The sequence below is a fragment of the Scardinius erythrophthalmus genome (genome assembly GCF_964197995.2).
Source record: "Scardinius erythrophthalmus genome assembly, chromosome: 25".
NCBI classification, from domain to species: Eukaryota; Metazoa; Chordata; class Actinopteri; order Cypriniformes; family Leuciscidae; genus Scardinius; species Scardinius erythrophthalmus.
In genome coordinates this window covers 11,491,501-11,563,589 of record NC_138245.1, presented here as the reverse complement: position 1 = coordinate 11,563,589, position 72,089 = coordinate 11,491,501, and the positions used below count along the sequence as shown (strand labels likewise).

The 72,089-nt window shown below is 40.8% G+C and overlaps 1 protein-coding gene across 1 annotated transcript; it reads left to right on the top strand.

Annotated features, from left to right (window-relative positions):
- Positions 1-22,497: 22,497 nt before the first annotated feature.
- On the top strand, positions 22,498-51,232 carry slc1a8a (solute carrier family 1 member 8a; the record flags this gene model as incomplete). The annotated part of the gene is made up of 11 exons (XM_081358281.1): positions 22,498-22,752; positions 24,162-24,241; positions 24,360-24,575; positions 26,016-26,058; positions 34,156-34,363; positions 34,453-34,552; positions 49,469-49,702; positions 49,815-50,009; positions 50,291-50,425; positions 50,657-50,753; positions 51,068-51,232. 11 exons carry the CDS (start codon positions 22,498-22,500, stop codon positions 51,230-51,232), a joined length of 1,728 nt encoding a protein of 575 aa, XP_081214407.1.
- Positions 51,233-72,089: the final 20,857 nt, after the last annotated feature.

Here is a 72,089-nt window from a genome sequence, read left to right as displayed (position 1 = left end):
CAATTCCGACAATGTCTCATTTGTCATTTTCCAACAATGTGACTGTCCGCCATGTTGGAACAAATGAAAAACTGTTTTTTCACTACTCCTTCAAATCTTGCTCAATTTTGTCCAAAATTTTATCAGATGTTCTTTAGACCGAACCGCACAGAAATGACTGAACAGATTTTTGATAGTTGTCTACATTCCCATGATATTCCTCTCTGAAGTTGACCCTGTTTGTTGTCTTATGCTAGTTAGCTTAGCATAATTATTGGTTAGCATGCTAACCAAATGCCATTCTTTCTAATGTGGCTCTTCAGCTATCAGGATAACCATAAGCTACGTTAGCATTAAGCTAGCTTAGCATGCTAATCTCGTTAACATGATTTTGTGTGCTCATTCTTACACTGAATGCTCTCCTCTGCAGCTTGTAACTCTATGTCCTCTAAGTGGCGCAAGCTGTTAATCCATGTGCTATGAGTCCCAAACCATTCTGGTTGGGGGTTCGAATCCTGCGTAGGATGACTACATAAAATTGTGTATTATGTCGAGTCGATTCTTGTATTCAAGCATTCTACTAATCTTTTGCTCTTCTGGCTCCGCATTGTGCTACAGCGATTCTACCTTCAACATCTTAAGTCTCTGTAAAATTATTAAGCAAACCACAGTGTATGAGTGTAAACCAAATACTAAGTAAAGCAAAAGGCTTTAACTTTGAAGATTGTTAAATCATTTCCAATGTGTAGCAAATGTTAAACCATGTGAATTGTGCAATGTTCAAAAGATTCCTAGTAAAAAAATAATGTATCCAAACAAGCCAAACAACCAGAAGGGCTTGGCCCCAGAAAGGCTGCTTGCAGCTTTAATTCTTCTTCTTCTTCTTCTTCTTCCGCCAATGGAAGTCTATGGCAGCCCTATGAACCGTAAATAGGAAAATGATGAAATTTGGCACACTTCTAGTGATGGTAATGAATAGTAATTGGACCAATTTTTGAGTCTCTAGGACCAACTCCATAGCGCCACCACCAGTTCAAAATTTCAACATTTAAATGGTTATAACTTTAGAACCCTTTGATTTAGAGAAATAAAACTTAGTACACCTGATTCCTCTCATCATGCTGATCACAACCAATACCTTACATTAAGACTCCGCCCATTACAGTAGTAGCCATTTTGAAAAGTACAGTATTCAGTTTTTTCACTACTCCTCCTTCAGAATTTGTCCAATTTTGTCCAAATTTTGCTCAAATGATCTTTGGACTGAGCCGCACAGAAATGACTGAACAGATTTTTTTTATTCATCTTTGTTCAAAAGTTATTGTGTCGTAAACTTAACGAGGTCGACCCAAAATTGTTTTTTTTTCAATTTTGGTCATGCTGAATCCGTGGTCAACCTCAAAATTCGGTCATGCTGAATCCGTGGATACCGAATTATCTGAGATTGGCTGTACCACCTGTCCGCCATTTTGAATTTTGTCATAATTTGCAATAACTTTTTAACTATTTTACATATTTTCACAAAATTTAGTATGGATCATCGACACAATGTCCTGAAGGTACATGAGAAGTTTGAACACAGCGCCACCTAGTGTTCCATAGATATAAGGTCTTTTGCAAAAACGCTTATAACTCTTGAAAACATTGTTCAAATTTTGATTTCTTTATGTCATTATGTTCCTTGGCTTATGCCGATTCCGACGACATCTCATTTGTCATTTTCGAACAATGTGACTATCCGCCATATTGGAACAAATGAAAAACAGTTTTTTCGCTACTCCTCCTTCAAATTTTGTCCAATTTTGTCCAAAATTTGATCAGATGATCTTTGGACTGAGCCGCACAGAAATGACTGAACAGATTTCTGATATTCGCTACCGTTCCCGAGATATTCATCTTCAAAGTTGACCTAGCCTGTGTTTTTTGCCTTATGCTAGTTAACTTAGCATAATAATTGGTTAACCATTCCGGTCGTGGGTTCGAGACCAGTGTGGGGCGACTTTGAAATTGTGTATAAAATTGTCATTTGAACTCCTTTATCATCTGGGTAAAAGCTGTACTAATGTTTCTAACACTGGGATTAGAAATGTGTTTTTTTCTACATTCTGTGTTTGTTCTCATCAGAACTTTTGTTCATTTTGATTTCATCCTATCTGTACCTCTGAACCCATCTGTTCTTCATGTACATTCTATTTCTGCTGTTTTTGCTCTTCTGGCTCCGCATTGCGCTACAGCCCTACTGTGCTACAGCGGCTTGGCCCCGTATTGCTGCTTGCAGCTATATTTATTATTATTATTCCTCTTCCGCAAATGGGAGTCTATAGCAGCCCTATGAACCGTAAGTAGGAAAATGATGAAATTTGGCACAATTGTAGATATGACCATGAATAGTAATTGGACCAATTTTGGAGTCTGCTGGACCAACTCTATAGCGCCACCACCAGTTCAAAAATTCAACATTGAAACGGCTGTAACTTTTGAACCCTTTGATCCACAGAAATGAGACGTAGTACACCTGATTGCTCTCATCATGCTTATCACAAACAATATCATACATTAAGACTCTGCCCATTACAGTAGTAGCCATTTTGAAAAGTACAGTATTCCATTTTTTCGCTACTCCTCCTTCAAAATTGGTCTAATTTTGTCCAAACATGTGCTCAAATGATCTTTGTACTGAGTCACACAGAAATGACTGAACAGATTTTTTTTTTATACAGAAAAAAAAAAAGTTATGATGTTGCAAAGTTAACGAGGTCGACCAAAAATTGGTTCAGAGGCTGTATCTCGGCCAAAGTTTGATCAGTCGAAACGAAAATTGGTTCGCTTCATCGGAAGTATGCTCTGAGGTTCCATGCCAAAAGTTGGGAACAGCGCCACCTATGGGTCATGAGATATGCAAAATGGCTATTTTGGCCAATAACTTTTGAACAGTTTGTCAGAAAATCATAGATTTGGTATCTATGGATTCCTTCGGTCTTGCTGAATCCGCGGATACTGATTTTGCCAGGATTGGATATACCACGTGTCCAACATTTTAATTTTGTCATAAATTGCAATATCTTACGAAGTTTTTGACATATCGGCACAAAAATTGGTAAGGATCATCATTTGCATGGCCTGAAGGTCCATGAGAAGATTGAGCACAGCGACACCTAGTGTTCTAGAGATATAAGGTATTTTGCAAAAACACTTATAACTCTTGAAAACATTGTTCAAATTTTGATTTCTTTATGTCATTAGGTTCTTTGGTTTATGCCGGTTCCGACGACATCTAATTTGTCATTTTCCAACAATGTGACTGTCCGCCATATTGGAGCAAATGAAAAACAGTTTTTTCGCTACTCCTCCTTCAGATTTTGCTCAGTTTTGCCCAAATTTTGATCAAATGTTCTTTGGCCCAAGCCGCACATAAGTGAGTGAACAGATTTTTGTTCCCGAGATATTCATCTTCAAAGTTGACCTAGCCTGCATTTTTTGCCTTATGCTAGTTAACTTAGCATAATAATTGGTTAGCATGCTAACCAGATGTCATTCTTTCTAATGTGGCTCTTCAGCTATCAGGATAAACATAAGCTACATTAGCATTAAGCTAGCTGAACATGCTAATCTCGTTAACATGATTTTGTGTGCTCATTCATACACTGAAACCTCTCCTCAGCAGCTGTGTAGCTCACGTCCTCTGAGTGGCGCAAGTTGCTAAACCACATGTCACGAGTCCCGAACCATTCCGGTCGTGGGTTCGAATCCTGTGTGGGACTACTTTAAAGTTGTGTATAAAGTTGTCATTTAACCCTCTGGGGTCTGGGGTGTTTTTGGGGTCCTTGAGATGTTCTGACATGCCCTGACATTTGTGCTTTTTTCAGTTGCTTATAAACATATTAATGGCAAAGGTGTAAATTCACTCTATATAGCACAAACAGGACTTCCATAATATGTGAGCCACATGTATGTACATGTTTTCATTCTTGAGAGAATAATGTTTATGCATGGTTATCGAAAAAAATAAAAATGAAAGTTTCTGAAATAAGGCCACAAAACACATACTAAATATGTGGCAATAAGACTTTTGACTAATGGATGTCGTCGCCTAGAGTTTTCTTCAAAATGATGTGAAAATCATCCTGCCTAATCATTCACATTAAACGATACATTGATTTTAGTTTTGTGAAACACTTTTAGTTTGGAAAGCCAACATGCGCATGGGGCGTAAACTCTCCAACAGCATCATGCATATTTAGTAGTTCACACCTGGTGAGACAATGTCCCTGCATACTTAATGAGCCATTCATTCATGTGTGTCACCTATAGCTAACTTAAATATACTTCAGATGGCATTTAGAGGCTTTTGCATCTGAACTCTTCATATATACACACACATAGGCTATATATATATGCATGCACATACATACTTTATAATCTTTTCAAAACTAGTCAACGTCTTTCAAAACTAAAGTATACATTTTATCATACGTATTTCAAAGTAAAGGATTCATTAGTTAGTTGATGACTTTATTTTTGACAAAACACATACAGTATATATTCCTCATCTCAGTATAGCAATAGAGTTTGCTAAAAGCTGTTCATTCAATACAGCAGTATTTGAAAATCGATCATATTTTGTAAAATTACATTTATATTTGCATTTATGTCAAAACCTAGACACTTTTAAACATCAAAAGGACATTTATTAATATGTATTCGTGTCAAAATAACAAATAAACAGATTTTCCTATTCAATTTTGCATGGAAACGCTTCCAAGACGCTTGCGTGTCGCGTGAAAAATAGGCGTCGGTTCTATTTCTAGCATGCACACGTTTTCCATGCGGGTTGTTCCGCCCCAGAGACGCGCGTCTCACACAGGCAGTGTGCAAACTCTAAACTGTTAACATGGGAGCCGAAATAAAAACGGACACGCCACACAGCTGAGACGCTTACGCCACGCATCCAGTGTTTCCTTATCCAGCGGATGTGGGCGTTTCACAGGTTTGTATGGATCGCCTCAAATTGCGTTTGAATAGCGCGGTCTCCGTAGGCGGAGTCACATTAAAACTTAATTAGCTGAGATGAGAACGACTGACATCTCTCTCTTTACATACATATTATATAAACTGTGAATATTTGTTTTTTATAAAAAATACTTCATTTAAAAGAAGAGAATTCAAGCTTCATGCCTGTGTGTCTGTATGCCTGTTTGACTGAGTATTCGCTGAGTTACAGTTCATTTTCGGACGCGTTTCAGAATTGACTTCACTGACGGAGAGTAGGCAGAACTCGCTTCATGTTTATTTTTCTTTATTTGGTGAAAAGCACAACACTTTGTTTTTATTATGAGCATACACAAAAAAAATACACACTAAACAGGATCGATTGATGTATAACACAAGCATATAAGATAAAAATTAATATTTTTTTTCATATTTTTTTTGCACTCATACGGAAAAAAACAAGCCTATCCCTATCCCTAGCCGACCCCAGGGGGTTAATGTTTTTCACAGTCAGTAATTCATACTGTAACATTCTTTTTTTCGTTGTTTCAAGTTTCAGTTTGTTTTAAATAACAAACCTGTTCACCCGAAGAAAAACTCGAAGTGCTATTATAAGACATCCTGTCATAGCTTTTTGGTACATAACGGCTACCGTAGATGCAACGCGCATTTGAAAAAGTGAGGCGCTGGAGAGCATTAATTGTTTGAATGCAAAATACAATTTCACCACTAGATGGGAGAAATTCCTACTTAATGTCCCTTTCAAAGCTGAACAACCTTAAAAATTACAATTTAAACTGTTTCTGTTATTATTAAATATAATGAATTAAACATTTATATTCTAATTAATTCACAACAATCCCTTTTCTTTAAAATGTTAAAAGACTAAAATCAGAGGTTTATTATTTTATATAGGCCTAACTGTTTTTGTCAGAACCTGTATTTTAACTGTAAAGTTGTATAAATAATGGTTTTCAGAATCATAATGAGCTTTGTTGCCAAATATGTGTCACAGTTGAGCTGCATATAAGGATAAGATGACGAAGATGAATGGTATTAACAGTATTTAATAGTATTCACAGGGTACATCCAGATGTACATCCAGGCAGGCAAGCAAATGTAACCAAAAGTAATCGAGACCAGACAAAGGTGAACTGAAAACACAGGACTAAAATGCACAGACAAATGAGGTGATTAATGATCAGTGTTGGGAACGTTACTTTAAAAAAGTAATTAGTTATAGTTACTCACTACTTGTTCCAAAAAGTAACTCAGTTAGTAACTGAATTACTCTATAATAAAAGTAACTCGTTACCAGGGAAAGTAACTATTTGCGTTACTGTAAAAAAAAAAAAAGTTGCTATATGTCAAAGAATTTGGAAACACTTTGTAGTTTGAATGTCCTGTATAAACAAAATTACGGAATGTTTTTAAGTTTCCACTGTTCGATCGAGTCCGCGCCTCACACACACGCACGCACACAAATGTAAACACTTTGCGACTTTTCGATCGCGCCCGCGCCTCTCTTTCTCTCTCTCTCTCACACACACACACAACACATTCCAGCATTCCAATCTTTACATCGCAGCCTGTTCCGGAGCCATGTTCAGAGCTAAGGCGGGTCTACAGATTAGGTGTCCCTAAAGAACCCGCAAATAACAGTAGTTCCGCATTACATTAATTAATTTGCACGCGAGTTTTATTTATTTGTATACCGTGTATTCTCCGTGTAAATGTATGCACCTAACCGTGACGCCCGTACGGGTACATGTACCGTTCCACCCCTAGTTCTTGCCTTTGACCTCAATGAATTTGAAGTAGTGCTTATATCTCCACCTTGAAAATGCCAACTTTTTATCGGATTGCTCCTGACTCGCCATCTCTGCTGCTTCATCGAATCTCTGTTTAGCTGGTGTGTGTGTGTGTGTGTGTGGCGCGTGTGCTGGCATGTGTGTAAAAACACTGGTTCTGATTGGCTACCATGAAACACATGACTCTGCCTTAGCCAATCATAATCGCTTACCTCGTTATTAACCCACCTCCTCACTAGCTGTGCGAGCCAGGTGTGCGTTCGGATTACACAGTTTAATCAATCAATGCATAGTAACGCACCGCATTTAACGTCCAGTAATGTTAACGGCGTTGTAACGACGGAAAAAGTAATTAGTTAGATTACCCCGTTACTGAAAAAAATAACGTCATTACCTAACGCCGTTCTTTTAAACGGCATTATTCCAAACACCGTTAATGATACATAGCTGACAGTGAGGAAAAATGAAATCAGTAACTATGGTGATAGACTAGTTGTGGGAAATGGTGCAAAACAGAAAACAAATCCAAACAGAGACATGACACAACATCCCCTCCTGGAAAGGCGCGACCTCACGCCGGTAAATTAATGAATGAAGGAGGCTCTAATGGAGGATGAGAGAGTCCGGTAGAGGGATGGAACAGAGGGAAGTCCGTGGCTAAGTGATGGCGATGTCTAAGCCAGGTGAAGTGATGGGGATGTCTGAGCCAGGCGGAGCCAATGGTCCAGGAGTCTGGTGGAGACAAAAGCTTGTTGGTCGCTATTGGAGTTGAGGGAGGAAGGAGTGCAGGCTGAGGAGTCAGGGTGATGGGCCAAGGTGGCACAACGGGATGGAGAAGTTGGATACTGAGGTCGGGGGCAGAGCAGGGGGCTCTCCACGACCAGGAGAAGCTGGCTCACAGCGGGCCCCAGGTGTAGCTGTGCCACTGAGAGGAGGCTGAGGAGAAACTGAGGGGCAGATAGGAGACAGCGAGGGCTGGATAGCAGGCATGACTGAGGGCTGGAAAAGGGATTGAAGATGAACAGAGGGACTGGTGAAAAACTAAATTCTGGTAAAAAGTCTGGATAGGAGGCAGGAGAGAGAGGCTGGGCAGGACCAGCTCATCCAAAATGGAGCCGACAGGCTCGGGAGGGATTAAAGGAGGTAGGAGTTCTTCCTCTCCATAATCAAAATAACTGTTTAAGGCACGGGCCAGCAACTCATTCTCAGTTGTGGGAGTGTGGGCAGGTCTCCATTCTCCATCCCCGAACTCCTCACAAACTTTTGATGATGCAGCCGGCTTGCACACCTGGTCAGACTTGCGGGGCTCCGGCTCCACAGCGATGTTTCACTCAACCATTCCGTAAGTCGTTGGCTCCTGCATGGCGGGTTTTCTGTCTTCGGTGGGCTCGTGCTACTGTTCCTCGCTATTTGGAGGTTCCTGGCTGGGCACTGGATTAGGAGTGGGGCTAGTGTTGTTGAATCCGACTGTGAAAGACACACTCTGTCAGTTCAAAGCCAGATTAAAACCACATCTCTTTGACCTACCTTTCACATAATACATTATAGACTTCTATAATTTAATGTTAGGCTGCATATATTAGGTCAGCCGGAACCGGGAACACTTCCCAAAAATCCGAAGAATGGCATCTACGCTAATTTTAGTGTCTGTGTTTATCCCGAGGTTTTCCTGCAGCCTGCCGGATCCAGGCCGTATCCAGATCTGACGAAGGACCTTCGCCTGGACCGATGACAACGCAGTGCTGAAGTGCCAACTAGTCTCTCCCTATGGAGGATCCCACTACCACTATACAGATAAGGCGTTGTCGGGAAAATTCGTTTCGCGTTCCTACCCCAAAGCAACAAAATAAAATAAAATTCTTTATCAAAATTTATAAGGAAAGACAAGTACTTTGTTTAGGCTTGGCTTGTAGGGAATTCCTAACCTGCGTATATTCAAACGCACATAACTATAGAACCCAGGCCCGGAGTGGGTAATCGGGAGAATCGGGAGAATTCCTGGTGGGCCGCTTCACTTTTGGGCCGATCGAGGATTTTTTTTTTTTTTTTGTTGTTGTTGTTTCCTTATGTAAGGAAACATATCTGAAATAGATTCTTAAATTTGGATCCCTTCATGTGTTATCTTTTTTTTTTTTTTTTTTTTTTGCTGTTGTGTTTTATGATTTGTTTCATTTATTTGCACTTCAGAGCAGGGATGTGCAGAGAGGTCCTCAGGGGCAGGCAGGGGCGGACTTTACCATTAGGCAAAGGTCGGCAATTGCCTTGGGCCCGAGCTACCTAGGGGCCCCCAAAATGCCCTATTAACTTATGCTTACGTTTTTTTTTTAAATTATATATTTCTAAAACTCCATTTGCGAAAAACGGCATCAATCATTAGTGTCGCAGACAGGAGGGGCCCCCCTCCTCACTACATTGGACTATTCCATTATCTCACTTTTTTTTTTTTTTTTTGATCTAAAATATGTGATTTATATATAGACATACAGCCAGAACATTACTTTAGATGTTTTGGGAGATGTGAACAGCTTTATCTCGGCCAGTTCTTCGGGAATTTGCCGCTTATGTCGATAGTTTATTATTATTGCGGTTTTAGGCATTACAGGGATTTTCAAAACATATAAATAGAAAAGAACAAAGGGAGGAACACATCACAAGTCAAACATGCAAGCAAAACATGAAACCTCCATCTGAATCCCTTATTTGTTTTCCTTGGAATTCTGTTCATATACATATCAAGAAATAATAATAATAATAAAAAAAATAATAATAAATAAATAAAAAAAATGATAATAATGATTTAGTAATAGAATAGCAGCCAACCCAAAATTACCTCTACTCCTTCCAAGCTAAATTTTGAATTCCCAAGGATAGCATATGTTCCGCATCTACACCTAAGTATTTTAGAAAGGGGCCCCAGATCCTGTAGAATTTAAAGGGTTTGCCTCTTAGTGCAGTGGAAAGGCTTCATTAGGAATAAAGCCCTTAACAATATTTATCCACTGAGCCACTGATGGGGTTATGTCAGTTCCATTGTTTGTTCCATTGTAACAAAATACTTTTGCGGGCACAAAATAATAATATTTGCAAGAGATGATCACCCTTAAAACCATGAGGGAGTTCCTCTGTAAGTCCCAGTAAACAGATCTTAGGCCCTAATTGTAAAGAACAGGAAAAGATTTTACCCACTTCTAGACAGACCCCCGCCCAGAATTGCTGAACCTTAGAACATCCCCAGAAGCAGTGCATAAGGGTTCCCTCTGCGATCTTGCATTTATTGCATAGGCTGGATAAATTGGGGTTCATTTTGTGTCTGCGAACCGGAGTGATATGCAATCTGTGCAGTATTTTAAACTGCATTTCCCAGGATGCATTGTCTGCTAAGTAATGTGTTACACATACCATTCCCCAGTCCGCTTTGTGTATTTCTACCCCAAGATCAGTTTCCCATAGTCTCCTGACTTTATCTGAATTATCCTTGTTTGAACTTGAGAGAATATTATAAAAACGGCTAAGAACTGATCGAGAAGATGAGAGTTTATTAAGCTGTTCTTCTATTGTAGGCAGACCAAGGCCGCCTGGATGGTCCTTTAGCTTTTTTGATACAAAGCTATGTATTTGGTTATATGTAAAGAAGTGCTTCCTATCAATATTATACTTTAAAACAATCTGATCAAAGGTCATCAACTTATTGTTTTCCACTACATCACCTATAACATAAATCCCTTGTTTTTTCCAGAGTGCTAGCCCATCACTCAACCCAGGTGGGAAATCTGGATTATTGTGTATAGGTGTGTACGGTGAGAGGTGTGTAGCATATCCCTCTGTTTTGCGAGCCATCCGCCACACTTTAATCATGTTATTAAGAATTATGTTGCCTTTGATTAAAATAGACAACTTTGTAGATGACATGTTTAATAAGTTGCGAAGAGGGATAGAACCAATACCTGCCGCTTCTGCATTGACCCAGGTCGAGTTTGGGTCGTCTAGATGCCATTCTAGTATATATTTTAATTGAGCAGATAATTCATATAATTCAAATGAGGGAGCTGCCAACCCTCCAGACATACTAGGGAGAGAGAGAAAGCTATACCTGAGTCTAGGCCTTTTTTTCCGCCAAATAAAAGATATAACTGAACCGCGTAGCTGTCTTAGAGCTTTACCAGGAAGCAGAATGGGGAGCATCTGGAAGAGGTATAACATATGTGGTACTATGTTCATTTTGACAAGGTGAATACGCCCTATTAATGATAATGGTAAACTGCACCATCTATCCAGATCATTAATAATAGATTTAATAGTCGGGGTAAAATTTAATTTGTAAAGGCAGTCCAAATTAGGTGAAATCTTTATACCTAGATATGTCAGCCCAGAAGGAGACCACTTAAATGGCAAGGAGGTTTCCAAACTCAAAGAGTGAGTTTTGTTTAACGGCATAGCCTCCGATTTTGCAAAATTTATCGTATATCCAGAGAAGGCACCAAATTCAGAGATCCAATCAATTAATTTAGTAACAGAGTTCTGTGGTGAGTCTAGATAAATTAAGACATCGTCTGCATAAAGTGAGATTTTATGGATCTTTTTCCCTAAAACGATACCTTTAATATCAGCGTCTTCTCTGATGGCAATCGCTAATGGCTCAATAGCCATTACAAATAATAATGGTGACAATGGCACCCCTGTCTAGTGCCTCGAGATAAGACAAATTTAGATGATCGGACACCATTTGTGACAATAGAGGAAGTTGGGAGTGTATATAAAATCTTAACCCATTTAGCAAAAGTATCCCCCAAGCCAAAACGATCTAACACCGAAAATATATATGGCCACTCAACCCTATCGAATGCCTTCTCGGCATCTAATAAAATGACTACACCCCCCCTTGCGCAGAAATTTGAGTGGTTAATAATATTAAGTAACCGTTTAACATTATGGGATGACGATCTCCCCTTAACAAAGCCCGTCTGATCTATATTAATAATAGTAGGAAGCACCAGCTCGAGTCGAGTAGCTAAAATTTTTGCTAGAATTTTAAAATCTACATTAAGTAAAGAGATAGGGCGATAGGATCCACATTCTTCAGGTAGTTTGCCTTTCTTTAAGAGCACACAAATATTAGCTTCCAACAAAGGACTAGGCAGATTGCCAGACTCATAGGAATACTGTATCATATCATGCATAGAACTAACCAAAGATTCCTTGAACTTTTTAAAAAATTCGGCTGTGAAGCTATCCGGCCCCGGTGCTTTACCACTAGCCAGTCCCCTTATACAATTGAGAATTTCACTAATTTCAATAGGTCTATTAAGAACTTGCCGTTGCTCCTCAGACAATGTTGGAACAGATAAATTAGCAAAGAACTTAGTTAGTAGTTCACCCGGATCTTACTCCAACTGAGAAGTGTACAGTTCTCTATAGAATTCCCTAAAAGCTCTATTAATTGTATCATTATCGTGACAAAAATTTCCGGCATTGTCTTTGATAGTGGAGATGATTTGAGCCTGAGAGCGCCGGCGTAAAAGGTTGGCCTGATATTTATTTTGTTTATTTGCGAATTCATACATCCGTGGCTTAGCGAAAAATAATGATTTCTCCGCCTTCTTTGTAAAAATAGCTTCAAGAGAAGTTTGTACAGTTTTGATTTCTGCCAGCAACTCATCTGAAGGGGATATATTGTATCTAACTCGAAGATCATGGAGCTTAACCTCAAGCTTTCTTTGATCTACTAAGCTCTTCTTTTTCAGGTTTGATACGCATGAAATAATTAGCCCCCTGATATATGCCTTTGCAGTGTCCCATATCAGATTGGGAGATACCCCAGGGGTTTTACTGTCTGAAAAAAATAGTTTAGTTTGTTCCTTAAGATAACATTCAAAGTTAGGGTCATGTGTAAGCCAAGAAGGAAACCTCCACGCACCCCAATGCTCTTTAACATTAGAGAGAGATAAATTAAGGAATACGGCCGCATGATCAGATATTACAATATTACCTATCTCGCAATCCAATATATTATGAACGGAAGCTTTAGGTGAAAAAATATAATCTATTCTACTGCTGGATTTGTGTACTCCAGAAAAGAAAGTATATTCACTCTGCCCAGGGTGTAAAGCCCGCCATGTATCTATTAAACCGATTTCTTGACACGTCTCGTCCAGGGCGCAAGCCCTGCTAGATCGCTTGACCTTTGACGAGACAGATTTATCTAAATCAGGTGAAAGAACAATTAAAATCACCAGCAATAATGCTGTGCTCGCATTGTAATTCTGCAAATTTACAAAAGATTTGTGTAATAAAATCATTAGATTGAATGGGGGGTACGTATACATTCATTAAAGTAATAGTTTCTCCACTTAACACCCCATTTAGCAGCACATATCGACCTGCGGTATCAGCCTGAACACTTACAGTTGAGAGAGGAAGATGTTTGTGAATGAGAATAGCCACACCCCTGCTTTTACTGGTAAAGGATGAGTAAAACACTTGCCCCACCCAGTCACGCTTTAACTTGGTGTGTTCATTTGCCGTTAGCGTCTCTTGCAGAAATGCAATATGAACGTTTTCTTTTTTCAAATAACTTAGGATCTTTTTTCTTTTGATAGGATTTTGAACCCCCCTTACATTCCAGCTACAGAGTTTCAATTTGAAATTATTTGCAGACATAATATGGGTATTTAAGGTATACTAGCACACATTTTTCCTTGTGTATAAAGTACCTTTAAATTAGCCAGTATTATTGTGAAAAGCCAAGAACATAATGCAATCTGATGAAGGTTAAAGGAGGCTGAATTTAGAAAAAAATAGAAATCAATAAATGTATAGGTAAAGACATAAAACAAAATCAAATTACCCTGAATGCCAAACAAAAAAATCGAACTATTTACACTCTTCAAGACACAAACAATTATGTCCATCAAAAGGTGGAGCCTGACGCCGGTCGGTTTCATATACGAGATCCACGGGTACACAGACCCATGCTCAACAGAAACTTCCCAGGACCGGTAAAAACAACAGATGGTCTGGACAAGTGTTAAAAGATACACAAGTAACACACATACAGGTTGTGTAGTCATAGATGTTCAAAGGAACCGCAACTGCGGTGAGCCCCAACATAACAGTTAACCCTTTAATGTTATACAAAACATATTTAGTCAGCCTTTGCAGCCTACAATAAAATAAAAATAAATCCTTGACACCGCCCCGATCGCCAGTATGAAAGTCTTGTAGAACAATAATTAACCACCTTGCTGTCCACGTGATATCAGTTGAGACGATTTGAAATATAAAGCAATAAAGAACACAAATAATCAACCCCAACCACCTGTCACAAAAGTGGACCCTTCTAAGGGTCTGTAAATATCCGTACCTTGTTTCCACAGAAAGTCAAACTTGCTTAGGAGCAAAACCTTTAGATCCCTTTTGAAAACGTTGATCCGGTTTTAAAGTCATTCAACAGCATCGGGACGGGATGCGTCAGGCCGGTGGACAGGAGTAGAGGCAGGCAGATTAGACAGGAAATCCTCCACTTCACTCGGTTGTTTGAAAAACTTGGCGCCATCATACTGCACTCTAAGGACCGCCGGGTAAATCATCCCAAAGCCCACTCCCTTCTTGCGGAGACGTTTTTTAACTGCACCGAATGCCTGTCTTTTCCTGATGATTGCGGCCGAAAAATCCTCATAGATGGATATGGTATGTTGCTTGTACAGCAGCTTTCCGGCAGCTCGAGCAGCCTGTAGGATTCGGACTTTATCCTGAAAGTTGTGGAGCTTCAGGATCATGGCGCGGGGTCTCTCTCCTGAGAAAGGTTGGCGCATAGAAATCCGGTGCGCGCGTTCTATTTTAATCTGGCCATGCTTAACGTCGATATTCAGCAAATTGGGTAGCCATGATTTGAGAAACAGAACGGGGTTGGTGCCTTCCTCACCCTCGGGTAGGCCGATTATTCGGATGTTGCATCTCCTGCTTCTGTTTTCCAAGTCATCTATTTTGTCAAGAGCTGCTTCAAGGGACGCCTTCATCTTGACCAGATCTGCGTTGTCTCTGGCAACGGTGTCTTCCATCGTTGATATGCGTGCTTCAGCTCCAGCGACGCGATCTTCAACCTCAGTAACATGCGCCGTCAACACGGAGAGCTTCTCCATCAATGGTCCAATTTTGTTTTCGAGTGCTATGTCCACTCCCGCGAGTACTTCCGAAGTGATACACTTAGCTAGCACGTCCATTTCGCCAACGTTTAGTAATACGTCCGCCATTTCAGGTGTATGCGCGGGAGTCGGTATTTTCGATTGTTTTCGTCTTCTGAGCGTATAATTTAGATTCAATCTTTTCTCTGACATACCTTGCGTCAGCAACGCCTAGAATGCCACCGACTGAGGAAGGCTTATAAGGCTGAAAAGGTTACAATTAAAGGGCTTCACAGCAGCTCGGCAGAAACACAACTACGCCATCTTGCGTCACGTGACTCCCCATTATCTCACTTTTACTGCGCATCTGTGAAAGTGACAAGGCTGTGCCAAAAAAAACTGACGGAGAAAAAGAAGTGATTGACAGACAGAGTGTACAGAGTAGTAGACAGAGTAAAAATGAAGCGAAGCTAGCTACCCAAGCGGTGCTGAAAAAAGGAGGAAGCGGGAGGAAAGCAAAATGTCCGAAAAAGTGCGCGGCGCCAAAGATAAACAACACGCAGTAACAGGGGGACTGGGAAATAGAGCAATTGATCCCCAGAGCAAGACGAGTCTAAACGCGAAAATTTAAAGTTTCGAAGTTACCCAAGCGGCTCAAATAAAAGAAAAAAAAGTGAAAAGACGCTGATAAGTATTTGGGAACGATGCCAAAGATGACAAACTTTTTTATGGCTACTGTTGGGGATACAGATCAGGAACAACAACGTCCAACGCACAGAAAAATCGTGAAGCAAAGAGGACACAGAGATCGACAGACAAAACTGAGCAGTTTATGAATCATGATATTTAAAAAAATCTCAGCTCTCAGATTCAGCTCTGTCAATTCTATTACGAAATTCAAACAATAAATACCGTTTTGCCGTTTTAATGTGGCGTGACAGATTCATATAGCGGCACGTGAACTGATCATCTCTACCTAATATCAAATAAACACGAATTAACAATGTTGAAAGATACCGTATAACTTACCGAAATGTATATTCCTTATTCATAATATCGAAGTGTTTTTCAACCGCGGAAAGAGGTAAAACAGCTGGAGAACAATCGTCACATAACATTTACCTCAGGAAAGCCATTTAATTGGCTAGAAAAAAAGAGCTATAGAGAGTATTTGGCTAAATATATGTACTATATTACTTATTTTAACCTTAAATTATACCAGCTGATAGTTTTTTATTTTTTTTCTTGAGAAAAAGTAACGCCTGTCTTGTGAAACGTTACCTAATATTTATCCAAATGAGTCAATATTGAATCAAATCACAAGAATTGAATCGAAATGGTGAAATTTGTCAAGCAAAAAAAAAAAAACATAGCTTACCAGAAATTGTACCATGTAAACATTGTAACATGTTTTTGTTTAGGAGTAAAGAAGTGTAGCCTATGCAGGGTTTAAAGGGGACCTTTTTTTCTCCTCTCTAACTTTTACTTCCCCGTAGATTAGCTTTACCTCCCTATCCACCAATCAGTCGGTACATATTTTTTTCGTTCTCTTTTAAATATTGGATGGGTAGGGGCTCATAGCCTACCTTCGCCTTGGGCCCCCGGTTTGCTAAATCCGCCACTGGGGGCAGAGGCTCAAATGTAAAAAAGGGATATATATATATATATATATATATATATATATATATATATATATATATATATATATATATATATATGCTTTGCATCACAGAAATAAATAATATTAAAAAGTATATTTTAATTTTTTTATTTTAAATTGTAATATTTTTTTTCTGTATTTTTTATCAAATAAATGCAGAGGGACTTCTTTAAAAAAAAAAAAAAAAGTAATGTGTGTGTACATTTTTGATCAGTAGTACTGTACTATTACTATTGCTGCAAAATTATCAAAAATGTTAAAATAATAAAGTGACCATTTTGTTTGTTGTTGTCAGCCTACACTTCACATAATAGGCCTGGGCTTCATTTAACAAACTATGATAGTTTCATCAAATGGTAAACATTGTATATAGACTAAATACAAGTGACTTTACTTCTATACTTACCATTAATGCTACTTTTGGTGTTGGTTTTGTGCAGTGCTTTGTAGTCAATTAACATCCATTAGTTCAACGACGCAGATTCAGATCGCTTCAAAAATGTAAATTCTTCTGTCCATGTAATTTTCAAACGATTTATGAATGACCGGAAAATTACCGCTCCACTGCACATTGTCCAATAAAATCTGAACTTGTTGTGCCAGATGACGATTGGTCAGTGTATTATACATGACAAACAGGCTTCAGTGAATTATGTAATATTATAAAATATGTGATATGTGAATTTTTAAAGCTCCCGTTCTTCGTGATCCAATGTTTCAAACTTTAGTTAGTGTGTAATGTTGCTGTTAGAGCATAAATAATATCTGTAAAATTATAAAGACCAAAGTTCAATGCCAAGCGAGATATTTTATTTAACAGAAGTTGACTACATCGAACGGCTCGTTTGGACTACATCCCTCTACTTCCTTCTTTAATGACGTCACTAGAACCGTTTCTTGACTAACCTCCGCCCACAGGAATGCTCCCTCAACTCTACCGAAATTCGTTTATGTACTTGCGCACTTCTTATAACTTACTGTGTTTACTCAGCTCTTACAGTGATGTTCTGAAGTAAAACTGACGCTTCATCTTTTGTGTGATGTACAATAAACTTTATTAAACTCATCAGTATGTTTGATCATCATTCAGACAGCAGACTTGTAGGCTATTAATAAATAATGGATACATACAAGCAGATGACAAATACGTTATAATAACCGTAATTAAACTACTAAACTATACCTGTTTCATCTCTATACAGCACTCTGACTCTGTAGGCATTATTGTCCGACTCGAAATGAACACCGTTACTGAGAGTTTCTGATATTATCATCATTCCGTGAGATGAAATTGTCCTGCAGCAGTTAATTTGCATTTAAAGGGCACACACTAAAACAGCGCGTTTTTCTGTGCCCCCAAAAAATGACAATTTAAACATGCTGTAAAAAATTATCTGTGGGGTATTTTGAGCTGAAACTTCACATACACACTCTGGGGACATCAGAGACTTATTTTACATCTCGTGAAAAGGGGCATAATACGGGACCTTTAATTGAATCGACACACTACCTTTTATTATTGAAAAAAAAAAAAAGTTTAAAATTGTTTGGTTTGGAGCCATATACTCACTGAAAGAACCATATTTGGCTCGAGAGCATCGGTTCTTGAGCAGACTGTGGAATACATACGTTTACACTAGTGCATTTTCATTTTAAAACGCATAACCTTTGCTACGGTTATGCCTGCCGTCCACACACACTGCTCCGGAGTTTTAAGACCCTCGAAAACGGAGACTGACACTCCCACACGTAATAACCTAGAATACTGTCTAACACTTGATGGCTGCTCTGTAAAGTCTTCGTCGTCAGTTAGGAACCTGGGTGTGCTCTTTGATACCAATCTTTCATTTGAAAGTCACTTGTCTAGTATCTGTAAAACTGCATTTTTCCATCTTAAAAATATATCTAAATTACGTCATATGCTCTCATTGACAAATGCGGAACAGTTAGTTCATGCGTTCATGACCTCAAGGCTAGATTATTGTAATGCTCTACTGGGTGGTTGTCCTGCACGCTTAATAAACAAACTACAGCTGGTCCAAAACGCAGCAGCTCGAGTTCTTACCAGAACCAGGAGGTATGACCATATTAGCCTGGTTCTGTCAACACTGCATTGGCTCCCTATTAAACATCGCATCAATTTTAAAATATTGCTGATCACTTACAAAGCACTAAATGGTTTAGCTCCGCAGTACTTGAGTGAGCTCTTAACGCATTATAGTCCTTCACGTCTATTACGATCTCAAAATTCCGGCCAGTTGATAATACCTAGAATATCAAAATCGACTGCTGGCACCAAAACTTTGGAACAGTCTTCCTAACATTGTCCGGGAAGCAGACACACTCTGTCAGTTCAAAGCTAGACTAAAAACACATCTCTTTGACCTAGCACTCACATAATACATTATAGACTTCTATAATTCAATGTTAGGCTGCATAGATTAGGTCAGCTGGAACCGGGAACACTTCCCATAAATCCTGATGTACTCGTTACATCATAAGAAGAATGGCATCTACGCTAATTTTAGTGTCTTTGTTTATCCCGAGGTTTTCCCGCAGCCTGCCGGATCCAGGCCGTACCCAGATCTGATGAAGGACCTTCGCCTGGACCCGATGACAACGCAGTGCTGAAGTGCCAAATAGTCTCTCCCTATGGAGGATCCCTTTACCACTCTACAGATAAGGCGTTGTCGGGAAACTCAATTCGTGTATCTTCCCCGAATTGATAAAATAAAATAAAATTCTGTATCAAAAATTATAAGGAAACGCCATTACTTTGTTTAGGCTTGGTTTGTAGGGAATTCCAAACCTGCACACTTATATTCAAACGCACATAACTATAGAACCAATTCTTAATGCGCATGTGACCGCCATCAGCGTTTCTCACAGGTTCGCATTTGAAGTCTATGTAGAGAGAATGGTGTCGTCTTAGCGGCCCCAAATTTAATAACAAATGATTGTTGCCACGGAAGCGAATCAATCAAAACTACATTTAGCTGGAAAATAACTTTACTAAAGAACCGTTATAAAGCCAAAACAATCTCTGTTACCATAAATTATACGTTTATCTCTGTAAAGCTGCTTTGAAACAATCTACATTGTTAAAAGTGCTATATAAATGAAGATGACTTGACTTGACTGACCCCCTCAGTCAAAACCGAAGCAAGACACACGCAACTTGACGCAAGTGACGCAACGCAACCCATAGCAACGCATTATAGCAAAGACACCTCAGACTGACAGAAACGTAAAAATAAACGTGAATTTAGGCTACTTTAGTTTTGTACACGTCATGTTAAATATAATCAAATGCATTTTGTTTTATTGACCACAATATTATCATTGATATTTGTTTGAGAAGGGCACTTTTGATTAACCCTCTGGGGTCTGGGCTGTTTTTGGGGCCCTTGAGATGTTCTGACATGCCCTGACATTTGTGCTTTTTTCAGTTGCTTATAAACATATTAATGGCAAAGGTGTAAATTCACTCTATAAAGCACAAACAGGGCTACCATAATATGTGAGCCACGTGTATGTACATGTTTTCATTTTTGAGAGAATAATGTTTATGCATGGTTATTGAAAAAAATAAAAAATAAAATTTCTGAAATAAGGCCACAAAACACATAGTAAATATGTGTCAATAAGACTTTTGACTAATGGATGTCCTCGCCTAGTGTTTTTTCTTCAAAATTAAGTGAAAATAGTCTTGCTTTATCGTTCACATAAAACAATACATTGATTTAAATTGATGTAAAACAGGTTTTGCTTGGAAAGCCAATATGCGAGGAGGCGTGAACGAGGAGTGGTTTACAACAATGTCCCACCCACTCTGCATAATGACTCTGCATAATTAGCCATTCATTCAGGTGTGACACTGACTGAGCCAGAATGCAAGGACAAAAGATATATTTAGAAGAAGACTTATATTGACCATTTAAGATTTTGCTTACATCTATCTTGTAAATATGTTTTGCCATTTTATTAAAAAGGTTACAATTACAACAATATTACAATTTCAACAATATTTCAAGTGTACTCTTTCTTTGTAAAAAAAAAAAGATTATAGGCCTACATTTTATCTGTATTCATTACTTTCATATTTCGCCTGACTGTAACGTTGTTTTCATGAAATATTAGGGCATATTGTTAATTTGCAGTTTAATACGTTGCTTATACAAATAGCCTACATTTTATTCCAGCATATTTCAGTCGATTTTTACTCATCTCAGTATAGCAATACAGCTTGCTGAAACATCATCATTCATTCACACACGCGATTTAAATTTAAACTGTCTTTGCCAGCTGTGGTAAACAGCGCGCATCTCTGCCGTTCATTCATTCATAAACAGAAACCCACGTGAAGAAATTCACGTGATAAGGAAAAAACTTACTAGTATTCCTCAGCTCGCTCCTCGATATACCCGCACTTCTGAGGGACATTTTCCATTATTATTATTATTCCTCACAGCACTGCAAGACGGTGTGAACAAGTAATGATCTGAATAAACGTGTGTTTTCTCGAGCTGATATGGGGGCGTTCACAGGTTTGCGCGGATTGCCTCAGCCATTTGCGTTTGAATAGCGCACGCTCTCCGTGGGCGGAGTCACATTACATCTGAATCAGATGTAATTAGCTCGACTGGAATCGCTCTCTTTTAATACAGATTTCACAAGATGAGAATATTTGTTTTTTATATAAATTACTTCATTGAAAAGAAGAGAATTCAAGCTTCATGCCTGTGTGACTGTATGCCTGTTTGACTGAGTATTCGCTGAGTTATTGTTAATTTTCGGACGCGTTTCAGAATGGACTACACGGACAGAGAGAAGGCAGAACTCGCCTCGTGTTTATTTTTCTTTATTTGGCAAAAAGCACAACACTTTGTTTTTATTGTGAGTATACACAAAAATAATACACATTTAACAGAATCGATTGATGTATGAAACTTGTTTTGTAAAATCAAAGTCAAAAGAGTATTTCGGGTCTCAATTCAACTCATAAGGAAAAAAGCGAACAGATCACGCCGGCGTGATCTCTGACCTCTGAGGGTTAATTTTGAAATAGGGCAGGGGCTCGAGCACCCAAAGCCCCAACCACTGTATTAGGCACATAAATATTAATAAAGCATTATAAGTCTCTGTGTTCAAAGAATCGGTTAATTCAAAATCACTCAACACAAAAAGACACTCGCAAGTTGACGGTGTAACCTGCAGAAAAGGTCACTGAACAAATCATTGAATTAATTTGAATAAACTTTTTAGTGAAAGGATTCAAAGATTCAAGTCACAATTGTGAGAATGTGTTTTTGTAAATGTTGAGATTTTTTTGAGAAAAAAAAGACTAGGAGCTGAGATCCAGCTCTATCAATAAATCACAGCGTTGATGGCCATTGGTCAGGTCTGTCGAGTTATACCTTGAAAATCCTGTTAAACCACAACAAGACAGACTATATCAAGAGTAGCCTAGGCTACTGAACTTCAAGACTTCGGAAATTCATTTACCTATGTCAGTCTATTCTCCAGGGAAAAACTCATTTATTTTTGTAAAGGACACTCTCATCTGTAACAAGATCAGGTGAAGGCACGTGCTGACTTTCCCTGTGGCTTTAGAGAGAGAGAGATCCTTTACCTCGCCTCATTATGGATTAGGTTTGCGAACAACACAATGCACTACTTTCTGATCTCTCTTCTACTACAGTATAAATAAACACAAAGTTGGGGTTATTTGACATCACTTCATGACAAAAATCTAAATGGCACAGAGCCACTGTCAACAGGGAAGTGTTAGATTTTATTACTACATCCTAATCCTCTTAGCCTCCTAATTCCTCCCAACCGTGGTCTTGAGATGTTGGATGGATGCATGATGGCTTAATCCCTCGTTAGAAAAGGTTACCTCTGCTTTTCCCTCCTGCGTTACACACAGCGTCTCACCATGGAGGAGCTACTGATACCCGCAGATGTCGAGGAGGCGCCGCCCGAGCCTGCAACCTTCTTCTCTCCGGCGGGACCTGCTAAAACCCTGCTGGAGAGAATAAAGGACTGCATGGCCACCATTTTCTCAGCCAGTGTCAGGAAGTATGTGAAGGACTACATCAGGCGAAACGGGTTGCTGACGCTCTCGGTACTAGCTGTTATCACAGGATGCGTCCTGGGCTTCATGCTGAGGGGCCTGGCCCTCTCCACACAGGTAGGCTTATTAAACTAGGATTTTAGAGAAATGAATGACTGTGGACATGTAACTGAAAATGCACACAAGGGTAGAATTATACAAAACAATGGCAGTTGTTGTAAAGTTGTTAGTGATGCATGATATCCTGGGTATACGTCAAACATCCTTCCAACACATTCATTTTTCTATATTTTATTATCTTTTGATCAGATTTATGAAATGGTGAAAACATTCTGTTGTGTTTTAATTGGTCTCTCCATCCTTCATTATTAAGTTATTTATTCTTGCTTTAATGTCATGTTTTTAGAAAATGTCTTTAAGGTTTATGATATAGAATGTATGTAGAACTTACAGTATGTTTGACAAGTATGCTTGTCAGATGATGGCCAAATGTTTCCATATTGGTTTGTTACAGAACAAAACATATGTTTGTCTGTAGCAAATGAAATGGTGTGAAATATATACACATTTTTTATCTTTATATATTGTATTATTTTTTGTCAACATGGGCTAAATGGGTTTTAACTGATTTTTTCCTGAGTTTACCTGAGTTTTTAAAATAAATCGATAGGACGCAAAATCTAGGTGACGTGTCCATAAACGACACAATTAGATCTCTGTCCATTTTCATTCAGTTTTTGCTATTATAACTCCACAGATAAAATTATTTGAACAACATTGTCGGTTTTTGATTTTTGTTGTGATGGATGGAGGCATTTAGGTTTCAAGGTTAGGAATTACTAGGCTACTTAAGAATATCTGTGCTTAGTGATCTAATCCCAGACAGAGAGACAACAACATACTCATACTTCCAATAAGAAGTATTATATTGTGGCAATTAACTCGCCCCATAAAAGCACCTCAAATCAGACAGCAGGTTAAGGAGAGGTGTTGTGAGGTTTTGCGCTCGTGCACGGCTGCCTATGACGGCTGCACGCGAAAACCTCACAACACCCACCCCTGTCGGTGATTGGTTGGAACACTATTTATTTTTGTTTTGAGTGGTTGGTGAACCAACTGTTTTTGTGTGCAGATCTCAGAGCCTAGGCTGCCTACAGAGACACGTTTTTTTGACGGCATGCTTATGGGGCGGGCAGCTAGCGGATCGTTAGGAAAGATTAGATGAATGTGATCATTTATGATTGGGTCTGAAATCGCTGATACAACCTTTAAGAAAAACATGGTCAGGTCAAAGTGTCTGAATCATTTTTGGTCCCAGATTTTTATAAATTTTACTGGTAGTCCACTGTATTATGAAGAATTTTTGGGTATAATATGTCACAGTTTACTTTATTTTGCTATCATCACTTTCATAATGAACTATATATATATATATATATATATATTTATATATATAATACACCCACACATTACTGATTAAAAGTCTGAATATTATTAAACAACTCTTTCTCTGTTTTTGTAATCAGGCAAAAATCTATTTCTCCTTCCCTGGTGAACTGCTCATGCGGATACTTAAAATGTTGATTCTTCCCCTAATCACCTCCAGGTGGAGTTTGATTTATTCACATATGCATATTACATTTTAAAGCTATCAGACAAAATTCTTAATGTCACACATTAAAAATGTGTGAACATATCCTTATATCAGCTCTTACTCTCTGTAGTTTAATGTCTGGACTGTCATCAATGGAGTCAAAGGCCTGCTGCAGGATGGGGGTGCTAACGGTCACCTACTACCTTTGGACCACATTCATCGCTGTAGTGGTTGGCATTGTACTTGTACTAATTATCAAACCTGGCTATGGGACAGATGTGGAGAGCAACAGACTGGGAGGTGGACAGGTCATAACATCTGCAGATGCACTGCTGGATCTGGTCAGGTACAGTCAGAATGGACTATGACACATTTTGTCAGGTAGCAAACATCTTTGTTGGTCTTGGACCAACATTCCTATCAGCCAAGCAGATTTTAGGAGTAGGCTTAGATATCAAGCGTAGCACCAGTTGACTCTCAGCGGATCCACGTCTACCTATAGGAATATGACACCTATCACTGTATATATATAAGCTCCTTCAGTATTATCAGCAGCTATCCTGTTTCTCAGGAGCTTACTACCCTCATCCATCCCCAGCTCCTCCTCTCGTCAGTCAGGATTTGGCATTCTGATTACCCCTGAATCAGACTAAAATTCTCAAATTATGTTGTACATTAAAATTAATTAATGATATCTGCAATACATTCATGTTGGTTCTGTTCTGTTTACCCTAAGGGGGGAAATTGCTGCTCTCCCTGCTCTTATCCATGCTAGGCTGCATGGATGCGCAGGGAGTTCTTGCCCAGAACATTAACCATACCACCAATCCTAACTGTATGCTAATTGTCAATCGTATTTGACGATAGTGGTCCTGACAGAAATGGGGTTAGAAGCTTGGACAAACTTTTCAATCTATTTCCATCTGATTTTAGGGGTTATTAATGGTTAATATTTTGACTTATTGGTGGGTTTGATAGTGTTCTTCTGTTTCAGAAATGGAAAATACCTTAAAGGGATATCACCCAAACATATAGTTTCAAACCTGTGTTGCTTATTTTTTCTCCTATGTGACACAGAAAGAGAAAGATTTCCCATGCAATTACAAACAATGGGAATTGGAGCACCCAGGCTTCAAAAATTACACAAAGGAGTTCATATGAATTGTGTGTTGTGTCTAAATGTTTTGTTGTGTTGAAATTCAACTATGATAGTCTTTTCTATCGTATGGCTTCAGAAGAAAATATTATAATATACATATAAAATCACTGTGCTATTTATATAACACACAAATCACATGTACCACTGTTATGGTGTTTTTACACAGAATAAAAAAGTCACACAGTTTTGGAATGGCATGAGATTAAATCTTGCCAGTATTTTTATTTTGGGGTGAACTATCCCTTTAATATTAGCTTTTTAATTGCTAAAATGATAAGCTTTGGGGGTAAATTGCTCCTCATTTTGATGAGTCACTGCTATTTTCATTCATTGGAAAGAATTGTCCACGTCTGGGGAGTCTAGGCCATCCCATACAGTGCAATCCTATTAAAGCAGCGGGGTGATTAGGATATTTTTAGTAATCTGTACAAAGTAAGAGGAGGAGGACCCTCCCATCCCCCACCCCCTTCTGCCCATGGACACAGTGAGCTGCTGTTAGTCTTGCCACACTTAATTATAGCTGGTGCTTAAATCTGCAGTGTGTATGACATATCATAGGGGATTAATGTCCTAAATATTCATAATGTGAATAAATTAATGAATTGGCATCATATTTTGTATCCTCAGGAATATGATACCCTCCAATCTCATTGAAGCCACATTCCAGCAGGTGAGTAAACACTTTACCACATTAAATGCCACTTATTTGACAAGTGAGCTTACAGATATACTGTGTGTATACTGCAAACATGAACAATACCAAAGTCCCTTTCAAGAAAAGCCAGTTCCCTTTCAGTCTGTCACAATCGCCGTACATAGACGTACCAACGTATTGGGATCGCCGTCAGAGAGCCCCAATCATCTTCGAGTGTAAACAGAACGAGCCAATGCACATTGGCATGCAAGATTTGCATCTCATGCTCTGCCCCGCAGCGCGGGTATAAATAGGAAGCGGATGCAAGCGCCAGTTGTCTTTTGCTTCGGAGCCGAACAAATCATTTATATGCGTTCTCTGAGAGTGGTGAATACAGTCAACGAGTGTGTTGAGTGTTCTTCATGAAGAAGCCTCTCCAGCAGTGTTGGTGTTACAGCGTGTGCAGCGGTGGTCGCGAGCTCACAGCTCTTAACTGCTGTTTTCACAGCATTGGTTGGTTCGAGGGCGTCTTCTACGAGGTCACTGTTTTAATATCAGTTGAGTGAGTGCTTCACTGTGCGGGCTGCACTGAGAGAGCTAATTCCTGAAAGAGCAAACACAGGTGTGACTGCGTCTTTTTCAAGATGTCATATTACCGTGTGTTTCTGGATGTGGTCGTTCCCTGGCGCAAGCTGACTGTCACGAATACTGCATCACGTGTCTGGGCATTCAGCAGTTTGGGCATTCTGAGGTTGAGACTCCTATACCTCAAACGAGGTGGGGCTCTCCTTACCTATGCCTCGATCTAGTTCCTCTTTTGGCCAACCCCAAAAGAGGGCTACTTCGACGAATAGCCAGGGTGACTTGAGGATCACAGTGAGGGCTTCCCCATCCGGGACCCAATCCCTGTGGGCCCCTCACTCCTCTCAAACACCGCAAGCCGTGGAGTCTCTGGTTGATCGCGCTGGCTCCTCTCAAGACTGGCCAGTCATTTTATTCGGAGCTCCCCTGCCGACCAGATGTCGATTGCAGTATCGAAGGGCGGGCTTGAATCTGGAGATGAAGACTCGGCTGTGCTGCCTCCTTCTGGGAGAGTAGCATTGCCTGAGCCTGATCCAGAATTGATGGCTATGCTTTCCCGGGCCGCTGAGAGAGTTGGGCTCGAGTGGAACCCTCCATCATGTCCCGAACCCTTGAGGCTGGACAATTGGTATTTTGGGGCGGGCCGTGCTGGTTCACAGTGCGCCGTACCAGTGTCAGTGTCTCTGCCAGTGTCAAGTCAAGTCATCTTCATTTATATAGCGCTTTTAACAATGTAGATTGTCTCAAAGCAGCTTTACAGAGATAAGCGTATAATTTAAGGTAACAGAGATTGTTTCGGCTTTACAGCAGAGTTAAGTTATTTCCATCTAAAGTTAGTTTTAATTGATTTGGTTCCGTCGCAATGATCATTTGTTATTAAATTAGGGGCCGCTAAGACGACACCATTCTCTCTACACAGACTTTAAACGCGAACCTGTGAGAAACGCTGATGGCGGTCACATGCGCATTTAGAATGGGTTCTATAGTTATGTGCGTTGGAATATACGCAGGTTTGGAATTCCCAACAAGCCAAGCCTAAACAAAATCTTTGCGTTTCCTTATAAATTTTGATAAGGAATTTTATTTTATTTGTTGTTTTGGGGTAGGACCGCGAGACGAATTTTCCTGACAATGCCTTATCTGTAGAGTGGTAGTGGGATCCTCCATAGGGAGAGACTAGTTGGCACTTCAGCACTGCGTTGTCATCGGTCCAGGTGAAGGTCCTTCGTCAGATCTGGATACGGCCTGGATCCGGCAGGCTGCAGGAAAAACCTTGGGATAAACACAGACACTAAAATTAGCGTAGATGCCATTCTTCTCATGATGTAACGAGTACATCAGGATTTTTGGGAAGTGTTCCCGGTTCCGGCTGACCTAATCTATGCAGCATAACATTAAATTATAGAAGTCTATAATGTATTATGTGAAAGCTAGGTCAAAGAGATGTGTCTTTAATCTGGCTTTGAACTGACAGAGTGTGTCTGCTTCCCGGACAATGGTAGGAAGACTGTTCCAGAGTTTTGGTGCTAAATAGGAAAAGGATCTACCGCCAGCAGTGGATTTTGATATTCTAGGTATAATCAACTGGCCGGAATTTTGAGATCGTAATAGACGTGACGGACTATAATGCGTTAAGAGCTCGCTCAAGTACTGCGGAGCTAAACCATTCAGTGCTTTGTAAGTGATCAGCAATATTTTAAAATTTATGCGATGTTTAATAGGGAGCCAATGCAGTTTTGACAGAACTGGGCTAATATGGTCATACTTCCTGGTTCTGGTAAGAACTCGAGCTGCTGCGTTTTGAACCAGCTGTAGTTTGTTTATTAAGCGTGCAGGGCAACCACCTAGTAGAGCATTACAATAATCTAGCCTTGAGGTCATGAACGCATGAACTAATTGTTCCGCATTTGTCAATGAGAGCATATGACGTAATTTAGATATATTTTTAAGATGGAAAAATGCAGTTTTACAGATACTAGACACGTGACTTTCAAATGAAAGATTGGTATCAAAGAGCACACCCAGGTTCCTAACCGACGACGAAGACTTAACAGAGCAGCCATCAAGTGTTAGACAGTATTCTAGGTTATTACGTGAGGAAGTTTTTTGTCCAATAATTAGAAACTCTGTTTTTTCAGAATTTAGAAGTAGGAAATTACAAGTCATCCAATTTTTTATATCCGCTATGCATTCCGTTAATTTTGTGAATTGATAAGTTTCGTTAGGTTTTGAAGAAATATAGAGCTGAGTATCATCGGCATAACAGTGAAAGCTAATGCCATGTTTCCTAATGATATCTCCTAAGGGTAGCATGTACAGAGTGAACAGCAGCGGTCCTAGTACTGAGCCTTGTGGTACGCCATACTGAACTTGTGATCGATGAGACATCTCATCATTTACTGCTACAAACTGATAACGGTCAGATAAGTATGATTTAAACCATGCTAGTGCATTTCCCGTAATGCCAACATAATGTTCTAATCTATTTAAAAGAACGTTGTGGTCGATGGTGTCAAATGCAGCACTAAGATCGAGTAACACTAATAGAGAGATACAACCACGATCGGATGATAAGAGCAAATAATTTGTGACTCTAACGAGAGCTGTTTCGGTACTATGGTACGGTCTAAATCCAGACTGGAAATCCTCGCAGATATCATTTCTTTCAAGAAAGGAACACAGTTGTGAGGATACTGCCTTTTCTATGTCTTTGACAGAAAAGGTAGATTCGAGATCGGCCTGTAATTGACTAATTCTGAAGGATCAAGTTGCGTTTTTTTAACAAGCGGTTTAATCAAAGCCAGCTTAAAGTTTTTTGGTACGTATATCCTAGAGACAAAGACGAATTAATGATATTAAGAAGAGGATCTATGACCTCTGGAAGTATTTCTTTCAGTAGCTTAGTCGGTATAGGGTCTAACATACATGTTGTAGATTTAGATGATTTAATGAGTTTAGTAAATTCTTCCTCTCCTATAGCAACGAATGAATCAAATTTTTCCTCAGGGAGACTACAATGCACTGCCTGATGCGATACTGTAGTAGACAGTTGCATAGTTATAATTTTGTCCCTGATATTATCAATCTTATAAGTGAAGAAGTTCATAAAGTCATTACTGCTGTGTTGCTTGGAAACTTCGGTGCTTGAAGCTTTATTTTTCGTTAGTTTAGCCACCGTTTCAAATAAATACCTAGGATTATGTTTATTTTCTTCTAATAGGGTTGAAAAATAAGCAGATCTAGCAGCTTTTAAAGCCTCTCTGTAAGTAATTGAGCTCTCTTTCCATGAAATGCGAAATACCTCTAGTTTTGTTTTCTTCCAGTTGCGCTCCATTTTTCTGGCTGCTCTCTTAAGGGCCCGAGTGTGCTCGTTGTACCACGGCGTTGGACTATTTTCTTTAATCTTCTTTAAGCGCAACGGAGCAACTGTGTCTAAAGTGCTGGAAAAGAGAGAGTTAAACGTTTCTGTTGTAATATCTAGTTCTTCTAAGCTATCTGAGATGCTGAGATGATGAAACTGATTAGGAAGATTATTAATAAAGCAATCTTTAGTAGCAGAAGTGATAGGTCTCACATATTTGAAACACGGAGTCGGCTTTGCAGCCTTGGCTAAATGCAAATTACACGAGACTAGATAATGATCTGAGATGTCATCGCTCTGCTGCAGAATTTCAACGGCATCCACATCTATTCCGTGTGATAATATTAGATCTAGAGTATGATTACGACGATGAGTAGGTCCTGACACGTGTTGTCTAACTCCAATTGAATTTACAATGTCTTTAAATGCCAATCCCAATGCATCTTTTTCATTATCGATGTGTATATTAAAATCACCAACAATTAGTACTTTATCTGCAGTCAATATTAATTCTGATAGAAAGTCCGCAAATTCTTTGATAAAGTCTGTATGGTGCCCTGGTGGCCTGTATACAGTAGCCAGCACAAATCTCAAACGTGATTTATCGTTTACACTATATATTTTTACATTAAGCACCAATGCTTCAAAATAATTATATTTAAAACTTGATTTCTTAGTGGTTTTGAAACTATTACTATAGATTACAGCAACACCACCCCCTTTGCGTTTCAGACGAGGCTCATGTTTATAACAGTAATCTTGCGGGGTTGATTCATTTAAAGTAATGTAATCGTTTGGTTTTAGCCAGGTTTCTGTCAAACACAGCACATCTAGGTTATTATCTGAAATCATATCGTTAACAACGAGTGCTTTTGAAGTAAGCGATAGAATATTCAGCAACCCAAGCTTCAGCATTTGCTCATCTGTATTATAGCTGTTTTTTATTTGTTGAACATCAATTAAATTTTTAACCTTAGTTGGGTTTAAACGTTTTTTGGATTTCCAAATTCGGGGAACAGACACAGTCTCTATATGATGATAGCTAGTTGAAAGAGGCTCTATGTGATGGGATTTATCTGACCTTGGTGACGCGAGGCCGCTAGCAGACAGTCGGTTAAGCCAGTCTGTCTGCTTCCTGACCTGAGCCCCAGATTGTCATGTTTGAGCTATAAGACTATGAGCCATATTACTAGAGAGAAGAGCAGCACCATCCCAGGAGGGATGAATACCATCTCTTTTCAACAGGTCAGGTTTGCCCCAAAAACTTTTCCAATTGTCTATGAATTCTATATTATTAAGCGGACACCACCGAGACAGCCAACTGTTAAGCGAACATAATCTACTAACTATCTCATCACTCCTGCTAACAGGAAGGGGGCCAGAGCAAATTACAGTCCTTGACATCGTACTTGCAAGTTCACACACCTCTTTAATATTAATTTTGGTGATCTCCGACTGGCGGAGTCGAACATCATTAGTGCCGACATGAATAATGATCTTAGAGAATTTACGATTAGCATTAGCCAGCACTTTTAAATTTGCTTTGATGTCAGACGCTCTGGCTCCCGGCAAACATGTGACTATGGTGGTTGGTGTCTCTATTTTCACGTTCCGTGTAATAGAATCGCCAATAACTAGGGCACAATCATTCTCAGTGGGTGTTTCACTGAGCGGGGCAAATCGATTTGTTATGGTAATCGGAACGGAAGAGTGGTTTTTAGATCCGCGACTAGAGCGATCCCTCACTGTCACCCATTTGCCCGGCTGCACGGGCTCTACTTCAGCCAGAACCGACTCATGTAAAGTGTGCACTATTCTATGCGCATCCAAAACATCTAAAGCACTAGCACTCTTACTATCCTCAATTAAAGTTTGGATGCGTGTTTCTAATTCTAAAATCTTCTCTGTCAACCTAACTGTCTCCTTACATTTATCACATATAAATCCTATATTGTCGACAGAGAAGCCTATACTAAACATGTGACATGAAGTGCAAGTGACAATAACAGGACAAGACATTACTCACCGTGTTTGTTGAGTGATTCTTACTCACCTGAGCTTTTTATGAACTCAAAGGCGCGGACGCGCGAGAGAAAAATAAATAAATAAAATAGCTGAGCGCACGGTGTCATACCAGTGTCTCTGCTGACACTTCAGGGATGCATTGTGGTCATGTTGAAGTGCAGGTCTACCATCTGATCTGGATAAGGCCCGGATCCAGCTGACTACATCATGCGTTGTGGTCGTGTCTAGGTGCAGGTCCACCATCTGATCTGGATACGGCCCGGATCTGGCTACAGTAAACCTCGGAATAAATAGAAAGACTAACAATAATAATAATAATAATAATAATTCATTACATTTATATTGTGCTTTTCTGGGCACTCAAAGTGCTTTACATAGAAAGGATCTCCTCAACCACCACCTGGATGATGCGACGGCAGCCATATTGCACCAGAACGCCCACCACACACCAGCTTATTGGTGGAGAGGAGACAGAGTTATGATGCCAATGAGTATACAGTATAGGGATGATTAGGAGACTATGGTGGACAGAGGCCACTGGGCAAATTTGGCCATGATACCGGGGTTACAACCCAACTCTTTTACTAGGAGTGTTGCTTCTTCCTTGGTGCTAGCACTGGGTGCCTCGCTGACAGATATTTGTAGAGCTGCGGGGCTGGGTGACATCTAACACGTTCGCTAGGTTTTATAGCCTTCGTGTCGAGCCGGTATCCTCCCATGTACCTGCATCCCATAACCAGTAAACACCGGAGACCCCGCTCAAAGTGTCGACTTGCTGTGCCATTGCCCTCCTATGGACCGGATATTTGCGCCATTTCTGCTCCAGGTGAGTTCCCTGTCTAGGCGAACCCTGTTGAGGTCCTCCACACCCTCCAGCAGTCGGACGTGGCGGAGCGTAGCAGTGACATATGAAATGTCACTGAGGTGGCTCCGGCCTACATAGCCACCTTAGTGACAATTAATATGTTGTACTGGCCGGAACAGCCTGTAACAGAACAGAATATATGTAACTTTCACAAGATACCTCCCTACGGACAGGATGTGGCTTCTGCAGCTCTCCCCTCGAAAGGGCATGCTTTCCTAGTGTTATCTAATAGTCTGACTGAATGGGTCATGCGGAACAGCAGTAAGACTTCCTCTGCATTACCCCTGTCCCATCTTCTGCCCCAAGGTGCGAGGGGATCAGGAGGCTTATGCTGGGCGCTGGAAGGGAGCAGCAATAGGTGGCATTTTACGAGATCCCAATACGTCAGTATGTCTATGTACGTCGAACGTCCCGATTGAAAGGGAACATCTCGTTATGTATGTAACCCTCTTTCCCTGAAGGAGGGAAAGGAGACGTACGTCCCGTCGCCACCATTGCTGGACCACTACTGACGCCAGGCTCCTGCTCAGCTCCTCAGTGGAAAAACAACTGGTGCTTGCATCCGCTTCCTATTTATACCTGCGCTGTGGGCCGGAGCGCGAGATTCAAATCTCACAAGCCAGTGTGCATTTGCTCGTTCTGTTTATACTCAAAGACGATCGGGGCTCTCTGACGCGATCCCAATAAGTCCTCCTTCAGGGAACGAGGGTTACAAACGTAACCGAGATGTTCACTTGGTGGCCATATTTGCTATGTCTCTAAACAGCTATTTTGTGCATAAAAGACCTACTACATAAAGATGAACTGTTCCATACATTTTATTTCTTATTTTCAAATAGCACTTTTAAAGTGTGCATTCAAGGTGTTTCCAGCCAATGCGCCTGTGCAGTCCTAACCAGAGATTCAGCTGCAGCAATGCAATTACTTTACAAACTGATGACTGGCTTTTTTATTTAGAAGGCGGGACGTTTTCTACCAAATTGCGTACCACTTTCTCTCATTCATAGCAATATGAGTGAACTGTTTGGTATATATACAGCCTTTGACCTCAAATCATGTGGCTTATTTTTTTTTTTTTTTTTTTTTTTTACTTGAGCCAGTATGCAATTGCCTAGCAACTCCCTAGCAACCGTATTGCAAGGTGTTAAAAAAATGAATATTTACAAAATCCAAGAATATTTACATGTGGCTAAATTATATATCACCTAGAATATTTACAAAATTGTTATACCAAGGATTGTACAATGAACATCACTCACATTTTCTTATGAAAATGTAAAACCTATTTTTGTTGTTTCAGTATAAGACAGACCTTATTCCCATCTTAAAAACACCAGTGAACACTGGACGCCCACATTTTGTTTACTTGATGCCAGATGACGACAATCCAAAGGGTCGAACAGTGCTGTTGGAACTTACGCCAGCTCCAGACATCCAGTATAAGACCCGTCCAGGCAGCAGTCAGCAGATGAATGTACTTGGCATTGTTATTTTCTCAGCCACAATGGGTAAAACATCTGCCTTCACCTAATAAAGTATCTTCATTTAGTAAAATCATGATTAAAAGCATGAATATAACAAAGGGCTTTTCATTTAGGTCTCTTACTTGGTAAAATGGGCGAACGGGGAGCTCCTCTGGTGAACGTTTGCCAGTGCATCAATGAATGTGTGATGAAGATCATTAATACTGCTGTATGGTAAGAAAGAAAGCAGAGGTTTCTTAAAGGTTCACTAAGCCAATTCCATACAAAACTGTTGTTAAAGGGGTCATGAACTGAGAAATCAAATTTTCCTTGAGCTTTTGACATATAAGATGTCATCATACTATGAGAATATCCTGTAAGTTTCAGAACTGAAAACTTGCTTGTTAGTCCATAAACAGCTTTTATTGTGACCAAGCCCAGCGAATGACTCTTTGGGGAATGTGCTTTTTATAGATAGGTAAAAGACCGTCGCAAAAAAAGAAAATGAACGCCTACTACACAGTTGCAACGTTGGACCCGCCCACTGGCATGTTAGTGAGATGAAGAGTAGAGAAGGGTGACTAAAAATAACATTACCTTCCAAAAGATTCTAAAGCTAGGTATGTGGTTATTTATTTTTAACAATGTGAATGTCTCAGTTGAGCATTATTTATTTGTATTCTGTACATTTTACTGTGGATTCTTTGGTAAATCGGTCGCTATTTCGGCACAGGCTTTGCAAAAAGACTTTTACGATATGGACCCAACAGTAATACCACAACATGCAAGTAACCGTGCTAATTCTAATGCCTGATCTGTGACCAGTGATTTTTTTTATTTAATGATTTGTGTACAGTCAGATGGTCTTGTCTATGTGTCAGTAAATCAAACCAGTGAGTGACTAAATCAACTTCACGTTGTTTCTCTTAGTAGGATGAAAATAATCTATTATGTAAACTGTTATTAAATTATATATTGAAAGTGATCAAAGAATGCTCCCTCTACAATCGCTGGAGCTGTCAATCAAACAGCAAGTTTATCAGTGACTGAATTCTGGACTTTTGCCAAAACTCCCGGTATAGTCAACGAATCTCTTATTTACATTGTATTTGCACTGTTAGTTATGATGAAAGCATTCGTTAGTGTGCAGAAATCGAGTTGCAATGACGAGATCACTGCATTTTTTTTTCTCTCTTCAGTTTTTGGGGCAGACCTGACCTGTCGAAAAGAGATGGTATTGTCACGGTGTGACAAAAATTAGAGAAAAGACTAAAGTCCTTGTGAATGCAGTGTTGTTGTGGAGACCTCCAGTGGACACCCGTCTCTATTGCACTGCAAATCTGTTGCCATGGCAGCAAGGCCAATTGCCCGATTGACAGCAGGTGTGGAGTAATTACAGAGAGTGGTGTGAGAGGGACACGTATTCAGATGGGGCTTTAAAAATAGAGAGGAAGCAGACTGTGGGGTGGTTCTCCTCCCCGCCTGGGGGTGGTTCTCCTCCCGTGAGATACTGTGTTTGTCGGTGGGTTGTTTTGTATTTGAGGCTGGGCTGTGAAGCGGGCGAAGATTGAAGCTGAGAAGTGGAAAGAAGAGAGTGAAGTATTTGTCAACGAAACCCCAAAGAATATCGTCAGCAGTGGGGAAGACGCAAAGTGATGAGTATCGGATTCGTTGTTTATATGCACTAACACTGAAGTGGTGTTGAGAGTTTGGAAAGTGTGTGGCATGAGTGAACTAGTACACTGAGTGAATTGTTGATCTGTCTCCAACTTTTGTCCGCTCCTCGCTGAATGTGACAATCGCTGCACCAGTCTTCTGCTGTGAGAAGTTGAGCCCTTCTGCTGAGAGAAGTTGAGCCCTTGCGAGAGACGAGAGTTGATCTGGTGGGAGAAAGACCGGTGGGTGAGTGCTGGCCCGAATGCACGGTGTGCGAGTGGAATGCAGTGCCTGAAGTGACGATTCACACGGTTTGTGTTATGGAGTGAAGTTCATCGTGTGGAGAAGTAATAGTAGTCTGCTGTGCACTCTCTCCTTACAGTCTTTCACCCGCTGTCTCCAAGGAAGGTTTTGATATATCAAGCGCCCAACTTACCATTTTGAGACAGCCCGGCTCTGTTAATGCTGAATGTTTTATATGCTGTTGAACTGTTAAACCCTGCTACATTGTTACAGTGTACAGCTGAAGTGGAGTGTCTTGCTCAAAGCATCCTCCCCGCCTGGTGGTCTCCACACGCTTCTAACGAAAGCCGCTGCCCTGTTCAGAACGAGAGAAGGTATTGCAGCTGAATGTTTCATCTACGGTTGAACTGTTAAACCCTTCTACATTGTTACAGTGTACAGCTGAAGCGGAGAGTCTCGCTTAAAGCATCCTCCCCGCCTGGTGGTCTCCACACGCTTCTAACGAAAGCCGCTGCCCTGTTCAGAACGAGAGAAGGTATCGCAGCTGAATGTTTCATCTACGGTTGAACTGTTAAACCCTGCTACATTGTTACAGTGTACAGCTGAAGCGGAGCGTCTCGCTTAAAGCATCCTCCCCGCCTGGTGGTCTCCACACGCTCCTATCGAAAGTCGCTGCCCTGTACAGATTGAGAGAAGGTATTGCAGCTGAATGTTTCATCTACTGTTGAATGGTTAAATCCTGTTGCATTGTTACAGTGTACAGCTGAAGTGGAGTGACTCGCTTAAAGCATCCTTCCTGCCTGGTGGTCTCCACCCGCTCCCAGGGGCGGACTGGCCATCTGTGTGATCTGGAGTCACAGAATGGCCGGTACTCCAGGGAGGCCGGCCCACCACCCGCCACGCACGCAGTTATCACCTGTTTTTTTCCCCCCACTAATCTGTTTCACACTCCAGTACTGTAGGCGGCAGCAATGCACCTTTAAGTTGGATGCCAGCTGCACTGGCCGTGGCCGCCAAGTAAGAAGCAAAGACGTTAGATAAAAGCATAGACAGTAAAAGAAATGGACACAGCGACCCCATTGGATTCAACGGAGACAAAGTGAAGCCCATTAGAAACTCTTACTTCCTGGGGGTCCAGCGTACTGCGCAGACTCAAAATGAGCTTGATGACGTAGAAGTGACGTGAGCAACCCGTCTGACAATTGTAAGTCTTCTAAAAGCTTTGCCAAGAGAAATCAATCTGAATCACCCACCGAATCTTGCAGAGACGGCGAACGTGAACAGCAGTCTCTTAAAATGACTCATTGTACAGTTCATCTCTTCACGTAATACATTGACCATATAATATTCCAATTTATAAAAAATGTTGAGCTGTTAAATCATGCAGTTTTGGCTAATAAATCATGGACAAACACACTTGAACAGAAACGGTTTTCTTTATTTTTTACATTAGGTGATGTAGGATAGGACATGTTGTACATGGCTTCCGACCAGGATGAAAGGGATCACATTCATCTTCAAGCGTATCTGTAAATAAAGGAATAGTTAACCGCGATTGACATTGAGATGTTTTTTTTTTTTTCATTGCATAATTTCATGATAATTTCTCCATCCCCCGTTAATACCCCGTTACCCATACTTCATTATTTAAGTAGATACATTATTTAAAGATCGTGGATAAATGTTAGGCTACTTCATGTATACTTGCCACATACCGAATTATTTCCAATTCCTCAAAACGTTGTTGCACAATTTTTCCCCGTTGCTTTTATGGACTCTATATGGGCTTCTCCCTTGACTCTACGTCCCCCCGATTGCCTCATAGACGTCTATGCTCATAAAATATTGCCTGCGAGCTTCTCCTCCTGTCCATACGGTAATTTTTTTTACTGTGCGACAGTCGCGTGGCTATGACGCAATCATTAGCCTACTTTTACAAAAACTGCTTCTACAGGGCCATAACATAAGCTACAAGGTAATGGAGCATTTTATACATTGTCGTGTTTCTTTATAAATAAATAATGGACAGATGGAGTCTTTAAACGCCTCAGATGTGAAGTTATTCGCTGTCAAAGTGATGCCAAAATGAATGGGAGTCAATGGGATGCTAACTGCTGGTGGGTTTCCGTTAGCCAATGGCGGCGTCCGGGGGTACCTTCAAAATAATACAAATCCCTGCCCCCTTGGATAAAAGCATAGAAACAAACAATATGCATAACGCGGCCGCGGGTAAAAAACGGAAGAAAAAAAAAGGGTGGGGCTGAGAAGGCGAGAGAAAAAAAAATTGCGGAATTTAGATAGGCCTACTGAAGCCGCTAAATGTCGCAAACTAACTGGAATATTTAGCAGCACAGCCAGCAGCAGCACCTCGCAGTTAAATATTAGCAGCCAGACAGCTATGCAGCAACATGCCACCACCAGTGATGAGGGACAGAAAGATGAGCTGGTTCCACAGGCAGATCCAGGGCAAGTAAGTATGGAACATGAGAGGAGAAAGAGAGTTACTTGCTAGGGATGATGTTAGGAAGTGATATTCAGGTTGCTACATTTTTAATGATTACAGTAGTTAAAACAGCTAAACTTAAACATTTTAGCTGTAAAATCCCACATGCAGTAGCTAATATTAAGAAATATGTTGTGCTTTTACTTTTAAAATGTTGGTAAAAATGTTGGTAACGTTACAGTTAATGCTTACAAACTTTGAAGATTTTGAATACAGAAGTTACATTTGTAATGGTGTATTTTCATTTAGATGTGGTGTTATTAATTAATTACTGCATAAATTAATTAAGATTAAGTAATAAATTCATTTTAAGACCGAATGGAATAGATTGTCACAGCATATTATATAATCTATTCCATGCTCTCTTGGAATAAAACCTGTTTTTTTTGTTTTTTTTTTAAATCCATTCCATCATTTGTTTATTCAGGTTGAGCTTAGACCAAGTCCATTTATATGCGAGTATTCAAGTTAATCTAGAATAATATGCTTTTAACACAACATCTAGTCAACATCAGTGCTATTGCTATAATTTGGATGGTATAGTATCATGAGCCACAATTTAAGTCTTGTGACACTCATGCCAGGCATTATTGTTGTTGTTGAGTTTCCGCGCGCCGATTGCTTTGGGCCGGGCCTAGTCAAAAGTCCAGGGCCGTTTTTTAGTCCCAGTCCGTCCCTGCCCGCTCCTATTGAAAGCCGCTGCCCTGTTCAGAACGAGAGAAGGTATTGCAGCTGAATGTTTCATCTACTGTTGAATGGTTAAATCCTGTTGCACTGTTACAGTGTACAGCTGAAGTGGAGTGTCTCGCTAAAAGTGTCCTCCCCGCCTGGTGGTCTTCACACGCCCCATCGAAAGCTTCCGTCCTGTTCAGAAAGAGAGAAGGTATTTCAACTGAATGTTTTATATGCTGTTGAATAGTTAAACCCTGCTACCTGGTTACAGCGCACAGCCGAAGTGGAGTGTCTCGCTCAAAGTGTCCTCCCTGCCTGGTGGTCTCCACATGCCCCATTGAAGGCCTCCGCCCTGTTCAGAAAGAGAGAAGGTATCACTGTCGAGTGCTTGTATACCGATGAACCGTTGAACCCTGTTGTATTGTTGCAGTACACAGCCGAAGGGGAGCGTCTCGCTCAAAGTGTTCTTCTGCCTGGTGGCCCTCCATGCCTACGTTGCAAGCCGCTGCCCCTGTTGAGAAGGAAAAGGAATAGCTGCGGCACGTGCCTCGATCGAAGTGTCTTCCTGTTGTCCAAGGTTCCCTCACGTCCCGGCTAAAGGCCCCCGTTCTAACTGGTCTGGCATAAAGGACACCTACCGGGATATACTTACCTGTTTCCCCTCCTGGCCTGGTCCGCTTGCCGCCTGTGTCCCTGTGCTACGTCCGAGTCTGAGGCAACCGCTCCCTGGGTACTTACCTCTGGGGCAGCATCCGGGACTTGTTCCACTCCCGCCCATGAGTACTTACCTGGTTCCAGTCCGAATGGGGTCCGTATAACCACGACTTCCTCTTGAGTCCTGTAAAGAGTACTTACCCAGTGACCTACCTAGACGGTGTGAGTTTCCCTCTGATCCCTCTCCAACGAGCTGCAGGGCCGCCACGATCGTTCTCCCCTCTACGGACCAGGGGGCCATTGAATTCCCTCTGGTGACAAGAAAGAAGATTTTAATTAGGATTTTCAAATTACTGCTCTTAACTTAATAAAGAAAACTGTTATTCCTTTATTCCCTTGTCTGTCTGGTCCTTGACACGTTCCTCGAGGTGGTACCCGGTCTCCAGGGGTGGGTGCAGTCTGGCTTGGCCCACCCCGACCTGTGACAGTATTGCCTGGGATGGTGCTGCTCTTCTCTCTAGTAATATGGCACATAGTCTTAGAGCTCAAACATGAACTGGGGCTCAGGTCAGGAAGCAGACAGACTGGCTAAACTGACCGTCTGCTAGCTGTCTCACGTTACCGAGGTCAGATAAATCCCATCACATAGAGACTCTTTCACCTAGATATCATCATCATATAGAGACTGTGTCTGTTGCCCAAATTAGGAAATAAAAAAAAAACTTCCAAACCCATCTAAGGGTAAAAATATAATTGATGTTCAACAAATAAAAAAACATATATAATACAAATGAGCAAATGATAAAGCTTGGTTTGCTTAATATTCGATCCCTTACTTTAAAAGCACTTATTGTTAATGATATGATTACAGACTATAATCTAGATGTGCTGTGTTTGACAGAAACCTGGCTAAAAGCAAACGATTACATTACTTTAAATAATTTCATTGACTCAGAGTCGACTCTTACTTTTGAAAGACAATAACTTTATATACGGTGCACTTTCAGTGTGCCAATTGTCTGAAGCCCGCCTCGCGCTTTTTTCTCTGCCTTCATGAAGCGGCCATTCTAGCCCTTCGTTCTCGGTTTTCTGGCCCAAATATTCGGATTTTAGCATCAGCATTCTTCATCTGCACTTCAGCGACTGCGAATAGTGGAACTCAGTTCTCCTTGCGGTGAAGTGCCATGGAGTTTCATCGTTGCCTGGCGCCATGTGCTCGCTTTATTGCGAGTGAAGACCCTAACAGTAAGTGTGTTAAATGTTTGGGTTTTTCTCATGTGGCTGTTCTAGGTTTGTCAAAATGTAAATTTTGTGACAAACTACTCCTCAAAACTTCGCGGTTTTTGAGAAGGAGTCATCCGCCCCCCATCGTCGCGCTCCCGAGACCGCCGAGGCCTGGGGTTCGGATGTAGAGCTCGAGGGTATGGAGTATGAGACGGGTCTTGCCCTTTCTCTCCCTCCCTCTCCCGAGCGGCGTCGTGCCAGTCGAGTTTTCTCATGATCTAAACACAGTAACGAACAATGACATCGATTTTACCATATCAATGCAAGCGCGAGTCCAATGATGAAACATTCATTGGAAGAACTAGTTATTGAACCCGAACCTCCATCGCAAGGACTCGAGCAGGACGTTTCTCAGTGCCCAAGCCCGGAAGCGCGTGAGACAGTTTCTTTCGGGCTGGAGGATGTGATTTACACTGCAGCGTCCGATTCTGAGGATTTCGGGCTTGTTTTAGCCTAGCGGCCAGGAAGCGCAGCCTACTGTGGCCTACACGGAGCTTATTGATGTGCTTTTGCACGCTACAGAGAAGCTCGCTATTGACTGGCCCGACGAGCCCTGCAAGTCACATTCGTCTAACAAAAGATTTTTAAGTGGCCCTAATTCTAGGCCGGAGTGGAGAAAGCTGCCCTTTTTCAGTGATCTGCATAATGAGATCACCAGATCCTGGAAGCAGCCTTTTTCCGCGCGTTTGACTAATGCAGCAGCCGCTGACTTCACCAACCTCGTTGGTTCTGTGGAGCAGGGCTATTCCGCCATCCCAGCGGTCGAGGACACGCTGTCAGAAAAAGGAGAGCTTTCCCTGATTTTCGAGGTTGGGACAGACCGCGTAAGCGTTTCTGCCCACCTCTCACTTGCTCTCCTTTTCCAACTCTGCCACTTTCGCCACCCAGCGCATTTCGAAGTGCAGTTTCTGTTCAACTTCGTTCAAACCTTCCGGCGCGGGAGGAAGGAGAAGCGTTAAGCTTTCTCCCCTCGCCCCTGACGTGTTTGATACCTGTCGCTCGCATCCTCGGAGACACGTTCAGTTTTATTCAGGAGCAGGCAGACCCTGCGGTTCTGATCCAGGCAGTGGTACCTCCCACTGCGTGTCAGGACGCCAGGTGCTCTCCTTCATGGTCGACCACGCTGCCCCATAAGATTCAGCTCGACAGAGATGTCCTCTGCATTGCAACACTCCGCTTCCTCTATCACATTTCTTTCAAGAATGGAGGCGTCTGCCAGGGGTATCGCCTGTGATCCTTCGCACAGTTCGGCTCGGCTACACGCTTCAGTTCTGCCGCACCCCCCCCTTGCTTCAACGGGGTTTACAAAGGGAAATTCAAGATGTTGATGCTGAAAGCTATCATATCTTAAATTCGTGTGGGGGACTGGTTCGTGACAGTAGACCTGAAGGATGCATATTTCCATATTCAGGTTGTACGGCCACACAGGAGGTTCCTCAGATTTGCCTTTGGAGGAAAGGCTTACCAGTACAGGGTCCTTCCCTTTGGTCTCGCTTTAGCACCGAGGACGTTCACAAAGTGTATGGATGCTGCTCTTGCCCCGTTGCGGCTCCAGGGCATTCGTATACTCAACTGTCTGGGCAATTGGCTCCTTTTAGCTCGCTCCAGGGAATTGGTGACCCACCACAGGGACATTGTCCTTCGTCACATTAAGTATCTCGGCTTGAGGTTAAACACCGAGAAGAGCGTCCATGTCCCCGGGATCTTGAACCTTGCAGCGGATTTTCTGTCGAGGCAGAAGCTCAGGTCGGGGGAGTGGATGCTGAACCGTCAAACAGTAGCCCCTGATTTGCAAGCTCTTTCTGTCAGCAAGACATGTATGGACTTCGCTCCTGGTCTGGTCAAGGTGACTTTAAGACCATATGTGCCCAAAGTATTGTCCACATCATTTCGCTCTCAAATTGTCAACCTTCACTCTTTCCATGCTCCTCCTTTTGTTTCTGAGGAGGACGGGAAGCTTAATTTGCTCTGCCCTGTCTGAGCGTTGAAGTTCTATGTAAATCTCTCTAGCGGTTGGAGAAAATCTAGCCAGCTCTTGGTATGTTTCGTGCTGGCCACCACGGGCTTGCTGCATCGAAGCAGAGAATTTCCCACTGGGTTACAGAGGCTATTTCACTGGCATATGAGGTGTGCGGTCTGCTTTCACCTCTTAGCATCATGGCACATTCCACCAGAAGTGTGGCTTCCTCTCTAGCACTTTTTAGAGGGGCCCTCCTGGAAGACATTTGTGTGGCGGCAGGTTGGTCCTCTCCGCACACTTTTGTCAGAATCTATAGTTTGGATCTCGACATGGCTCCAGGTTCCCATGTTTTGTCTGCTTGAACCAGTCATGTAAGTTATCTGGTCGTTATACTAGTCGCGGCAGCGCTTAGCTTGGCGAGTTTGGTATTTCGTTCCCACTGCGTCTTAAGCTACGCAGCGTTGAGTGAACCTATGAAAGAGAAAGTCTCGGGTTACTGGTGTAACCTATGTTCTCTGAATAGGGAACGAGACACTGCTTTCACTGCCAAGCTCCTCGCGCTGCCGACAAGCTTCCTTTTTCAGCAGAGAAATCTGAGGAGCAGATGGCGCGCGTGCCAATGTAATATGACGACATAAGAGCGTCGAGGAGGCGCCCGTGCCATCAGCCAATGAATTGGCGTGATTCTATATGGGCTTCAGACAATCAGCACACCCAGAGGGCGTTCCCACTGCATCTTAAGCTAGATCTAATATTGTCACATGGAATCAATGTTGATGCCGTTGAAATTCTGCAGCAGAGCGATGACATCTCAGATCATTATCTAGTCTCATGTAAACTTAATTTAGCCAAGGCTGCAAAGCCGACTCCATGTTACAAATATGTTAGACCTATCACTTCTGCCACTAAAGTTTTCTTTATTACTAATCTTCCTGATCAGTTTCATCATGTCAGCATCCCGGATAGCTTAGAAGAACTCGATATTGCGACAGAAACTTTTAACTCTCTTTTCCAGCACTTTAGACACAGTTGCTCCGTTGCGCTTAAAGAAGATTAAAGAAAATAGTCCAATGCCGTGATACAACGAGCACACTCAGGCCCCTTAAGAGCAGCCAGAAAAATGGAGTGCAACTGAAAGAAAACAAAACTAGAGGTATTAGCATTTCATGGAAAGAGAGCACGATTGCATACAGAGAGGCCTTAAAGGGGGGGTGAAATGCTATTTCATGCATACTGAGTTTTTTACACTGTTCTTTAACAGTGTAACAGTTGGATTCCCATGCTAAACATGGACAAAGTTTCAAAAATTAAATTGTACGTTTGAAGGAGTATTTCTGTGCCAAAAATACTCCTTTTGGTTTGTCACAAGTTTCGGAAAGTTTTTTTCGAGTATGGGCCTGTGTGATGTCAGATGGGGCGGAATTTCCTTATACGGGTCCTAAGGGCATTTCTCCCGGAAGGGCGTGCGTGCACCCGTAGACCAGAGCGAGAGAGCGAAAGCAGTACGCCCATCAAAGCGCTGTGCTCGGCTTTAGGGAAGTCAATGTCACCAAAGAAGTGGGTTTTTGGTTGCCAGGGCAAGACAACCCTGCACAGATTCCCAAAGAACCCAGTGTTAAGGGACCAGTGGATGGAGTTTGTTTTTCCAGAGCATCAACGGAGTGGTGCAAGTGTTCTTGTTTGTTCCCTGGATTTCGACGATGATTGTTTTATAAACAAGGCCCAGTTCGACGCCGGATTTGCAGATCGTCTAATGCTTAAGGATGGAGCAGTCCCAACGATAAAGGTTCACGGTTGTGCGTTGGAACCGCAGGCGGTGAGTAAAACTGCTTCAAATGTCTGTGTATTGTTAGCTATCGGCGCGTAAGCACAGCTTTAGCTCCGCCCACACGGCACGCCTCCAGCCACTGTTTTTTTTTCCGGAAAGACTCGGTACAGCCTATCTTTCTTTTATAAATATAATAAAATTAAAGACTTTTTGGAGATATGAAGGATACAATACTACTCTATAGGTACTCAAGATTAACATGAGATTGACTGAAACTGAGTGTTTCACCCCCCCTTTAAAAGCTGTTAGATTTGCTTATTTTTCAACCCTATTAGAAGAAAATAAACAAAACCCTAGGTATTTATTTGAAGCAGTGGCTAAACTAATGAAAAATAAAGCTTCAAGCCCAGAAGTTTCCAAGCTGCACAGCAGTAATGAACTTCTTAACTTATAAGATTGATAATATCAGGGAGAAAATTATAACTATCCAACGGTTTACAACAGTATCGCATCAGGCAGTGCATTGTAGTCTCCCTAAGGAAAAATTCGATTCATTCATAGCTATAGGAGAGAAAGAATTTTCTAAATTCGTTAATTCATCTAAATTGACAACATGTATGTTAGACCCTATACCAACTAAGCTACTGAAAGAGATGCTTCCAGAGGTAATAGATTATCTTCTTAATATCATGAATTCATCTTTGTCATTAGGACACGTACCAAAAACTTTTAAGCTGGCTATGATTAAACTGCTTGTAAAAAAAAAAAAAAACTTGATCCTACAAAATTAGTCAATTACAGGCCGATCTCGAATCTATCTTTTCTGTCAAAGATACTAGAAAAGGCAGTATCTTCACAACTATGGTCCTTTTTAGAAAGAAATGATATCTGCAATGATTTTCAATCAGGATTTAGACCGTACCATAGTACTGAGACTGCTCTCATTAAAGTCACAAATGATTTGCTCTTATCAGCCGATCGTGGTTGCATCTCTCTATTAGTGTTACTCGATCTTAGTGTTGCATTTGACACTATCGACCACAACATTCTTTTAAATAGACTTGAAAATGATGTTGGTATTAGTTGAATTGCATTAGCATGGTTTAAATCATACTTATCTGACCGTTATCAGTTTGTAGCAGTAAATTAAGAGATGTCTTATCGATCAAAAGTCGCAGTATGGTGTACCACAAGGCTCAGTACTAGGACCGTTACTGTTCACTCTGTACATGCTACCCTTGGGAGAAATCATTAGCAAGCATGGAATTAGTTTTCACTGTTATGCTGATGATACGCAGCTCTATATTTATTCACACCCTGACGTAACTTACCAATTCACAAAATTAACGGAATGCATAGCTGATATAAAAAACTGGATGACTAGCAATTTCCTACTACTTAATTCTGAAAAAACAGAGATTCTAATTATTGAACAAAAAACTTCCTCACGTAATAACCTAGAATACTGTCTAACACTTGATGGCTGCTCTGTCAAGTCCTCGTCGTCGGTTAGGATCCTGGGTGTGCTCTTTGATACCAATCTTTCATTTGAAAGTACTAGTATCTGTAAAACCGCATTTTTTCATCTTAAAAATCTATCTAAATTACGTCATTATGCTCTCTGTAATGAGTCATCGGATTGAGAATCCATCTGCAGCTTTATTAACTCAGAGTCGAAAACAGGTACAGGCAAGGTCGAGGCAGGCAGCAAACATTCACAGTACAAAGGACAGGCAAGAGGTCTGGTCAGATAGCTGACATTCACAATCCAAAAGACAGGCTAAGGTCGGGGCAGGCGGCAAGGAGAAACAATCAAACAACGAGAAACAGTCCAAGATCAAACACAGAATATAGTCAACAGTAGAAATGCTCAGAAATGATCACCACGGCAAATCAAGATTTCACAATGGTGGGGTGTGCGTGGAGTGTTTAAATAGTGTTTGTGTGATGAACTGCAGGTATGTGTGTCCCAGGTATGAGGGCCTTTGGGATTTGTAGTCCGAATAGTAACAGTCAATATTCTGGTAAGAACTCCCTCTGGTGCTGTGGAGGAGGTGGAGAGGAAGCCTCCTTTGTAACACTCTCAATGAAAAATGCAGAAATATTAGTTCATGCATTCATGATATCAAGGCTAGGTTATTGTAATGCTATTATGGGTGGTTGCCCTGCATGCTTAATTAACAAACTACAGCTGGTCCAAAATGCAGCAGCTAGAGGTCTTACCAGAACCAGGAAGTATGACCATTATTAGCCCGGTTCTGTCAACACTGCATTGGCTCCCTATTAAACAACATATACATTTTAAAATATTGCTAATTACTTACAAAGCATTAAATGGTTTAGCTCCCCAGTACTTGAGCGAGGTCTTAACGCATTATTTTCCTTCACGTCTATTGTGATCTCAAAATTCCGGCCAGTTGATAATACTTTTGGAATATCAAAATCGACTGCTGGCAGTAGATCTGTTTCCTATTTAGCACCAAAACTCTCGAACAATCTTCCAAACATTGTTCGGGAAGCAGACACACTCTGTCAGTTCAAATCTAGACTAAAAACACTTCTCTTTGGCCTAGCATTCACATAACACATTATAGACTTCTATAATTCAATGTTAGGCTGCATAGATTAGGTCAGCCGGAACCGGGAACACTCCTAATAAATTCTGATGTACTTGTTACATCATAAGAAGGATGACGTCTACGCTAATATTAGTCTCTCTGTTTATCCGAGGTTTACTGCAGTCCGCCGGATTCAGGCCGTATCCAGATCTGATGAAGAACCTGGGCCTGGACACGATGACAACGCAGTCCTGAAGTGTCAACCAGTCCCTCCCCTGTGAAGGCCTCCTTCCCTTCCCTTTACCTCAGTACAGATAAAATGTTGTCGGGATAATTCCGGTTCGCGTGGCTATGCAGACGCGACAAAAAAAATAAATAATTATGTATTATACATTTTTAAGGCCAAACAAGTAGTTTATTGAGGGTTGATTTGTAAAGAAGGACTACACGCCTGCGCACATATATATTAAAACGCGCCTACCTTTGGACTGAACACGTAATGCGCATGTGCGCGACATCTGTGTTTTCGTGGGTTTGCGTTTTTGAGGTTTGCGCAGAGATAACGGATAATCGTTTGCACCTTCGAACCTATTTCAGGGAGTGCGTTCTCGAGACACCAGGCACTATTTTGTGCGGATGGGCGGCCAGAGCGCGTTAAGGGTTTTCTGTTAGAATGGTGTTGTGTTAGCGGCCCCTAAGTTAATAACTAAAGATCTTCGCAACGGAAGTGAATCAATCAATCAAAACTAACTTTAGCTGGACAATAACTTTATCCTAGAGCTGTTGTAAAGCCTAAACAATCTGTTACGGTAATTTTCTATTATCACTGTAAAGAAGCTTTGAAACAATCCATATTGTTAAATTCGCTATATAAATGAAGGTGACTTGACTTGAAATTCATGCGCTCAACATGTCTGTGATCAGCTACAATGCTCATCACTTTATCCTTTCATGCCACTATTTAAATATAATACCATAGATCTAAATATTCTTCTATAATCAACACTTCTCATGATTAATTAACCTTGAGAGCTGTAAAAGTAAAAATGTGCCAAAAGTTTTTGAGAGGGTTCCACATGTAATACTTGGCCATTTCATATGAAAAGCTGTTAGCGAATCACAGCAGTAGCGGTTTACACTACCTTAAAACAGAGCGTTCAAATAATAGGACTAAAATCAGGGTAGGAATAATGCCTTTTATTTCAAAATTATGAAAATAATTTATGTAAAGATTATACTAACATTATATGTGCACCCCAGGAAACATTATAAAACAATAAAACAATGCAATTCATGACCCCTTTAAAATTAAAAATCCAAAAGTTTTTACAGAATACTTTGCTTGAGGTCTGAGATACCATAAGCTGAGAATCTGAGAGGAAGTTTCCAGCATGCAGCAGGCACGTGCATAACGACTGCCAGCATGAAGGTGTGTTAAAGTGATGCTCTCATTAAGCACATGCAGGGATTATGGTTTACCTGAACTTAAGAGCTGTCACACACTCCTCCATGCTTCTGGGGTAGTGTAGGGCTAACAATGCCATCAGCACATGCATAGCTGGGAAATGTCAACAAAATTGACCCCTATTTCTTTCCTTAATACATATACATTTTAATGTGAATGAATCGGTGCATATCATTTTTGAAAGATCAAAAAATCAAAATCATCAGTAAATAATTTTTTTCTAATTGAATATCCTGTTTTTCTTAAAATATCACATTACAGAAGTAAAAGGTTTGCAAATTGTATTTTCATAGACATCAACATGATGGGCATTTAAAGATTCACATTCTTGAGAATCATTCGACTAATTCCTACCAGACTGTTTAACTTCTCTGGATTTTTCAACAGGTATTTTCCTTTTGGTATCATCTTCCTCGTGGCTGGCAAAATCCTGGACATGAGCGATCCCTCCACACTTGGGAAGAAACTGGGCTGGTATGGGGTGACGGTCCTGGCAGGCCTGTTTGTACATGGCCTCATCTTGCTTCCATTCTTCTATTTTATTCTGACACGGAAAAATCCTTTCACATACATCAGAGGACTTCTGCAAGCCATGGTCATTGCCCTAGCCACGTCATCCAGGTAAGATGAATTCCTCAAAAAAAATCTGTAAATAGCTCGTCCCAACTCCATTAAATGAAGTAGAAACATACGTTGGCCTTGTAAGAGTGCGGCATCCTACTCTTTTTCACAGCTCAGCAACACTGCCCATTACAATGAAATGTTTGCTGGAGAACTGCCGAGTGGACAGGCAGATTGCCCGGTTTGTGCTGCCAGTGGGAGCCACTATTAACATGGATGGAACAGCGCTTTATGAAGCAGTTGCTGCTATTTTCATTGCTCAGGTCAATGAGCATGAACTGGATTTCGGACAGCTTGTCACCATCAGGTACTTGCAGACCGGCAGAGATGTAACTAAATATAGTCAGCATTGGGAAAACAAAATTAAAATGTAAGAATCAGCCATTTCAAATCCTATTTTGATCGACCACAAAATATTGGTGGGAGGACGCATCCCAAAGTTCTATTATGGTTACTGCCCTACAGACAGACAAAGGTTTTGTGCAAACTTAGTTTTAATAGTTAATGGAAACTAGACAGACTCATCTGATGTGATCAGTTCTATCAGGAGTCAAATCATAATAATCATCATATTCTGATTTCCTCCAGTATAACTGCGACCGCTGCCAGTATAGGTGCTGCTGGAATCCCTCAGGCAGGCCTTGTAACCATGGTGATAGTGTTGACTTCTGTTGGATTGCCACCGGATGACATCACGCTGATTGTGGCCATTGATTGGATCTTGTAAGTTGAGATAACTGCCATTTATCTGTTGGAAAAAAAGCTGTAATCAGTGTCATGATTAATATAATTCAATGGATCATATGACTGTAAATTAAATATAAATAGTAATAAAAGTAAATATTTATACAGAATGGAGTTAATTTTTTTTTTTTTTTTTATTAAAACACAATGCTTGAGGCAAAAATAATGATGATAGGATAAATAAAGTCTTCCACCCCTTCTGGTTTAAAGAGATCGCTTTCGAACAATGATCAACGTACTAGGAGATGCTCTGGCAGCTGGAATCATTGCCCACTTGTGTCGAAAAGACTTTCCACCTGACAGAGAGGTAAATTAACATTTATTTATGTGTTACTTTTCCTCTTAAAAACATGTTTACAAACGTTTTTCTTTTCTTTCCTTTTTGAAAATAATGATCAAGATGTGTAAACTTAAGTTTTTCAAAAAACACATGAAACCCACATGAATGCAAAGAGTACATTTCTAATAACTGTGTTTTAAACTTTTTATTTATTTATTCATTTATTAAATTGCGGACACTCTTACATGTCAAAGGCTTTTTGGAGCATCATGATTAAACTTTAGTTTGTTATCTTAAAATAACACGAGCTTATTTATGGAATATGACCTTCTTTTTGTCAGGCAAAAGCAAATGAAGCTAAACAGGACACCCAGACTGCTCATAACATGGAGAATGTGCCTTTGACTGAAGTACCACTGCTGGCCGGCAAAGACTGTGTATTTGAGGTGGTTGGGGACACTGTTTTTGAACGACCCACAGTCTACTACAATATTTGTCAAGTCTGAATCACCTGATGGTTGCCTTACAGATACCCAAAAACCTCTTTTGGAGCTATGTTTCTATCACTGTGCCATAAAGAAGTACTGAACGAACACTTTCTCTGGTTCTTCCACCTCCAGGCTTTTGTTATTGACTACAATTTCACAAGTTCACACTTAAAAATAATCAGAAAATAATTAATCAATAGGCGTATTTGGCGTGCTGATTTGATGGGAGGGCTCCGAGCTCGGAATATGGTCCGAACCAAGAGTACTCCCCCCGTATCCCTGGCTGGGATAGGAACCAGCCAATAGTGAGGAGTCAGGGTTGGCGGAGGGATGCAAGAAAACTATCGAGGAACATAGGTGAGTCTATATATATATATATATATATATATATATATATATATGTATGTATGTATATATATATATATATATATATATATATATATATATATATATATATGCTAGGGCACATTTCTCAATACTTATGTCACTTTTTCCAAATTCTTCACACAGTGGGTTTATGTGGGCTAAACTGAAGGTTATTTAAAATTGCTTTGGCAGAAAATGCATTCAAAGACTACATCTTTCAAATTACATGAATACATCTCTCAATTAGACACTACATACAGGCCAAATAGCACATTTATACTCTTTTCAAAACTTATGTTCAAAACCTAACATAATACATAATTGAATAAGATAGCAATTTGCTACATTTCTACAGTAATATCATTTTGAAATATATTACACATCTAAAAATAAAAAAAAAATGATGTAGCTAAACACCTACACAGATCTTTCAGTCTTTCATTACCATCAATACAATAGAGGAAGACTTAGGAATAATTTGGTGCTGTAATGTAAACATGGACTATGTAACAAACTGCAGTGAGTTCTGCGAGTGTCAGATGTAAAGAAATTTTCCAAAAGCAAACATCCAGTTGTTAGAGTTTTTAGGTCATTGTTTTATGACTGACAAAGTGAGTTTGTTGGTTGACAACCTCTGCTAGTGTTATGGAAGAATGACTTGATTTGAGACATGTTTTGGTCATTTTAGTGCATTTTGAATGTGAAATTATCTGCTATGCCAAGCTGAAAGTGAAGTGCCGAAGTGAAGTGCTCTATGAAATTGAGTGAAGAGTTTAAAAAAAGTGACCTACAGTGGGGAGAACAAGTATTTGATACACTGCTGATTTTGCAGGTTTTCCTACTTACAAAGCATGTAGAGGTCTGTCATTTTTATCATAGGTACACTTCAACTGTGAGAGACGGAATCTAAAACAAAAATCCAGAAAATCACATTGTATGATTTTTAAATAATTAATTTGCATTTTATTGCATGACAATAAGTATTTGATCACCTACCAACCAGTAAGAATTCCGGCTCTCACAGACCTGTTAGTTTTTCTTTAAGAAGCCCTCCTGTTCTCCACTCATTACCTGTATTAACTGCACCTGTTTGAACTCGTTACCTGTATAAAAGACACCTGTCCACACACTCAGTCAAACAGACTCCAACCTCTCCACAATGGCCAAGACCAGAGAGCTGTGTAAGGACATCAGGGATAAAATTGTAGACCTGCACAAGGCTGGGATGGGCTACAGGACAATAGGCAAGCAGCTTGGTGGGAAGGCAACAACTGTTGGCGCAATTATTAGAAAATGGAAGAAGTTCAAGATGACGATCAATCTCCCTCGGTCTGGGGCACCATGCAAGATCTCACCTCGTGGGGCATCAATGATCATGAGCAAGGTGAGGGATCAGCCCAGAACTACACGGCAGGACCTGGTCAATGACCTGAAGAGAGCTGGGACCACAGTCTCAAAGAAAACCATTAGTAACACACTACGCCAGTCTACGATCTTGGCCAACAGCCTCCTTCCCTCAGTAAGAGCAATGAAGATGGGTTGTGGCTGGGTCTTCCAGCATGACAACGACCCGAAACACACAGCCAGGGCAACTAATGAGTGGCTCCGTAAGAAGCATCTCAAGGTCCTGGAGTGGCCTAGCCAGTCTCCAGACCTGAACCCAATAGAAAATCTTTGGAGGGAGCTGAAAGTCCGTATTGCCCAGCGACAGCCTCGAAACCTGAAGGATCTGGAGAAGGTCTGTATGGAGGAGTGGGCCAAAATCCCTGCTGCAGTGCGTGCAAACCTGGTCAAGAACTACAGGAAACGTATGATCTCTGTAATTGCAAACAAAGGTTTCTGTACCAAATATTAAGTTCTGGTTTTCTGATGTATCAAATACTTTATGTCATGCAATAAAATGCATATTAATTACTTAAGAATCATACAAAGTGATTTTCTGGATTTTTGTTTTAGATTCCGTCACTCACAGTTGAAGAGTATGATAAAAATTACAGACTTCTACATGCTTTGTAAGTGGGAAAACCTGCAAAATCGGCAGTTGTTCTCCCCACTGTATAAGTATTGAGAAATGTGTCCTAGCGATTGTAAAAAAAAAAAAAAAAAAAAAAAAAACTTTAATATTGGCTGTTTTTTTTCACAGCTGAATACATTTATACAGCATACCTTTCCCTATTAAAGGAAAATATTTGTATTTACAAGGACAGGCAATTATTGTATTTTTTTCCAATTTTGTCTCCTTAAAAGATGGAGGTACAAAAATATTGCATGCTGACACTCATTCAGGAATTGTCATTTAGACTGATATGTCAAAACAAACCAAAACTACAATGACATCATCATTTAAAGGTGCATTGTGTAATATTTAGGAGGATCTGTTGACAGAAATGCAATATCATATACATAACTATGTTTACTGTGGTGTAGACCTTACATAATGAACCGTTATGTTTTTATTACCTTAGAACGAGCTGTTTCTTTCTACATACCCCGTGGGTCCCCTTACATTAAAATAGCCATTTTGCACCGCCATGTTTCCACCGTTGCCCTAAACGGACAAACTACTACATAGCGCGTTTTGTCACTATGTTGTTCTTCGTGCAAAGAAGCTAGATAAAGTCAGCGAATAAAACACTGATACAATGATGAACAAGTAACTGAATAATTAAGTAAACATAATTTCTTAATTTATCTTTGTAAAGAAACCTCATTGCTTAACTGGCTACTCTCTGCTGTCTCAGAAGACGACATCTTTTCCTGACGGCCACCGTAACTTCTGTTGTTTCCAATTCGTAACCTCACCACTAGATGCCACTAAAATTCACACACTGCACCTTTAACAATACATATTAAAGGTGATGGGGAGGAAACATTTAAAGTGCACAGTTAAAAGCCAATTATCTATCATCACGTGCAACGGCACGGGTGACTGCTTTGCAAATGTTGTGTTTTTTTTTGTGTGTTTTTTTTACATCCTCATTGTATTTTTGTGTAATGAACTTGCAACATATCTGTAATTAAAATATTGAGATAAAAAAATTATTGTAATGTGTTGTTAGGTGTGGTGTTGTGCAGTAATGTTATGAGAGATTGCATGCACATGAGAACAGATGGTTAACATGGGATTTGGTTTCAGAGAAAACCAACAAACAAACAGAGCTTATGTCTAATTAGTGGAGCTGCTTGCCTCGGGGTTAAAAGCTCAGGATGATGATCACAAAGAAGATTAATGACAAATTGGCCTTTCAGAGGTTATGACCACAGAAACTAATTCAGCAGGGACAAACAAGAGGCCTGACTGTGTTCCAAAGCAGAGATGTGGATTAATAGAACCCAATTATTACAGCCAGAGATCTATTTGCTTTTGCCCAGGTATACTTTCCACACCGTCTTGTGCACAGTTGAGCGCACAAACCTTTCAAAATATACTCCTTTGGTGTCAAGACCACTTGGCTCAATGTAGAGTTGACATAGGGGAGACCACACTGAACTTAGTATTTAATTATAATGCTGGTTTATTAACGAACGATTTACAAAAGTCAGTAAATGGGAAGCCAAAAAGGAGAATGTTCAAGAAGCGCCGACCGCAGCCAGCCTCTCATCGTCAGGCCGGAATAGCAGAAAGAGAGACTGAACCAACTGGAAGGCAATGATTTTAAAGACTCTGGCTGCGTTCGAAACCGCATACTCAATGAGTAGGTACTTAATTTCAATAAGTACTTACTTAACGAGCGCTAAAAGAGTAGGTACTTTATAGCCAGATCTCGTTGAGTATGAATGAGAACCGGACATCTGCCATGTTGACGTTATCATGTGACCTACGACGCGTTATCACAAGCGCAACAACTTAAAAGATTTGAACGACACGTTTAATTCATCTGTCTGTAAATATCATGATATTGATTAAACTTGCTCATTTTGTGGTCTTTTTGAAGAAACTGCTGCCCATTTATTTTGTGAGTACATTTAGGGTTGATTTAAGTTCTTATATTTAACCCTACTAATGTTACCCACTGTTTTATCCATAACGATATTTATTTTTATTACGAAATCCCAAAATTGTCATCTCTTGAATATGTTGTTAATTTCTTTATTTTATATCCAAACATTTTCATCCATAAGCAAAAGTGGCTTACTGCTTTGTTTTCCTCTTTTTCTTGTTAAATTTAACTCTCGTTTCATCCCTCAGGCCTATAAATAACAGAAAATGCATTTTTTTAAATGTATTATAAAATTAATTATTTAAGAAAATATATATTGATATTCAACCTTATAGGTTTTTTCCTGTGTATACAATCTCATAATACGTTTGCAAACCCATGATTGATATATATACATACATACATACATATACCTCAACATCAGTAACTCGACAGCCCTACCTAGAACGGTTTTCCTCAGCGTTTGTAATGTCTGCACAAAGGGAGATTCACCTTTGGAGAAAACTGTTGATTTTATACTCGAAAAATTTAAGTATCATTATTCAAAATTAATATTACCCCAGAATGAATTGCATTGCTATCCCAGCCCAAAACATACAATAATAACAACGATAAATGCTGATCAATTAATTATATTACTTTTTACTGTAAATTATATAATTCAATAAAACAAACAAAATGTAATGTATGTCATTTGAAATAGCTATGCATGAATACACTCTAGATGTGTATATAGTAAACATCTACATTTTCATTCAAACAATAAATAAAGCATTAATTAATTGTATTTTATTTACTGACAACAATGAGAAATATTAATAAATTAGTAAAAGATTGAATCAAAGTCACCATCACACAATAAACAAATGCATATACAAGTCAACACATGAAACAAAGCTTTATTCAAACTACAATCGTATGTAGGCTACAGGCGCTGAACCCCACATCCTTCTGCCGTCTCAACACAGCGGTTCCCATTCTGCGGCTCTGATGAATCAGATCCTACAAAATACACAAACATAACACAAAAGCAGTAATTTTAACAGCACAATGTCATTTGATTTCAGTATTATTAAGAAGACAAAAATGCTTTTTTCCACAAATGCCGCCATCATCTTTCCTTGTAGGTCCTGCTCCACCACAAAAGCTGTGCAGCAAATGCATAGAAATCAAGAATCAGAAAAGTGCTGTAATAGCTCTGTTTGAAATTACAATAATTAAAATAAACTACAACTTAATATTTAAATAGTTGTTGTTATTCATTTCTGTAATGTCACAAAGCCTTTGATGGCAGCATTCAGCATCATGAGCCACTCTCCACTGGATAAACACAAACGTGTTCATCTGTCCCTGTAACATCCAGACCAGACTCACGTTACCTCTGTGATTTATGAGCTCAACGCTACATTTACATGTTGAGGTTGTTTTAACTTTTTATCCAACATAAATGTTCCTTAATTTATCAACAGTACTAATGGACAAATAAAATAGATAACTTATGTTTAGTTACTTTATAGATTTGTTCTACATAATAGCACACATACATCACTCAGATGCCTATTTCATATCTATTAGACGTAGTAATCTGCAATTCTTATAGAAGAGTTTCTTGACAGATATTAAATAGACATTAGTAATTGTATTTAAGATGTATACGGTTTAAAATGTATGCAAATCCACTTTGGAGACGTATGTGTCCTTACTGGAGCTTCTCTGTTAGCTATACATAATAAAATGTGATTTAGGCTACAGCAAAATCACAAATATATAGCGTCTTTACACCTTCAACAATTCAACAGTTTACTGTACAGTAGTTCAACACATGCGATCATTTGATTTGTAATACTCACATTTGAAAACAGTCTCGTCCGTCATCCTTTCCGTCACGTTCGAGTATGACCTATCCTTCTTCTTTTTTATGACGTATCCTCTCGCGTGGCCTCCTGGGATAGAAGAGTATCCATCGGTTGAGCACTCAAAAATCTGGGCGGAAGCAGTAAGCCATCCGGGAACTTACTCGCCTACTCTTTTATGATTACTGATGTTTCGAACGTACTGCTTCCTTCACGTACTGTGTTTTCGCCTACTATATAGTAGGAAAGTAGGCATATTCGAACGCACTTAAGTCCGAATCTCGCGATAATTAGTACGTCACCCAGGTAATTCTCGCCTACTCTTTTGGATTCGTACATACTTTTTCGCTCGCCTACTCTTTTTCCCATACTAAATAGTAGGGAAGTATGCGGTTTCGAACGCAGCCTCTCTCATCGGTCCACCAATTAGCATGGCACGGCCTACCGCAACAGCTCCACCTAAAAGTGACACAGAACAGCAGCAGTAGGCAATTCAGGCTTGATTACCAACACATGGCCAAGCCAGGGAGAGACACACCCAGCACTGCATAGCCAGGCGTGACATCACTCCCCTCCAATAAGACAGAGGCCCAGGTTAGTGGGACTCTGGATTCATAATTAAACACTCCCAATCTCCAAAATAACAAATAAATACAAAGCAAACATTAAACTAAACTCAATCACACTGAAATACCCCTACACACATTCAATCGTGCACATTCACTCATTTATCCATGTGGACACAACTGTTACAACCCATAACCAACACTGACCACTCTCACCCCAGATCTCCACTGTATCTTACCACCCAGCAAAATCCTGGCACCTTGGATAGCTAATTAAGGGGGTACAAAGACAAGACAAAGACAGGGTAGAAAAAGGACAACATCACATCGACTCATCCGGGGCCCGAGAAAGCGCATCTGCTAACACATTATCAGCGCCACGAATGTGTCTAATAGACAGTTGGTAGGGCTGCAAAAACAGCGCCCACTGCATGAGACGCTGATTAGCATTTTGTAAAGACTGTAGGAATGTGAGCGGATTGTGGTCTGAATAAACCACAACGGGATGTAAACCACCCCCCACATATACCTCGAAATGCTGGAACGCCCAGATCAACGCTAGAGCCTCCTTTTCGATTGTTGAATAATTAAGCTGGTGACGATTAAATTTGCGTGAAAAATAACCTACTGGTCGCTAAATTTCTTGCTCATCTTTTTGTATGAGCACTGCGCCAGCACCCACCTGACTTGTATCCACTTGAAGTTGAAAAGGATCATCTAACTTGGGTGCAGCCAGGACAGGCGCAGTACTCAAAAAAAGCTTTGCATTTTCAAATGCACGCTTACAATCATCGGACCACACAAACTTAACCGATTGAAAAATTGAAAACCGCCACAACGGTTGAAAAATTACAAAAAAAAAATTCGATAAAACCCAATCATCCCCAGAAAACGCATCACTTCCTTTTTGGTAGTCGGCGAAGGAAACTGGTCAATGGCCAATCCTTTAGCCCTAATTGGCCACACTTGCCCCTGCCCCACCACCTTGCCTAAAAAAAACACAATGGCCTGGGCAAACTCGCATTTCGCAAGATTCACCGTGAGCGTTGCTGCCACCAACCTCTCAAACAGCGAACATATGCGCGCCAGGTGTATTTCCCAAGTGTCTGCGTAACACACCACGTCGTCTATATAAACTGCACACCCGTCCAACCCCGCAATGACACGATTCATGAGACGTTGGAATGTGCAGGGGGGCGTTTCGCAGTCCAAAACTCATACGGGTGTAAGAATACAACCCCGAAGGTGTAATAAATGCAGCAATTTCCTGCGCCCTAGGCGTAAGCGGTACCTGATAATACCCCTTTAATAAATCAAATTTACTTACATATCGAGCACTACCAACCTGATCCACACAATCTTCGATACGTGGTAAAGGAAAAGAGTCAGCCTTTGTCACCGCATTCACCTTTCTATAGTCTGTACAAAACCTAAATGTGTTGTCAGGTTTTTTAACAAGCATGGTGATGCCCAGCTCGAATATGATGGCTTTGCTAGGCCATTATCAAGCAAATATTGCACACTGGCATCCAAGCTTTTTCGTTTGTCCGGAGCAACACGGTAAAATCTCTGTCGAATGGTTTTTGCATCCCCCACGTCAATGTCATGTTCGATAAGATTGGTGCAGGTTGGTGTGTCGGAAAACAAAGACGAATACTCAGAAAGTAAAGATTTTAACTGATCACGTTGTTCCCCATCCAAATGCCCTAAGAGGCTGTCCAAGCTAACCAACGTGTCCGAATTGTTTAGCCTAGCCTGCAGGACCGCATCATCTGGATCTCGCACCCCATCCCCAGCTGCCACCTCGTGTCCGAATTGTTAACCAACGTGTCCGAATTGTTAAGCCTAGCCTGCAGGACCGCATCATCTGGATCTTGCACCCCATCCCCAGCTGCCACCTCAGAAGCGTCGGGTGCGCCCTCCCCAATAGCCAGTCCAACAGGTCTATAAGCAGTCTTATCACCCACCACCTGCAATGGTGAGGAATAATATGGTTTAAGTAAGTTAACATGAATCCGTTTTGTTTTCCTCCTCCGCTCAGGGGTGGACACCACATAGTTGTTCTCCGATATTCTCCGCACAACAGTATATGGACCAGTATATTTAGCCTCTAATGCAGAACCCGGAATTGGCAGCAACGCAACCACCCGATCACCAGGGCTAAACATTCTTACCTCTGCTTTAAGATCGAACCGTCGCTTCATTTTAGTTTGCGCTTCACATAGATTTTCATTAGCCAACTTCCCAGCCAAGAACAACCTTCGGCGAAAGCCATGCACATAATCAGCCAAATTCCTGGGTATCTCCACACCACCATCTAAATCACCCCTCAACACCGATAGAAAGGTACGCACTTTGTGCCCAAAAACTAAATCATTAGGGCTAAACCCCGTGCTCTCCTGTACTACCGCACGGGCAGCCATCAGTAGCCACGGTAAGCCCTCTTCCCAATCTCTCTTAAGTTCTACACAATAAGCGCGCAACAACGATTTCAATGTGGCATGAAAACGTTCCAGAACCCCCTGGCTCTGGGCGTGATATGCGCTACTTAAATTATGTTTTACCTGCAGTTCTTTTAACGCCGCCGCAAATGTCTTGGACGTAAAATTTGACCCACGATCGCTTTGAATTACTTTTGGTAGGCCAAAAATGGATATAAACTGAGACAAAGCCTTCACAATTGATCTCGTGGTTATAGTCCTTAAAGTATATGCCGCAGGGTAACGTGTCGCTTGGCACATCACTGTGAAAAGATAAACACTGCCAGACTTTGACTGTGGCAAAGGGCCCACACAATCAATAACTAGATGTTCAATTGGAATGGCTACGGACTGAATGGGTTGTAGCGGTGCAGGTTTAATTAAAACATTTGGTTTACCTGCAATTTGACAAGCATGGCAACCTTTTACGAAACTCGCTATATCCCTTTTTATCCGTGGCCAATAGAAATGTTGCAATACATGATTGTAGGTTTTCCTCACCCCAAAATGGCCTGACGCTTCTCAGTGTGCTGCTTTTAACACCAACTCCCGGTATTTCACAGGCATCACCACCTGCAACACCTGATCTGCCACATCATTGTCCGCCCAAGGCGACCATCTGCGCAGCAACAAACCATTTTGGATCAGATAACCATGATCAACATTATCATCGCCCGAGGCCAAAGCAAAATACTTCTCAAGATTACGATCATTCTTTTGCGCCTCAATTACCTCACTAGGAGATAACGGTGCTGGTAAATCTGGTACAAACACTTTAACCTGTTAAGCTGCAACCCCACTTTTGAAAAATCCCAAGAAATGACATACCCAAACTGAAACAGATACGGTTCATGAACCCTTTGTACTAAAAGCACAAGTATGATCTCATTTGAAAGCTGACACCTGGCAGTTTATTGTAAATGTAGAATTAATTATTGTCATAATGACAAAAATTGTTATAAATAGCTTCAAAGTTTTGTAAAGTTATTAGAAATTAATTTTAATGAAACATCCTCATGAAAATAAAATTGAAGTTGGCCCTGTAGCAATCTAGAAATGCACTACAGCTAAAGCCACATGTCTAAACATTTTATGTTTAAAATCTGAAGATAATAAGTCCAAAACTCTGTATTTAGTGAAATGTTTTTCAAGACCATGTCATGTGACTTTATTTTGATTTGAGGCTAAAATGCTGCTGATGTTTAGTCATCTTTTAAGTCATCCATTCAGTCTTATTGTCTCTATTGTTTTGTGGTGCAAACGAGCCCCATTCAGTCTCAGTCTCCCCCTGCACACATTCACACCTCTCCAGCCTGGTTATGTCTCTAAATATGCATTTCTTTTGTTTGCATTATAGTTACTAACGACTGGCTATTCACAAGCTATTCATTGGGTTTCAATCCCTAAATTCTTTTCTCAAAGTTCACCTCACATTTTAAATAAAGAATAAAGAACATTCTTGAATAAAGAAACTTTCAGTAAGCATTCAAAAAAACATAAAAGTACAACTTCTAGGTTGCAGGTGCACCTAGGGAGCTAGCATGTTAGCTTAGCACACCATCAATAAATGACAATTTATGAGATTAAAACCATGTTTGTGCTCCAAACTTACTTTAAAACGCAAGTGGAGTATTTTAAATAATCTTCTGTAATCTAATTTGGCTTCAGATAAAAAAATCAGACAGAAAATATACTATTGTATACTGTTCTGCACAATGATAGTCTATATAGATTAGCATTACATTATAAATATAATATATTATTATGAAAATACCTGGCATGGCTTGGAAAACACAGGTAACTCAAATATCATTGCAATCATGTTTATTATCTTCAAAACATCTGTATCTGCATTTTACAGCGCGAACTCTGTAGCTTTGTGTGTACCAGTGACGTCCTGGAATGTCACATGATCATGGCTCTTCTTCGTGTTCTATATATGGACTATTATTGTGCATGTAGCGCCCTCAGGCTATTGGTATGAATTGAAAACACAGTATCAGAGTATGCAAGCGCTCATAATGATTACATCGACGCATTTGGGTATAAATTCAATAAATATTATTCCTGTCTATAGAAATATGATGTGAATCTACGAGAATATATCAATATTTCTCCAAATCTGCACATTTTTGAGCTAAAGCCCTGAGGGACATTGTTTTGTGTATCGCTGTCATGACGACGGCACGGGAGTTTTTTTATGAATGAAAGTGGCTGACGCGCATAATTCATATTAAAGGTATCGACTCATTTTTTCATTTCATAACTCCTGACACAAATTAAGAAATAACTGTCGCTATAAGTTTCTCAGAATACAATAGTGGTCAAAAACTGAAACTTGAGTCTTATATCTTTTTAATGATGTATAGTTTGTCGAAGTATAACATTAAATCTGATAGTAACTTTGAGCTATATATAAAAAAAACCGCTTCAGTGCGCAGACGCACTGGTGCAGCTTAACAGGTTAACTGCACTAGCCTTAGATACATCAGATGGTTTCACTGTCTGAGCACGAGCCATTGCTCGCGTCACTGCGCAGGCAGTGAACACCTCTGGAAAATCTTTAAGACATTTGTCCGGCTCAACTGATGGCGTAGCCACTGTTTTAACCAGAGGGGACGGACATAACCTCTCCGCCCACACAACCCCCTCCCAAATTATTTCCAATAATCAGGTCAATATTTTCAACCGGTAGAGTCGGTCATACAGCTATAGTCACCTCTCCATTCACAAACCCCGATTGCAACTGAATTCTATGCAATGGCACTGGAAACGGTTGGAGCCCAATTCCTCGAATCAACACAAAACTCCCAATATCAGACAAAGAGGAGAAAGGCAGGACCGATAGGCAAATAAAACTCTCCGAAGCACCAGTGTCACGCAATATTTTAACTGGTTCCCTGTGAGCATCTCCCACCAGTGAAACAAACCCTTTGGTGATAAAAGGAGCATAATCAGACACTGTGATTTTAGGTTGATCACACATGTTAGAATGCTCAGAGTCAGTTTGAGTTCCATTTAACTTAACATTCCTCCACTGTGCAGCGGGAATCGACGAGGCGCAGGCAACATCTTTGACATTGCTTACTTTAGGCCTACTCTTATTACGGGCACACAAGACTGGACATTCCTTTTTCCAATGACCTAATTCAAAACAGTAATGGCACTTACTGTCAGCATCACTTTCCCATGTTCTATTACGAGGCGCAGGATAAGACCTCCCAGGAAAACCCGCATTAACGCGGACAGGGTGATTTTCCTTGCGATTATCATAACGCGGAGAAAAATCCCGCATATGATTTCTATGCGTCAACACATATCCATCAGCGAGGACAGCAGCCTCGGCAGCTGTCTTCACCTTATGTTCGTTTAAATATGTAGAAATCTGTTCAGGCAAAATGTTCTTAAACTGTTCCAAAATAACCAAATCGCACAAATAATTAAACGAATCAATCCCCTCCGCTGTGCGCCAGCGATTAAAAAAACAACTAAGCTCTCTGGCCACATCAGCGTGAGTTTGTTTTTCCGACTTTCTCCAATTGCGAAAACGTTGTCAATAAGCCTCAGGAATCAATTCGTAACTTTTTAACACAGCCTCTTTTACTGATTGGTAACTCTTTCTTTCTACAAAAGACAGTGCCACAAATGCCTCTTGTGCACGCCCAACTAATACTGTAAAAGCAAAGTCTTATCTTCATCACTCCAATTCTGGTCGGCAGCAACATTTTCAAACAAAGAGAAAAATATGTCCGGATCTCGTTCGTTGAATTTTGGAAGAAACTTTATCATATTTGCTACACATTTCTGAGTGGAATTTCCACCGGCTCTACCTTCAGCCACCAGCTTAAGCCTGGTGCGTTCAAGTTCACGAGCCCGCTCCTGTTCATACTCCAAATGCTTCAGTTTTTCCCTTTCAAACAAACGATCAAACTTTTTCTCTTTCAATAGATTCCATTCTCTTGCATTCTAAATCTTGTTCTATTTCCAGTTTCTTTTGCTCAAATTCCCATCTCTTTTGATCCAATTGCATCTGTAATAGTATTTTTTGTTGTTCATAGGTTAATTCGTTACTTTTGGCCGAGGGACTTGAAACAGGCGGGTTGTCAGGCAACACTTGATTTTCTTTCAAACGATCACGAATAAAATCTATCAATTTATCTTTCTTTGCTGTTTTTGGCAGTGTCAGTTCAATCCCACAAAAATCTGCAACATTCACCAATTGCTCTTTTGTTAGCTCCACTAACAAACTCTCCGAAGGAGCAGAAAAAAAAACCTCCAACACACTCATTGTACAGACTATTCAATAATATGTACACTATCAACCAAAGTAACTAAGCATAGGTTTTCCAATTACTCTTAAACAACCACAAACAAACAATTTTGCAAAGTGGAAAAGCAGTTCAAGCAGCAGAGCAAACTAATCACGGAGCTCTCCCCCTAAACATTTACCCCCCCACTATACAAACCTATCTTCACACTGAGTCCAAGAATCAGGATAATTTACTCACCAATACCGACAGAGACGTACTGCCCCGACCGAAGCCAATTCAGCCGATTCTCTGCGGCGGTGCCCTGGTCCAGACTCCAGTGACAACACAACCTAAATCCCAGCGCGAAAGCGCTCTAACACGGGGATAACGATAGCTCCAGAGGATTAGTTGCCCCACTACGTAAACAGCAATCACACATTACAAACAAAGTGGCTGCACTAAATGCTCCAATCTACTAAATAATGCTACCCGATTTACCTAAAATCCAAATTCAAAACCAACAAGATCAGCGCAGATCTCCCCAAAACCAAAACATCCGGCGAAAAAAACAGTATGCTTAAAACTACGCCCACTGGTTTCATTCACAAAATCACACGATGACGTAGCTACACACCGCACTACGCTGCCATAGCCGACAGTGGGAATCAAAGTAGACTATACGCACCAATATTCGGGATCAAAACTTATCGGTCGAGCCCCCATATGTCAAGACCACTTGGCTCAATGTAGAGTTGACATAGGGGAGACCACACTGAACTTAGTATTTAATTATAATGCTGGTTTATTAACGAACGATTTACAAAAGTCAGTAAATGGGAAGCCAAAAAGGAGAATGTTCAAGAAGTGCCGACCGCAGCCAGCCTCTCATCGTCAGGCCGGAATAGCAGAAAAAGAGACTGAACCAACTGGAAGGCAATGATTTTAAAGACTCTCTCATCGGTCCACCAATTAGCATGGCACGGCCCACCGCAACAGCTCCACCTAAAAGTGACACATAACAGCAGCAGTAGGCAATTCAGGCTTGATTACCAACACATGGCCAAGCCAGGGAGAGACACACCCAGCACTGCATAGCCAGGCGTGACATCTGGCCTGAAGAGTGTCACTTTTTACACCATTTGGTTTGCCACGAGATGCTGTAAAAAACATCTTGGGTTACAAATGTAAAGTTCACTGAGAAGGGGAATGAGACACTGCATCTGAAGCATGTATACAATGTGACAATCGTATTGGCTGGCGACAGCCTATGACATCACTACCAGTGCGACCGTGAGTATAAAAGGCTGCCTGTGGAATACATCATCTATGTAAATTGAGTTTCATTATCCTGAGTTCCCATGACGACTAAACATGGAGGTGTTTTTTTTTTTTTTTTTTTTCACAGCTGAATACATTTATACAGCATTCCTTTCCCTATTAAAGGAAAATAGTTGTATTTACAAGGACAGGCAAAAAAAAGTTTTTTTTTTTTTCACTTTTGTCTACTTTCAAGCTGGAGGTACGAAAATATTGCATGCTGACACAAATTGAGGAATTGTGTCATTTAGGCTGATATGTCAAAACAAACCAAAACTACAATGACGTCATCATTTAAAGGTGCATTGTGTAATATTTAGGAGGATCTGTTGACAGAAATGCAATATCATATACATAACTATGTTTACTGTGGTGTATAAAGACCTTACATAATGAACCGTTATGTTATTATTACCTTAGAATGAGCCGTTTCTATCTACATACACCGTGGGTCCCCTTACTGCATAGCCCGTTTTGTCACTATGTTGTTCTTCGTGCAAAGAAGCTAGCTAAAGTCACAGAATAAAACACTGACACAATGATGAACAAGTAACAATAATATTCACAATAACATATCGGTTTACTGAATAATTAAGTAAACATAATTTCTTAATTTATCTTTGTAAAGAAACCTCATTGCTTAACTGGCTACTCTCTGCTGTCTCAGACGACAACATCTTTTCCTGACGGCCACCGTAACTTCTGTTGGTTGCAATTCGTAACCTCACCACTAGATGCCGCTAAAATCACACACGGCACCTTTAACAATACATCTTAAAGGTGATGGGGAGGAAACATTTAAAGTGCACAGTTAAAAGCCAATTATCTATCATCACGTGCAACGGCACGGGTGACTGCTTTGCAAATGTTGTTTTGTTTTTTTGTTGTTTTTTTTACATCCTCATTGTATTTTTGTGTAATGAATTATAACACTAATGTCTAATTAGTGGAGCTGCTTGCCTCGGGTTAAAAGCTCAGGATGATGATCACAAAGAAGATTAATGACAAATTAGCCATTTAGAGGTTATGACCACAGAAACTAATTCAGCAGGGACAAACAAGAGGCCTGTGTTCCAAAGCAGAGATGTGGATTAATAGAACTCAATTATTACAGCCAGAGATCTATTTGCTTTGTCCCAGGTATACTTTCCACTCCGTCTTGTGCACAGTTGAGCGCACAAACCTTTCAAAATATACTCCTTTGGCCTGAAGAGTGTCACTTTTTACACCATTTGGCTTGCCACGAGATGCTGTAAAAAACATCTTGGGTTACAAATGCAACCCAAGTTCACTGAGAAGGGGAACGAGACACTGCATCTGAAGCATGTATACAACGTGACAATCGTATTGGCCGGCGACAGCCTATGACATCACTACCAGTGCGACCGTGAATATAAAAGGCTGCCTGAGGAATACATCATCTATGTAAATTGAGTTCCGTTATCCGTCACTATTCATTCTGGGTTCCCATGACGACTAAACACGGAGGTGAGGAAATTAATCACTTAACTTGCACTCAATGAAGACAAGAACGCAACTTCAGGCAATTTACTATAATAGTCCATTCACAAGTTCACACTTACAAATAAGTCAGAGAGAATAAATTGTTTGCGTATTTGGTGTGCTGTCCGAAAGGAGAAGGCTCCGAGCTTAGTATTTGGCCCGAACCCAGAGTACTCCCCCCGTATTCCTGGCTGTGGTAGGAACAAGCCAAGAGTGAGGAGTTGGGTGGTGGAGGGATGCTGGAAACTGTTGAGGAATGTCGGTGAGTCAACTATATAGGCTTCCTCTCATGCTAATAGGATAGATGTGGTAATTGCTGATGACGAGTTGTTTGGATAGATCATTTGAACGTACTCCTCCCGAACTTTGTTAATGAAACATAATTTAGAGTGATGTGTGTAGCGGCAATCCCAGGTACCCGACTCGAATGGGCCCACTACATCCATTGCTAGTTTTCTCCATGGAAAAGGAAAATTGGAAAGTGTTACGAACTGCTCCGAGACACGAAGGTTGAGATCCAAATGCAGCTTTAATAAAGGGGCAATCCAGACACGTAATCCAATATACAGGCAATAGGTCAAAACACAGGTAGGCCGTCTAAACAGACAAACAAACAAACAAAACAGGCAGGGGTCAGAGGCAAAAGAGTAATCCACGGAACAGGCAAGAAATCCAAAAACCAAGAGACATGAAACCAGGGAAAATGCTCGGAAATGCAGTGCAACAACATAAAAAACTTCACAGTGAGTGAATGAGTGAACATGGTATAAATAGGCTGAGACTAACAGGGTAATGAGACACAGGCGAATGCAATCAGTGATGATGAGTCTGGGCAGTGAGTTATGGGAAATGTAGTTTGTGAGTGAGTGATAATAGTCTGGTGTGGAGTGCCCTCTGGTGGCTCTCAAGGGCACTCCAGCTGGTGACCGTTACATAGCTCCCCCTCAAAGGAGCAGCTTCCAGACGCTCTAAAATTGTCCAGGAGGGAGGTGGAGCGGAGGCGGACCCGGGGGCGGGATGGAGGGCCAGGCCCGTGGAGCGGAAGAGGACCTGGAGACTGCGGCAAGACGGGAGGCCAGGGCGGAGCAGCCACTGCAGGTGACCAGGGCAGAGCAGGCAGTGCAGGTGACCAGGGCGGAGCAGGCAGTGCAGGCGACCAGGGCAGAGCAGGCTGAGCAGGCGACCAGGGCGGAGCAGGCAGTGCAGGCGACCAGGGCAGAGCAGGCTGAGCAGGCGACCAGGGCGGAGCAGGCAGTGCAGGCGACTAGGGCGGAGCAGGCTGTGCCTTCAGGCGGCCAGGGAGGAGATGACCCTTCAGGTGGCCAGGAAGGAGACGACCCTTCAGGCGGCCAGGGAGGAGACGACCCTTAGGAGGTCAGGGAGGAGACGACCCTTCAGGTGGCCAGGGAGGAGACGACCCTTCAGGTGTGGCGACAGCCATCTCTGCTGAGGGCTCAGGCGACGTGGCGGCGCCCATCTCTGCTGAGGGCTCAGGCGACGTGGCATCGGCCATCTTGTCTGGAGACCCTGGCTCGGCGGCGGCCATCCTGTCCGGAGACACTGGCTCGGCAGCAGCCATCCTGTCCGGAGACATTGGCTCGGCGTCGGCCATCCTGTCCGGAGACACTGGCTCGGTGGACGTGACGTGAACAGTCTCTGGATCGGCAGACGTGACGTGAACAGTCTCTGGATCGGCAGACGTGACGTGAACAGTCTCTGGCTCCGCAGACGTGACGTGAACAGACACTGGCTCGGCGGACGTGACGTGAACAGTCTCTGGATCGGCAGACGTGACGTGAACAGTCTCTGGATCGGCAGACGTGACGTGAACAGTCTCTGGATCGGCAGACGTGACGTGAACAGTCTCTGGCTCCGCAGACGCGACGTGAACAGTCTCTGGCTCGGCAGGGCTGACGTGAAGCTCAGGCTCGGCAGGGCTGACGTGAAGCTCAGGCTCGGCAGGGCTGACGTGAAGAAGTTCAGGCTCTGGAACAGTTGTCGTGACGGGACTAGACTCTGGAATGGTGGGTACAGCGTGGCTTTTGTGTCCCTCCTCCACGACATCCACAGTAACAGCAGAGCCACTCAGTTGCAATACAAGTTTGATGTATAAACCGAGGGACCAATTAGTGTTGTGCAATGGCATGACTGAACTGAGTGGCTCAGATAGCCCCCCCCCAAAAAAAAATCATGAGGCATAACTCATCCATGTTTGTCAACTGAGCCAGGTTGATAAAGTCCAGTACATAGTCCTCTAGACTGCGGTCTCCTTGTCGGAGACAGATTTGAACCGGATATTTACCATTTATAGGATTGTTATATAAGTATATCTGATATGATATGATGTCATTTATGATCTTATTGGTTTAAATTGTGATACACCCCTCTATATGCTTATTATATATTCTTTGTCCAGAATACTGGAAGCTAAGCTATTTTTCCTAGCTTCCCAGGCTGGTCTTTCCTTTTCTTCTGTTTTATTCATTCACTACCTAAATAAAGGACGGAGAGAAAAGAACTTCGTGTTGGAATAACTTTATTTCTGACAACGCAACAAATGATATATCCAGCTACAAAAAAATAGCCGAAAAGTCGGAAGTTGGACAGAAGTACAAAGAGTCGTAACAGAGCTGCCAACTCTCCCGCATTCACCGTGAGACACACGCAATTGACACTTTTCACACGCTCTCGCGCCACACATCCATTTTCTCACGCACAGAAAAATCGCGAAGCAAAGAGGACACGGAGACCGACAGACTAGACAGAGTAGGTTACTTTATGATATAAAAAGGTACTCAACTCTCAGATTCTGTCAATTATATTATGAAATTCAAACAATAAATACCGTTTTGGCGTTTGTAAATGTTACGTGACAGATCCCTAGCGCACGTGAACCGATCATCTCTAGCTAATAGAAAAAACACGAACAAGGCTGAAAGATACAGTAGTAGGCTAGGCTACAACTTACCGAAATGTATATTCTTCCTCATACATAATATCGATCAATCAGTGTTTTTTATCAGCGTGAAGAGGTCAATAACATAGCTGGAGGGCTGTCTGTATGTTTACAGCATTAGGTGAGTTGTTTTTTTCTTGAGAAAAATTAACGCCTATCTTGAGTAGGCTACCTAATATTTATCCAAATGAGTCAATATTAAATCAAATCACAATAATTGAATTGAATTGAAGTAAAAAAAAGCGTAGCTTACCAGAAATTGTACCATGCACCATAAAATTTACATAGAATTTTACACTTATGCTATACTAAAGCCTGAAATGGGCACTTTTTGTGACAGCAACCCTATCATTTTTGATCAAAGATGTGGCTTAACTTCAGAATTTGAACTAAAATCAGTATTCTTATGATTGCTCTGAACATTTCTGACCAAGTTCAACAAACATTAAATTAGGCTACTTATTCATAAACTTAAAAAAAAAATTAATAAAAATGTAGGTGTGACGGGGTTGAGACTAGGGTAACAGGGTTGAAGATGGTAACGGGGTTGAAGAGACAAATACAGCTAAACATATACATAGTTGTTTTTTACTCAAATTCACTGTGAGATTTTCTATAAACGCAAGTTACAAATAAGCCCCCCCTGTCTTCCAATCCTAGTGACGTCCCTGCTGACGGCAATAATATGTTTTCACTTCATCACTTTGTTCTTTTAATTGGTTAAAATTATTATCTTGTGTTCATATCAGATCATCAGTGAGAAAAATAACGTTACCGATACAGTATTACGTTATTAGCTTACAGCCACGGATGTCAAACTGGGGTACGCGTACCCCCAGGGGTACGTCGACTGATTTCAGGGTACACGAAATAGGGCTGTGCCGGTAATCTTGACAACCGCACCACTCCGCAAAGCGCAGTAGTAGGCTACCGGCGGTGGTTTGCCAAAAATATGAATGCTGTTTTACATTAATATTATGACACACAAAGCTTTGTTTACAAATGAAATAATAGGTTAGCAATTAAATGTTATATCACAGCCATGGAAAAGTTTGAATTCATGACGAATGAGACAGTTGTGCGTGAGCCCATAAACTTAAGCTTTTTCGGCTTTGAATTCTGGTTTGCGATCTGGTTACCCGATTATTAGCGAATTTAAAAATATTACATTAGTTATTCCTTATAGAAAGCTTGAATTGTCTACTTTTAAACAAAACAATTCAAAACGAAAATAAACCGACTAGCATATGCATATATCCGTATGAAGTGTGCATTTCTCTCTAGGCGCGTTCACTGCGAAGATAATGAGTCAGCATCGTCAACTTCATCTTTGCAGCCCGACACTGACACAAAAAACAAACACTTTATTAATAAACCATTCAAATGTCTCATTGCTATATTTGACACATCATAATCATTACTTTTGCCGGCTCTTTGTGACAGCTGTTATGTGCGTTATTGGCAGCGTCACCCTCTGGTTACATGAACTCGTCACCACCGCATCAGCACCAGAACATGGAGATTTTATTTTAGAGAATGATCACATAACAGACATTAGAACATTAGATATTCTATAATTAAATCAACTAATCAAATATTCGAAAATTGTGACTCATCCCTGCATGGAATCTCTTGTTTCTTTT